Source organism: Chaetura pelagica, unplaced genomic scaffold, assembly GCF_000747805.2.
Source record: "Chaetura pelagica isolate M959 unplaced genomic scaffold, ChaPel_1.0 scaffold189, whole genome shotgun sequence".
Taxonomy (NCBI): Eukaryota; Metazoa; Chordata; class Aves; order Apodiformes; family Apodidae; genus Chaetura; species Chaetura pelagica.
The window spans coordinates 5,376,837-5,448,925 of record NW_009970716.1 but is presented as its reverse complement, the minus strand read 5'-3'; positions in this window follow the sequence as shown (position 1 = coordinate 5,448,925).

The window sequence follows — 72,089 nt, the reverse complement described above, 5'->3', positions numbered from 1 at the left end:
ACTTTATACTGAAAACAAGTACCCATTCAAAACAACCTCTGACATGACAGAGAATGAAGTGAAACTGGAGACTGACACAGCAGGTTTTTAAAATAAAAATGAGGAAGGGCTTTATCAGGTTTCTTTGGTAGGAGCCACAAAGTATCAGCTCCAAAGCAGTGGTTTACTGGGTAGGACACAGGCCTGCTAGGAGGTAATCCCAGCTGACAGAAATTTCTGACATGTGTGGTGTTGAAACATATAATTGAAATGTGGGTTTATGATAGTTCAATAACCTATAACATACTTAGTTTACTAAGTTTAGAATTATATTTCAGTCATTACAAGCATATTCTTTTATAATTAGCAGTATGTTATGCTCTTTTCATTTAAATGACAGTTTTTCACAGCCATATCATGTTTTCCCTTTCATCCCTATTTTTAATCCTTTTCCATGCCACTTCTGGACTGCCTGGTTTCTTATCCATCTTTTGACAACTTGTTTCCTTCTAATTCATTGTCTTTGAACAGTAATAATTGTCCAGTCTGTCAAACCCCTGGCAGAATTGTTTTTCATGAGCCAGGTAGGAACTTCAGCCTCTGTTTCTATGGTTCAATTTATAAAGCAAAAATAATGACATAAAAAAAGATAAATTAGAAATCTATCAGTATATATTCAAAACTAATTAAAAATGGATATATTCTGTACCATGACTGCTAAGAAGCAATACTAGAGTAAGGTAGTGTTTCCACAAGCATTATGAGACCCAAATAATTTCTAGCTGTAGTATGTCATTTAGAGTAAATCGAAAATGAAAAAATTCCTCTGAGAGCTCAGAAAGGGCCAGAATAATAAACTCTTAATCTGTACTCTGTCTAGAGATTCTATGATTAAAAGCTGAAATAAAATACTTGTTCCAGTAATTTCTTACAATTCAGTCAGTTGGAAGGCTACCTTAAAAAGTCTATTGATATTAAAGATAAAACCAAATGAAACAAAATAACCCACCCCCAAACCGAAACAAAAAATAAAATAATTGGGTTTAGACTCCTAAATTGTTGTGCTGTGTTAAAATTGTAAATATGCATTATATAGATGTAGACCTATCTTTATTAAAGCAGCTCTTTTATGACCTTTTTTATTGCTTTATAAAATTAGATTACTTTGGAAAGTATCCTGGATGATCTAAAAAAAAATATAAAAAATAAATAAAACAAGAAAGCATAAACTATATTACACTTCATCCAAAAAGATATTCTGATTATCTATCTTTTTCAATTTAAAGTTCTAGCTTAAAATAAAACAATACTGTGGAATGAATAACAAAATAAAATCTGAAAAAAACCCCTCACAACCTGTTCTAACACATGTTGTCTGACTTTGATCTCACTGCAAGCTGAATCAAGATGCTCTTGAAATTTGTAGGTGGACTGGGATAAACATCCTGTGACAACGAGTGACTGATTTTTTATTTGACCTGTTGGCATTAAGTATGTTTCAGCTTATAAATACCAAACAAATATTTTCCCCTGATTTCTTTTTCTGTTATATGGAAAAGACTGTAACACCTCATGACATGTTCTTTTATAATCAACTTTCTTTTAAATTATTTAAAGAAACAGAACATGAATGAAATATTGCATCCTCTTGTTCCTAATACAAAAATGTTTCTTACTGTGTATTTTCAATTGTTTTTGCATAAAAACACATCAGACTAGTAAAACTTTGTATTACTAAAACTAAGAAATTAAAATAAAAATTATTTTTCAGATTTTTTCAGTGACCTTTAATATCTGTAAAAAATAAAATTGGAAAGCAAGAAGAAAATCTAAAAATATGCACCAATTGTACAACCAGGAGTAGGAAAATTTAAGGGTTTCTGCTTCTTATTTGGCAGCAATAATATACTGAGCCTGGTCTTGTGAATCTATTTCTCTATAGCTGCAACCACTAAAATTATATACTATTGCATATTGGTTCTACACATGGAAAATCAATGGAAAAACAGTTCTACTATGCCATTCCGTTCTCCATTGCAGTTCTTTCTCATTCAAAATGTAGCTGCAAGTGCAGATTGTTACATTAATTTGTGAAAGCTCAAAGATTTTCACATAAAACTCAGCAGAAAAGAAGAAAAATAATAATTTTGAAAAGAGAGCAGAAATAAGATACTTGCTACTGTTTCACTTACGATATCAAGATACAGCAGTATTTAAGGGTGCTATAATTCTTTGCATGATACGTTTCTATCATACTGATGAATTTCACGTAAAATTAACTAAAGTTAAATCACTATCATTTAATTAAAAAAAAAAATTAAAAAAAAATTATATCCTGAGGTTTTTTCACTTCAGAAAAAAACGAACATGACCACTTTCACTTACTTCACTTATTTTCCTTTCATCCAGTATTTTACTGACTTATTTTGCATTTTATCAAGATATTTACCATACCTTTATTTTCTTTCTGCTGCTTGATCCCAGCATGATGACCTTTCATGTCAAACTAAAGGCCACAGATTGAAATTACATTGTTATGGTGATCTGAGACCTTAATCAAATGGATCAATGCCATTTTCTCTGAAAAACTCAGCAAATAAAAATCCTTAATGGAGTTTCTTTATAAAAACCCCTCGTTCCTAAACTCTTCTTATTGTTTCTTAGGCATTTTCCCTCTTTTTCTTATGCTACAGGTACAAAGCTGCTACAGAGCAAACAAGCTGAAGTTTCATCTTTCTTGGTTGCTTCTGGGACAAAATAAATGGGAAAGCCACTTACAAACACTTCAGAAAATTGTTAGCAAACAAAAGAAAGTGTTAAATTATTAATTGGGATATAAATCTAAGGTACAACTATATAGCATGCTGTAACTAAAATACCAAAATTAGTTTACCAGTACCACTGGACCAGGCAGAATCAAGAATATCTGTTCCATGGTAGATCAGCTACAAAGGGCCCAAGAAAGCAAGAGTCAGCTCTGTTAGACAACACATGCAAATTAAAATCAAGTGAAAACTATGGGCTCGTTGTGTTGACAGGTTTTAAACACTAAGCAATCAATTTACATAACAAAAAATAATCAGAAAAAAAAAAAAAAAGGCTAAAAAAAGGATAAGATGTGACATTATTGTCTTCTAAAGGGACTTGATGAATATCTGTTGACAGGAAAAGTATAATTTCTGAGTGGGCCTAGCTAATATTTTCTATAAAATTGGGGTTTTTTTCAGTCACAACTGGTCTTCTCATGTCAAATAGACTGAAAATATCAGCTTGACTGTAGCTATTATGTTCTAGGATTTCAAAGTGCACCTTGGCTTTTTCTTGGCTTTGTTTCAAGATAATTCATTGGTATAATCCGTTCTTCCTGCGTTCTTGTCTCTAAGCGAATAAAACCTCAAAGCAACTAACCTGTTCTTGGATAAGTTTCTTATTTAGATCATCAGAACACCAGAGCTTTTGAAACACTGCATAGAACACTTACTGGCAAAATGTATTTATCTTCGTTGTGGCATTGTATTATTTTTGTCTTATCTTTAGAATTTCACCACTGCTGGAAGGATGCCCTGAATAAATTATTGTCACAGTTCAACTCAGGATCAGCAATTAAATCAATGACAGCAATGCTCTTGATCCTCTCTCCCTCCCACCCAGATAGGGAAAGGAGAGAGAGAATAAGGAGGGAGACCTTGCAAATTGAAAACTAAACTAGACAGCTTTAATTAAATGTTAAAGATAAAAGAACGTATATACAAATATATACAAGTCTGTGAAAATATGTACCATTATTTACAAATGTGTTCAGGAATGTGCAAACCCTTATCATCTCTTCCCACCCCCAGCAACTGGTGCTAATAGAGCTTCTAGATGTCTGCAATTAAGACAGTTTCTTTAGCTATTTTTAGTTCTGTAAAAAAATTAGCTTTTTCTGGAAAACAATAGCTTTATTTCACTGGAAAAAGCAGGTTTATCCTCAAGTTAGCATTATAAGCAAATTAAAATGCAATCTTTCATTGAAATATTTCTGAAATTCTCATTGAAATAATTTCTTCTGCCTCAGAAGTAGTGAAGGATAGAGAGAAACATTACTAGTAATTTCTTCAACAGGAAACAAGTAGACTGTATCGGCGTGTTTTTGTACTTTAAAATGTTGACTGTGAAACAATAGGAATTGATGAAGTTGCTAATAACTTCAAAACAAGAAAAGAGAGGTATTTGTATGTTTCTTTTTTTTTTTTTTTCCTAACAAACTGTGGCAGAAGTTTTAACCTGTGTCATATAAATGGTTTACTCATAGAAAAACAAATCTGTTACAGCAGTTGTGTAATGCATTAATTTCCTTTTTCTCTCTCTTTTTAATAGGTTGGGTTTACTATGGTTTTATAATGCCTTTTGGGAATAAGCTTTTATGTACTATATACAACTAAATTACTACCTAAAAAAATTGAAAATCCATAGCCATTTCTAAATAATAACTTACATAACTGAAGGGAATAACTTAAAATATTAAGCACATGCTACTATTATTCATTATAATTTTGTTATTGCATTGTATTAATTACAAAGTTACTTTTTCAGTACAGTGAAAACAATTATGTACCACTTTTCCACAATTAATCCTGTTTCTTCTTATGCATGTCCTCTTAACCCCTAAATATGTGACTAATAAATTGCTGTTTATATGTGAAAAATTTAAGAATCTAGTTAGCATTCTTAAGTATTTTATAGTTTAAAGTGATGTTCATATTTTATCCCTTCATAATATTAATTGAAAACAGAATAAACACAATTTTAAAACATGAAAGTATAAGTTTCACCTTATTTTGCTGAGCTATGATGATAAATGATACATACACTCATAAATAATGACCGCCAATTATCTATTCTTTCTCAAATTAAAGGGTGATATTTGTTAAAATTTTGAAGATTTGCAGGAAGGGACAGTGCTCCAGTTTCTCTGGGGTATAAAGTAGTCTACATAAACTGTAAAATGCAAATATTTCCCTGAAGACTTGTTCCCTTGGGAAATTAAGTCCTTTTACTTGTGATCTTACTATGGGAGAAATACTGTCTTAATTTTGAGTCACTACAAAGTCTATCATACAGTGCATACTGTGTAGTTTGCAGAAATATTTGTGATCAGGGATTTGATATGAATTATGTAAATTAGGTAATACTAGAAACCAGATCCAAAGTTACATGTCAGAAACAAAACAGAATAAAGCAAGTGCTTACACAAATGTCAGGTATTTCACATTGACCTAGAAAATATTTATCGTTATTGTTCAGACTGCAGAGAAAACATTTGCATAAAACCTGCATTATCATTTAATATGTATGAGTTTACAAATCTCTGGAGTGAATGCTAGTAAAGAAAATATTTTTTTTATTTCTTTTTTAAATTCTTTTTAATAAATTTAAACAAACGTGTATTTGTTCTTTTTACTATTTTCAGTTGCTTCATGTTTTTTCCATTTACTGTTCAAGATTCACTTTTACATTCTGACATTTTTCTTTTTGTGACTGTTTCACTCTGAGAATTAATTGATTTTCAAGTGAGAAGCATTACAAAACCACACAATTTCTTTATCTTGATGCTTCCAAGTGGATCTGCATTTAAAAGTTTTTTGTTCTTTCTCAAACTTGACAAGTAAATGCACAAAGGTGTTTATTTTTTTGGTTGTGGGTAGGTGGAACTTTAAAGAGAATTTCAGAGCAGGAGTTTGTATGTCTGCTATCAACCAAGTACTTTCTTTTCAAGGGCAATTTAACATCCAATTACCAAAAGGAGAGAACAATTCACAATTCTTATTCCAATCTTAGCAGCGAATCTGCCACCCTTATTCTCAAACAGCAAACTTGTGACTGAAAATCTCTGACTGAATAATGAAAAAAATCACGTACATAATTTTCCCTGGAGAAAGAGAAATTTGTAGCTACAGAAAGAAATAGAAAATCAAGGCGCTTTGCCAAAGAGAATCCCAATAATAATCCTTTGGGTAGAGCACCACTATGCAGTTTTCTTTTATCTAAGTACCTAAAAATATGATCCCCAAATGAGATTTTGTCCTTTTTGCTTTTTGTGGTTGTCTCCGGTAATTTCTTTATGAGATGTGAAAAGACAATTAGCAAATATGCAGCTAATGAACTTTTAAGAAAAGCCTAATTCCTAATTGGAGATAATATTTGATATTTCTTAGGAAGAGTTCTGGATAAATGTGTCATTATTTGCACGTGTTATAGTACATGTGCTAAGGACTTGTTCCTAAACTCTTGCTTGACAAAAAGTCAAACACAGAATGACATTTCATCAGCGCCAGCACTGAAAAATTGATTGTGTAATCCTGTTTAATGATGGCATAAATGAGATGGTTGCTTACGTTATCCTTTCTAATAATTTTGAGGAAACCTAGTAGAATTCTGCTTCTTCATGTCTTCTGTACAGAGTTAATGTCACTGAGAAGCAAAGCATTGCTTGGACACAGAGAAAGAAAAGACAGCAAATTGTAGTGGCGGAATCCAGAAAAAGAAAAGTGAGCAAACCCTATTACCATCATATTGAGTAGTTTCTAAACTAAACATGAATTTGATTAAAAGCTAATTAAGTTATGCAACACTGTCCTCGACTACAGGAGAAAAGACAGAGCTGAGCTCTAAAACTACCAAACTTCCCTCGCATATTGACAAAAAGGAAATGCAGTTGCATCTTAGTTAAATATCTTCACTGATTATGCACAATCCATTTCCTTTGATCCCATGAACAACATAGTTTAAACCAATGTTAATTAGTAATTTCAGCTTGTAAAATATTTGGAGCACAGATTTTCTTTACTTCTTTCAGTTGTCTACCAAAATACACATCACTACTGGAAGCCCACAGGTGTCTGAAAGAGGAAAACAAAATAATTATGAATAAATCAAATATAAGAAAATAATAGGGGAACAAATAATTATGAATAAATCAAATATAAGAACATGATGGAGGAACATCTTTTGCACAGACGGCTGGACTGCCCAGTAACAAGGTACTCTTTTAGGCAGTCACTTCTCAGAAGGAAACTGTATTTTTAGCAAACCCAGTACTTGTCTCTAGCTATTAACTTGTGAAACCTAATAGAAAGAAACATTTTCTTAATGAAACAGTAAAGGGGGAGAATTCAGATAGATTAAAGGAACTGCAGCTCTTTAATTATCACAGCTCAATGCAGTATATATATTTCAAGCTATGCTATGTATTAGCTGCCACTTAAGCACCTGCAAGCATGTAATTTCTAAGCAATTAAAAACTGAACTAAAGCCTACAAACTAATTTAGAACCATGTGACTAAGAGTCTGACTCATAAGCTAAATGAAATCAAGGACTTCTCACAAGCAACCTGTATAATATTTTTTATCTTTTTCGGTGACCATTAGTCATTATGTATCTATTATTCAGAGCTACAAACTTATATGAGAGTTCAGCATTAAAATTTCTAGAACTTCATAAGTATATAAATGTCATAATATATGCAGTACTTTTGCTCTGCTTTCTTTTTTTTACTTTTTCAATTTTTTATAAAATATGATGACCTATGATATCTTTTGCATCTTATGGCAATATTTCCTTGTAATTAGAAGATATGAAAGGGAGGACAAGCAGATTACCTAAAGTTCATTAGATGACTGTGAGAAGAGAGTTGAGGGAAAAAAGTTATGATTGCTTCATATAAATACCTATATATCTATGCATCCAAGTATACATGTGTATGCGTGTGTGCAAGGCGCTTGTGTGTGTATGTCAAACATTAATTTAAAATATTATGGAATCATCCCATTGCTGCCATTCACATAATCCCATATTGCAGAAAAGTAGTGATACCTTAAAGGGAAAAAAAAAAAAAATCTAACAAGTTCTCCGGCGGGCTGGACAAAAGATTCCCTTGAGATTGTAATCTTATTCCACACGCTTATGTCATACTGTTGATACTCTCAGCCTGGTTGCCTTTTATTCTTCTCTGCTCTTTTTCTCCTTTAGATTTACTCAAATCTGGAAAAGATAACTTGCTCATGCAAAGGGATCTGAGAATGGAAGTTTAGTCCATGCATCTGATACAGGTGGCCTGGCAATACATTGGATGGCTGAAAAGTTACAACCCATTAAAAGCTTGTAGTGTTCTTTAAATAATGCATATAAGAGAAATGTTACTATGAAGACATACATCACCTATATGACAAGTATAGTCAGCACTGCTGTGCTTATATCACACCAATCAGAATTTCAACATTTTTAAAGACTACTAAATCTAGTTTGATAGAAGCAAGGCTGCTGCAGCACTGTGTCCCCAGGTCTTCCTAGTGGTAAGGCTGAACTTGTATTTCCCAATGGGTCAACACTGTCCTGGTTTGAGACTAGCAGGATAAAAATTGCCTATGGCCATACTGATCTGAGACCTTCTGGGACAATGCTAGCTGCTGCCAGTATGTTCATGTGGCAGTTACAATGGGAGAGCAGCTATAACTGGGGAGGAGAGGATGGGTCTGGTGACTCAAATAGATCAACCTCATTATTCCATACCATGGTGTTCCTAAGAGACCCCTGCTCTAGCCTCTCTGATTGGTGTGCTGGCTGTGTTTGGATTTCTTTGTCATCTCTCCCTGTGTTGCTGCTGCTCCTGCAGCCTTTTTTTCTTTCTGCAGAAGGACAGGTTGCTTTCCCCTGGCCCCTCAATTAGGACCTGCTTGGCTGCTCCAAGGCTTTTGTGGACTGTGGATGGGACCCTGGACTCAGACACCACCATCTGCTGCTGAGTCTACATGAGGACTTTTCTGTTTGGGAGGAATTACCAACTGAGGAGTGTGTCTTCCATATTTACATATTCATATGTATTTGTAAACCACCATCATCATTATTATTACTCTCTATTATTTCATTAAACATATTCTAGGGTGGTGCTTTTTTCTCCAACTTTGACGTCTCTCTCCTTTATTCTCCTTTTATCTTCCTCTGGGAGGGTAGTGGGGGGAGATAACAGACAGCATCTGTCACACCTGTTTTTTGGCTAAAGCTATCATTCACTGACAAGCATGCACACAATAAGAAAATAATCAAACAAGCAGACACATGGCTGGCCAAAAAGACTAACATGGACAGAAGCACACAGAACTCTTGTAAATGTGAACAGCATGTAAAGCTGTTCCTTCCCTCTGGCTGACTAGGACTGAAATTCACTACCAGTACATGGATTTATACGTGCAGTACAAATCCTTCCCATTGCAGACATGAGACAGTCAAGTTGTCTCTCTAACAGCTGACCTCAGATCCTTGGTCTCCACAGTTTCTGGCACCTGGACATACTGTCTCCGAAGGGGCAAACTTCAGCAGTTAAGTTAAATAGTGACTTACACCTATACACAAGCAGTGAAATGTGAAGACAGCTGAAGTTTTCTAGGGAAGCATATCCTGATCTCTCCAGTTGTTGGCATCCAGGCCTAATGGGCCTTGTAATCCACAGTCACCTATCTAGCTGTTGTCACTCAGACGTCTGCACACATAACTACATACAGAATAGAAAGAATTGATACTGAGGTGATTTCTGTATTTTCATACATTTATTATTAAGAAATTATTTACATTTATATTTTTGGCAAAACAAACTGTTAAAAAGGTAGAATGTAAAATAAAAAGTATAAATAAATAGTGTGTAATTTATAGTGTGAATAAAATTATATTACAATTAAGTGGCAGTCAACTGTATTTATCAAATATTCCCATTATAATAGAAGGAAGCAGAACTATCTCTTTCTATTAGCATTTCTCTCAGAATGAATTGTTTCTGACTAGTTAGATGTTCCAGTGCAATGCCTGTCAAAATACCAAAAAAACCCCAAAAAACTCCTTAAAAAAACCCCAGGTCCTTCTCCCCCAGCCTCCCCTCCAGCACTATACCTCTCATAGAAAAATCTATTTCAGCTGTTCCTAAGCATGATAGCCTTTTTTTTACCAGATATAACATAAGAAGGTAACAGAATTTTATACAAATCTTCTACCTACAGATTTCTCTCCAGTCCTTACTTGACAGTTTAAATATGGAATACTTTGTCAACTGCAACTTTAAGTCTTGGCAACACTGCCCATCAGATTGGTAAGAATTCTACTTTGCCTTAAAAAAATAAAAAATCCTAAATTGGTTCATTTTTATCTAAATGTTAGTAATTATATTTACCTTGTAAACGTAAGTAAATGCATCATCAATCTGAATGAGCAAATTATATGCACCACAGTATTTTGAAATGTCTACATAGAAGGAAGAGGAAAATAAAATTGTACTATGAAAGTGTGATCTCTTAGTGCCTAATACCTTTTTTCTGTCTATGACTTTAATATTTATAAAGATGATTGAAATCTACTGGTTTCTGCTATATACGTTATTCAATACCCTTTTTTTGGAGTGTGTAATATTTCAGAAGAAATCAATCAGTAAAAAAATAACAGCAAGACAGAATGGACATTGATCTATTTATGTCATTTAATTTAGAAACACAAACCCAGAAAAGGTAACATCACTTGAAATGTATTAGTAGAAACAAGAATAGAGTTCAAGTCTCTGAAAGCACTTGGCCAGTACAGTGGTCTCAGTTTCATCTGTGTATTTTAAAATAAGAACTTGCTTAATATTTTGAAGCAGAAATGTTGGTAAGCTAGACAAAGGAGTTTCAGATGTCTGGAAGTGTTTGGAGCTCTTCAAACTTCTGCCACTTACTGCCATTCAGACTTACAGCTACAGGAATCCTCCTATGCACCAAGTTTTTAAGTATCTTTTGTTTTAATTTGAGTCTTTTAGTGCATTCTTCGTTGTTTCTCTAGAAGCTCCAACATATGTGAGTAATTTAATTGATTTCCCATTAAATACTTATTTTTATGGATGGACTACTTGGAATCTCAGTGCTGTGACAGAAGTGGTGGTAATCAGTATTTTAGTCTTGGTAAAGGACTGTGTCCCTTTGGATCACAGCAAAAAAGTAATTGTCTAAGTCCAACTGGAAGTGTATTCAGCAAAGACAAGAGTTAGGATTCCCCATAAATAATTGTCTATTATAAAGATAACTGCTGGGGAATGAATACAGAATACCATACTCATCTGCTACCTTCAAGAGCATAGAAGTTAAAAAGCCGTATTTCAGATAAAGCATTAGTAAGTTTTCTCAAATGTTACAGCCTGTATGAATGAAGTACAACATATATGCAGTATGACTATCAAATTAAAAACTAAAAAAAAAATATAAAAGAAGCCAAACAACAATAAAACCCACACTTTATTTTAAGGCCAAACACATACTAATTTAGGAATTCTGTTGTTAGTCACTACAAGTGTTTTGTTGCTGTGTTGGACCTATGTATTCCAATACATACATCCCCTGCTCTATCAGACTCTGCACAACTCCCAGAGAGAAGAGGAGTGTGTGTGGCATGTGCTGAGGCTTGTTAATGTCCAACTATTTGAAATGAGCATCTGAAGAGCATGGTAGAGAAGACTGATTTTTTTTTTTTTACCTTTGATCTTGTTGTTTCTTAAAATTCTAGAAAAAAACCCAAAACACAACAAACAACAGATACCATATCCAGCTACGTACCTGAAGAAGGCAGAGCAATAAAGTATTAGGCCTTCCTCTTCCTTTTGTACTAGCTTGGTTATACTGCACAGCATGGACCAATGTTCTAATGAACCTAATTTCAGTTGATGAAGTGATCCTACGCTTGAACAGTAAACCCTCACCTTCATTATCAAGATGTATAATTCACAGCTGATGCAGGATGTTAGAGAAGAGATAAGATTATTGCATTAACATTCCTCTATTGCATTTGTAAAGTCATCCAAAGACTTGCAAGATGTAAAAATGCTCCAGGACTATTTTATACTCAGCTAGCAACATGCCTATTTTTTCTGCTGGCTGAATAGAAGCAGCATTTTTCCTTTCAGTATATAAAACCAGACTGTCCTGCAGTGTGAAGTCCTTGATTAGCAGATGAATGATCGAATGTAAAAATTTGTTATTGTCTTATCTTTATTTCCCATTTGCAATTTAGATCATACCCTGTACATCTGAATAAATAAAAGCCTAGTATAAAATGTAATTACACTTTTTCTTACATTTCTTCCTCATCTCAAAAACTTGCAAAATATTTTTTCAAGACATAATGAGTAATACTTTCCCTGCCTTTTCCATACTTCCCATGTTTTCCAGTGTGAATGGAGATAAAAATTCTGCATGTATTAGTTTGTTTTTTTTTATTTACAGGAAAAATACCCACAAAATTCTGATTTCAAAATATGCTTTTTGACTGGACATAAACTCACATCATACCTAGGAATTCCTAGAACTTAAAAAGTCAAAAGCACAGTGTGGCATCAGAGTGAAAAACAGAGCACACTGAAGTGTGCTTTGATACGGGTTGGATTGGTTTGGAGATGAGTGTGATTTAAGCCTTTGGGAACTATGCAATTCCAATCCATGTCACTGACAAAGATGCTAAACAGCACTGGTTTCAGTACTGACCCCTTAGGAATGCCACTTGTCGCTGGTCTCAGTTTGGACATTGAAACATTGGCTAAAAGTCCTATGTGACATAAATATAAACCTTTATCAAGTATTACTGCTGTTGTTGTTGTTACTGTTATTGTTATTTTAAAAAAACACCAGTTTGTGGAGGGGGTTTGCTGACCTACAAAAACATGTTTATTGTACATAAAATGTTTTTAAATCAGTTTTTATGATCACTCATTTTATGGTATAATTGAGATTCTAAAACACTTCTGATTATCTGCTTCCAGCACTGCCTAAACTGCTGCAAGAGTATTAATTGCTACTGCATAGCAGTACGGATGAGCCTAAATCAGTTTCTATGTTTACCTCCTGTTGCAGGAAAGACAATATTTTCAGCACATACCACGTTTTCTTTTTGCCAAGGAACACTTACTACTATCCATATCTAGGAACAAGATGCTGGAGTAAATGAAGCAATTAAGTAACTTGGTAAAAGTAGCTCCTATGTTATAATATGTTATAATACACTTCAGTTAATCTCTCTATTTAATGACATGTTAGTGCATTTCCAGGTATTTGAGGATTAAGCTGGAATGTAGTGTATTAAATAACATTGGTTTACTCAAAGTCAAGCTTAAAAATATCTTCAACTAAAATAGTAAAATTTTCATTATCATAAACAGTATTTTTTCTTGTTTTAACACTAGCAAATAGTTATGCTATTTGAATATAACAATTTAAATGCAAAGTATTCTCAACAAGGCTTTTTGCTAAGATGTAGATCTTTCAATTCAACGGCATAGAGAGATGGATTGTATCCATAAATTTTGAAAAACCTCTAAAAACTAAGAGATCCTCTTTGGTGTTTTTGGGTTTTTTTGTGTTGGTTGGTGGTGGTTTTTTGTTGGTGGGGTTTTTTTGTGGTTTCCTGTTTTTTTTCTAATTAGCCTTATGTTATAATTACTATGCTCTAAGACTGTTTTATCTTTCATTGGAATTTGTCTTACTTGTCTAAAATGTACCTGTCTGAAGAATTAATAATCTCACATAACTCTAGCTATATGCCTAAAGGTAATTTCTTGATTATGACTGTTCACTACAGAAAACATATGAAAGATAACATATGTCCTGGTTTGAGCCAGGCTTAACCCTGGCTCAAACCAGGACAACATATCCAAACTCAAAATAGCGACCTACAAGAAACTGGAAGAACTTACCAAGAAGTGTAACTAGTTTTACCTGTTAACTACAAAGGAAGTATAGACAACTCATTTACACCATATATATAACAAAATGTTAGATGACATGTACACTATCTGATGTGTCAGCAACTCTTTTTCTCCATGATATGTGCACAGACACCCATGTCTACTTGGAAATGTATCCAGAAGAGGTGACATGAATGATCCCAACAGACACAACACAGGAAACCAAAATAAACGGGTTTCATTACCTTCTTAATTTTTAGGTTACTACATTTTAGTGTAATGAATCTCTACTCCATAGCTAATAAAAAGTGATGGGTGCCTTCAAAGGATGATTCATTCTGATTAAGCACATCCACGTGCATGTGTGATGAAAAACTGTTTTGTAAAATACGGTTTTAATAAAATTGCAAGGCAGAGCACCAAATGTTGTCTGTGTTCTTTATGCTTAATTCCTAAAAAATAAAAAAGTAACTCAGAGATGGAAGACAATGTTTTTTTTCAGGCTGCTAAGAAGGTTGCCTGCAGTTTTCAAGAGCATTTTGTACATATTAAAAGGCTTTAATGTAATCTCAAAAGGATAACATTTGTATGATTTTTACAAATTAAGGAATTACATGTTGTCTTTGCTTCATGCAGGCAATTACCACAAGAATTGTATTCATAGCTGATAGTAGGAAGTACCTCTAGAGATCAGGCATGTGATTCATTCTTTTTATGCATTTCCTCTTTATTTTTTCATTCATTCAAAATTATTGTCCTTCAAGACACTATAGCATCTTCATACATGTGCAATGCTGTGTATTTAAGCAGGAAGTAAATACTTCTTTTCCTATGCATGTTGAAAAAGAAGTACCAATTTTTCAATGCAGTGAATGCTTCCCATTAATAAAAATAATAATAACAATAATGGTAATAATAATAACAACAACACATCCCAAGAAAAAAATAAGTAAAAAACAACAAGCAATATTTTCAAAAATAGTTTATTAACTATATATACTGATTTTTTTTTTTCTTATTAGAGACTTGCATTTTAACAACAATTTTAACTCCAGTGTTCTCATCTAAACAGAGAACATAACCAGGAATAAATGTGAAAATAATGAACTGTCAATTTGTGCACATCTTTAGACAAATGAAAAGATTTGGTCAGTCTCTTCCTTATCATACTTTTAGAAGGGAAAATTCACCAGGAAAATATCTTCTCTTTTTTTCAGACCCAAAATTGACTGAGTTTTGATATGGATGATCAGCCAGTTTACAGCAATCTCAGAAAAGCATACTGCTACCTCCAAACAAATCCTTCAGTTTTGTTTGTAAAACCTAAGGCTTTTCTGAGATTTGTTTTCTTAGGTCTGTTTGCTACAAACTTGTTTGCTAGTTTTTCTAGCAATGGTTAACGTGATATGTCAGAACCAAATCAAACTGGCTTTTTACAGATCCTCAGAAAACATAATCACAAGAGTGGATAATAATTTCAGTGAAGCAATACAAAGTTTTATACAATTGTTTTAGAACTCTGAGAATTGTTCTCCTTAGATTTTTTTTTTTTATGTAAAGCTTAAGCTCAGAGGTTGTTGGTGTATTTTTTCTTTCTTTCAGAGACATTTGGTATAACGTTCTCTGTAATTTCTCAACTCCAGCAAAGACAGTGTTTGTTACATGTAAAATGCTTATATATATATAGATATAGATAAATATATATAAAGAAGCCAGGCATGAAACAAACAAAAAAAACTGTATACATGTGGAAGTTTATTTTTATTTATTTATTTATTTATTTATTTATTTGCTTTAAAACACCTGTATTTTTATGGATCTTTTCTACGAAATACAAAACAAAGGTTTGCAATGCCCGGAGTTAAAACTGCATCCATAATTCAAATAAATGTTTCTGGGTGAAAACATAATATCAAACAACTGTTCCAGTAAATAGAAGATCTTATGGGATAACTCTGATCTATTTGACACTATTCTAGATCTGAGGAAAAATAAATAAATAAATAAAAATTCTACTAGTATTACCTGAATGTACTGAAGTACAAGTGAATGCATTTGAAGGTATTTGATTAGGATATGAAGACAGGAAAAGCAAAAAGAATATTCAGAAGTGCACAAATAAGAAATAAAGAGTCTAATCTAGAACAAATCTAGTCTAAAAAAGAGCAGAAATTATATTAGTGTTATTGTTCCAGTGTGTTACTGGCTTACGCTTTTCTGTTTACTGCTGCACTGGATGCCTTTAGGGTTATATTTACTGTAAATCCAAGTTGCTGAAGTAGGCATTGACTCCGTCTCTGAAAACCTACCTTCAGGGATCTGTGCACACCCTCAGTGCTTACAAGATTGATTTGTAGCTTCAAGTATGAGACACTTAAGGGGATCTGAAAGCAGGATGGCCACACAGGTGACGTTTTGGTCTGGGCAGGATGAGCTGCGGAGCTGCACGCTCTCTTAGTGCCCCCCATCGGCCGCATCATGCCACTTACTTGGAAACCGTTTCAGACAAACATGGATCGCTAACAAAACGTGTTCAAAGGATCATAATAAGAAATTTGGGGCACATAATTTTTCCATTCGACTGAGGAAGAAATAATACCAATTTTTCAGTGGCAAACTGAAAAAGAAAAAAAAAAAAATCAATCACTTTTATTAAGCTTTTGGTTAAATAAAAAATAAACACTTTTTCTGGTATCAATATTGAAGCTTTTTATAAAATAAAGAAAAAAGGGGGCTAAGTTCATGAGACAGGGAGAAGGGAGGTGATACTTAATCTGTCCCTGAAATAAGAGATGCTTACCCAAGATATGGAAAAATCTGGTTAAATTTTTTACATTTACAAGAATCAGTTGCTTTTCTCAGTGTCTTGCTGTCTTCTATCCAGCAGGGTGTTGCATTGGAAATAGGCGAATTGTTTATCTCTTTTGTTGAAACACCACCACAAATTCTGTGAGAATAAAAGTAATAAACACTTCCTTTTCACAGCTTGAATATGCTGTGCAAAGAGGAAGGAGTTTCAACAGATGCAGTTTACCTCAGAGTACCTTCTAGATTGAAAGAACTCAGTTTTATTTTTTTTTTAATGCATCACATAAAGTCACATAGTACTATTGACATTATTCTCTTTAGTGTTCTATGCACTTCAGACTGAATAACATGTTCTTTAAGGACCAAATTCTGCAAGTATTATTGGACTTTATTGATTTTACTTTCATGTTTAGTCACTTTGTAGTCAAATGCATCAAGAAGTTGAATGCAAGTAATCAGAATATAGACATTTAGAGAATGAGCTATGGAATTTAAATGTGGTAAAGTATGTTGGTCTAATTAGTCTAGGAAATATTTACTTTTTACTTGAAAACACTAATTTGATTTTTTTTTAATTGTCTAGGACTGGTGGAAATGAAATAAGTGGAAAATGGTGCGGAAAAAGCTTTTTGAACTGTATTAACAATTTCTGGGTCTTTAAAAATGGTGTCTGCTGAACATCTTAAGCTTTCTTTGACATAGAAACTGATAGATGAGAAAGGAAACTTGACTTTTTCAATTTTTGCTAGCAGGTGACAATTTCTGTTTTACAGGAGCAGTAAAATTAGCATGATTTAACAAACTTTTCTGATATAGTATTTTTTTTCTTCTTTTGAATTCACCGTTCTGCTTAAGTTATTTAGAAAATTCAGAGGTTTATTATTCTATAATACAACTTCATTAGAGACAACATAAACATGAATTTTCTTGTATTTTACTCACAGCATTTACATAGAATCTTATGTTGAAAACTTCCATTTTCATTATTTATTTTTATTCTGTTAATTATGCAATAATGTTGGCTAAACTTTTATTTAAAGACAATAGAGACATTGGATAAGTTTTAAAGTTTTGATTTTTTTTTTGTTTGTTTTATTTAAAATATTACAAACATAGTAAATTGCTCCAAAAGTTGTAATTTGTAACTGGAGTAGTGTTTCGTGTACATATACACATATATGTATACACATCCATAGACATATATGTGCACACATATATATAAACATACGTAATTTTTAAATTGCTCACTGCTCCTAATGAGAAATATCTATGGCAGAACAGCACTGCAACTTTAATATTAACTACTTGCTTATTTAATCTATACACTATACCTTATTTCTTCTAATAAAAAAATAAATAAATATGACTTTTAGCATTATTCTACTTTCATCCTGTTATCCTCCCTAATAATTACTGCTGAGGCTGCACCTCGAGTACTGTGTGCAGTTCTGGGCTCTTCATTACAAGAAGACACTGAGTTGCTCAAGAAAGTTCAGAGAAGGACAACCAGGCTGGTGAAGGGTTTAACAACTAAGTCCTGTGAGGAAAGGCTGATGCAATTGGGATTGTTTAGTTTGGAGGAGACCGGCGAGAGACCTCATTGCTCTCTATGGCTTCCTGAAGGAAGGTTGAGGAGGTGAGTATTAGAGGAGGTGAGTATCAGCCTCTTCTCCCAGGTAAGTACTGATAAGATTAGAGGAAATGATCTGAAGTTGCACCAGGAGAAGTTTAGACAAGATATTAGGAAGAATTTATTTACCGAAGGAGTAGTGACATGATGGAATGGGCTGCCCAGGGGGGTGGTTGAGTCACCATCCCTGGAGGTATTTATAAACCATGTAGATGAGGTACTTCAGGACATTCTTTAGTGGGCTTTTTTTTAAATTTTTTTTTCCTTTTTTGGGAGGTGGGGGCTAGGCATTGATGGTTGGACTCTGTGATCTTAGAGGTCTTTTCCAGCTGTGACAATTCTAAGATTCTGTAAAATCAGTAAATTTAGTAAATTTGCATAGCTGGAAGAATATGCTCTAGTGTTAGTCTTCTTTCTTCACGCAGTTCTGCCTCAGTGCAGGTTATGATCATATATCTTCATTTTATTTGCACTTCATGTTAGTGGGGAAAACTGTTGTTATTGCTCTGCTTTCAGTAATCACATATATATATATCTGTGTGCCAGAAAAATAGAAATTATACACCTAAATTCTACAAAGTTTTCAGCAGAATTTTCACTAGCCTGTATTGTGTTTTATAGAGTTGGATAAAAACCTTCTCAAGGAAAGGAAGAGTTAATGTAGTAATATCAATTGCACCAGAGGAATTAAAACCTAAGGAATATTTTTTTCTTCTTTAATAAAAATCTTTACAAGTAAGAAGCTAATTGTGTATTTACATATAATATTGTTCTTGGAAACTATTGCAATGCATTTTCCTTATTGATCTGGCCATTTCATGTCTCCTACACAGAAAACAAATTTTGCTTAACTTTATAATTTATGGCCAAAGATCATACTATGTTTTTCTCCTCAATAAGTTTAATGCAGTACCATTCTTCCATGCTACTGAACAGTTTGACCCAAGTCTGAGTACTAAAGTTCAGATTCAAGCATCCAAATTGTAAGCCTGAAATGAATAGGAAATTATGTGATTAAGTGCTTTGTTGGATGGAGGCCAGTGTGTTTAATATCTTGAAGGCCCTTGAGAGGACAATTTCATCTCAGAAATATGCCCATTTTAAGAGTCTGTATAAAGATCCACCTTGCCAAAACCAGAATTTGAATGTATAGATGTACCTTACCTTTGCTACCGTAGAAGTCAATGGAGCATTTTTAAGAGAGGAATATGGTTTTAGAGGCTGTTAACTGTACACAATTTTAAATTGGATTACATCAATATACCAGCAAACAAATCACTTGAGAGAACCTCATTTGAAGTGTAGTCACTGATTTAAAACATCTTCCTCTCACCCTGTTCATATGACAGTCTTAGCAGTCACCTCAGCTGCTTTTTTACCCCAGTTAGGATTTTATAGTCTAGATTGGGGAATTGACTGGATGGGGTACAGAACTGCTTGGAACACTAGGCTCAAAAGGTAGTGATTAAAAGGAAAGGTGATACTCTACCTTGGGGCCAACAGCAAGTAAAGTACTCCAGGGGTGTATCCTGGGACCTCCCCTTTTTAACGTGTTTCTTAATGACCTGGAGGAGGAGCTTACTTATGAAGTCTGCAGATTGGGTAACCAGTCAATATGGAACCAGTCCAGCTTGGGGAACCAGTCAATATCACTGAGGTAACAACTGCTTTCCGGAGAGACTGAGACAGGCTGAAGGAATGGCCTGCCAGGAACCTTATGAAATTCAGTCAGATCAAATTCCGTCCTGCTCCTGGGAAGGAAGATCCCCTTGCAATGACAGGCAGGGGCTTAATTGACTGTGAAGCAGATCCGCTAAGAAGAACTTGAGAAAGCTGGCAGACTATAAGCTGAGCACCAACCTGCAGTGTGAAGCAACCAGGGTTGTACTAAGCATGGACAGGATGTCAAGGGGAATGACTGCTCTCTTTTACCTGGCACTCATTTTAACACATCTACAGGATTGCACCTGTTTTGGGGCCCTTCTGTTCAAGAAAGACATCAATAAACTGGGGCAAACTCAGCAGAGGGCCTCCAAGCTAGCAAGGGGCTGGAGCACTGAGGAACGTGGGTTTGTTCAGCCTTGCCAACTGATGGCTTTGAGGGACCTAATAACAGACCACATCCCACTCCAGCACCTGCAAGCAGGTCATCAGGGAAATACAGCCTGACTCCTTAGAGCGGTGCAAGGCAGGCAGATGAGGGACAATAGACACAGGTTGTAACTGAGAAAAAGAGACAGGACCCATTTTTCTAACACCAATCCTTCAACTATTTTTAAGCACCTATGAGATCACCTCTCAGTCTCTTCTCCAAGCTAAACAGACCCAACTCTTTCAGCCTTTCCTTATAGGGCAGATGCTCCATTCCTCTAACCATCTTTGTGGTAACGTTCTGGGCTCCTTCCTTATCATTTATGAACTAAGGAGCCCAGAACTGGATGTAGTACTCTAAGATGTGGCCTCAGCAGGGCAGAGTAGAGGGGCAGGATAACCTCCTTTGACCTACTGACCACATTCTTCTTAATGCACCCCAGGATGCCATTAGCCTTCTTCACCACAAGGACACATTGTTGGCTAATGGTCAGCCTGTTGTCCACCAGTACCCCAAAATCCTTTTCCCCAGAGCTACTCTCCAGCAGGTCAGTCCCCAGACTGTTCTGATACATGGAGTTGTTCCCCCTTCGATACAACTCCTTCCAATTTGAATTTTCCTGTGGGCCTCTGATATTTATAGCATCATTATTCCTGACATGAACTTTCTGAAACCAACAGTCCAGCTTGGGGAACCAGTCAATATCACTGAGGTAACAACTGCTTTCCGGAGAGACTGAGACAGGCTGAAGGAATGGCCTGCCAGGAACCTTATGAAATTCAGTCAGATCAAATTCCGTCCTGCTCCTGGGAAGGAAGATCCCCTTGCAATGACAGGCAGGGGCTTAATTGACTGTGAAGCAGATCCGCTAAGAAGAACTTGAGAAAGCTGGCAGACTATAAGCTGAGCACCAACCTGCAGTGTGAAGCAACCAGGGTTGTACTAAGCATGGACAGGATGTCAAGGGGAATGACTGCTCTCTTTTACCTGGCACTCATTTTAACACATCTACAGGATTGCACCTGTTTTGGGGCCCTTCTGTTCAAGAAAGACATCAATAAACTGGGGCAAACTCAGCAGAGGGCCTCCAAGCTAGCAAGGGGCTGGAGCACTGAGGAACGTGGGTTTGTTCAGCCTTGCCAACTGATGGCTTTGAGGGACCTAATAACAGACCACATCCCACTCCAGCACCTGCAAGCAGGTCATCAGGGAAATACAGCCTGACTCCTTAGAGCGGTGCAAGGCAGGCAGATGAGGGACAATAGACACAGGTTGTAACTGAGAAAAAGAGACAGGACCCATTTTTCTAACACCAATCCTTCAACTATTTTTAAGCACCTATGAGATCACCTCTCAGTCTCTTCTCCAAGCTAAACAGACCCAACTCTTTCAGCCTTTCCTTATAGGGCAGATGCTCCATTCCTCTAACCATCTTTGTGGTAACGTTCTGGGCTCCTTCCTTATCATTTATGAACTAAGGAGCCCAGAACTGGATGTAGTACTCTAAGATGTGGCCTCAGCAGGGCAGAGTAGAGGGGCAGGATAACCTCCTTTGACCTACTGACCACATTCTTCTTAATGCACCCCAGGATGCCATTAGCCTTCTTCACCACAAGGACACATTGTTGGCTAATGGTCAGCCTGTTGTCCACCAGTACCCCAAAATCCTTTTCCCCAGAGCTACTCTCCAGCAGGTCAGTCCCCAGACTGTTCTGATACATGGAGTTGTTCCCCCTTCGATACAACTCCTTCCAATTTGAATTTTCCTGTGGGCCTCTGATATTTATAGCATCATTATTCCTGACATGAACTTTCTGAAACCAAAACCATTCCAAAAATAACTTATATGCTTTTACAATTGTCAGCCAAATGAAATAATGATAAGCCAAAAATATTTTCAGAAACCTCTTGAGATATACAAATTCCATGACAACATGACTTTTTGGACTTTGAGAATGGTATTCCTTCTTCTTTTTGACTGCTCTGAACATAAGTCCTGAGTTAAGGAGCTTTTATTCCTTCAAAAACCTTCCTGATATTGTTGTCCTTTTTGTAATCACTGTATTCATTCTATAGGGCATTATGCTGAAAATATTAGTCGCTGGGAGCTGTAGTGCTAAACGTATAAAGTTCATGAGAAGTACAGGTAAAAAATATGCAAGTGTTAGTACGTGCATTCTGTAAGAATAATGCTGATTTACAGTATGTTATCTACAAATTAAACAAAAATAATCTCCAAACCCCAAACTCACTAAAAAGAAACACAGTCTGCAAAATATAACTGTAATTATAGTTTAACCAAATTTAAAGTTCACTATTTCCTTCAAAACGTCTTTCTGTTTAAAAATCCAGATAAACTTCTGTAGTGACATGAATCAGATGGAAGTATATGAGCAAAGTTTATAAATAATTGATTGAACCACCTTGTGCTGAGCAAAAAACGGCTTCTGTCAATGAAGTTCTAAGAGATTTCATCTATCCCAATGTATTTAAGGGGACTATGGCAACAATAAAGGCAAAGTGAGTTCCTAATCTTTTCACCAGCATAAATTTTTCATGACAGCAAAGGACTGAGTAGCTAGTAGAAAATGGAACAGAATGTACACAATATCTGAGATGTGTAGAAAGGAACAAAGAGACTATATTGTATAAGTAAGACAGAATGTCTTATATTGTTTCCTTGTTTTAAAATATGCATAAATATAAAGCAATGACAGATTTTTAAAAAAAGCAAACAAACAAAAAAACCCCAAACAAACAAACAAACAAACAAAAACCCCAAACAGATGAAAACCCGACAGTCGATGAACAGATTTGTGAGCCATGCAGCTTAATTCCAGGGCATTTTCTTCTGGATTTTGTAACAGAAATATTAATCTGTCATTGTCATCCATAACATATTGAGATCAACTAATAATTAAACCATCGATGTTTGGTTAATTCCTAAGAATAGTGAACAATTTATATTCTGGCATGAGGAAGTGTTTCTTTTATTTATTTTATAAAATTAGATTTCTAAAACTTGCTATCTTAGAGATCAGTAACACTGCTTGTTCTTATATATGCAAAGATACAGAAGCAACCTGTTGTTAATGGGAAATGGGAACCATTTATGTACATGTAGTTTTAAAGTTCTTGCATTAATCTTCAACCTTCCCTTTCATTGGAATGCCTATTTAAGAAAATTAATGGAAAATGAGGAAAAAAAATCCAGACTTCTGCTCTTCAGCCATACAGTTGAAGACAATTTACTCACTACCCCTCAAAAATTAAATAACTATCCTTTCATTTTATGAATTAATGTTATGTTCAGTTTATTAGCAAAGAGTTTTGTTTAAAATATGAGTCTGTGAGATTAAAAAACAATTTGCTTTAATTTTCTTTGATTAATTTATGTATATATTTATAATAGATAAAAATACTTTTATACTCAGTTAACACCAGCTGATTAAAAACATATGAATAAAAAAATCTAATACTAATCATGTTCTTTGACTTACAGTATTTGATCTGTATAGCATTAGTCCTGAAACATGCCACATTTGCAAATATTTAGGTTGTGCATACTAGATTATTTTAATTTTCTTGGTGAAATTCAAACTGTTAAGGTAAACTAAACCATTGTGTCACAGCTGGCTTTTCATCCGTTCTATCAGAAATAGATGTTAACCCTATAACATTTTCAGTAGTGACCATGAAAATAACTTTTTCTATAAAAATAATTATATACTCAAATTCTAGCTTGTCAACATGATTGATGCCATTTACCTCTGACAAAACCTTCAATCTGGACAAAAAGTAGTATCTGAGCTGATGCTTAAAATTACATGTTATAAGGGAAGGTGTTTCAGATATTAATGTATACTGCATGTTTCAAATAAGTGCTCTCAAGACATTCAGTGATAATTGAGTACATCCAGGACTAAAATTACACATATTCCTTAAAATTTTATATGATCCTAAGAAGGTCTGTAAATTAATATTTAGGGCTTTTGCTTTAGATAAATTTTACAGTTTGTAAAAATTCAGCTTTCATCATGTTATAATCTGAGAATTAAATTAAGTAATACAAAAACTTGATTAAATTGCTGAAAGTTTTAGAAATCTCTATTCCATTTCCCTTTAGGCTCCCTGCTGACTCCCAGTACCATTTCTGTAGTAGATAAGTGCTGGGACTGTATAGTTCTGCAGCTTTTTGTTTAGGTTACATTGGATAGAGTTTACTACAAATCTGTATCAATTCAGGTGACTACCTACTTCAGAGAACATCTCATACTCCACCTGCATATTACTAACACATATTTCTGTATCAGTACTCCCACCCATCTTTAACTTTTGTGAACAACTTGTGTTTTCCAATAAGTTCAATCCATTTATGATGTCCAGTCCATTTTTGATGTGCAGATTTCTGATGCTCAGTAATACCCAGATTCATCCTGCACCAGTAGTTCAAATCCTTACATTTTATTACTTGAGGTCTTGCACTAAATTACAAACATTTAATTTGTTATTTATTTCCTGGTTGGGCTGAATGCCGCATTATTACTCTTTTATTATCTCCCTGGTTACAGATACCAGCTTCTTCATAATTGTTAACACAATTTTTGCTTTCTGTGTGAGGAACTGAACATCTGTTTATATTGTTTCTTTTTCTTTCTCTTCCCCCCCCTCCTTTTTTTTTTTTTTTTTCATTTTACATAGAATAACTACACATGGTGTACACACTGCATCTCTCACTGCCTTTTTTTTTTTTTTCTGAGATATAATTATTAGTCATAGTAGTTGTGATTCTAGAAAAAAATATTATAGAAAAGAATAACTCCTGAAGGAGTCCATCACTACACAATAACAATTTGATTTAATAGTTTACTACTTTTCACATTTTTTCACTATCTTTAATGGATTGCAGACTTGAATTCATTGCTACCTGAGTGTCCAGATCTTTGTAAATCTACTTACAATAGCAAAGATGTGACAACATTAATGAAAACCTGCATATGAGTCAGTAATATGCCCTGGTATCCCAGAAAGCAGGGCAGCATCAAAATAAGCATGGCCAGCAGGTCAAGGGAGACAATTCAGCCCCTCTGCACTGGTGAGATCCCATCTGGAGTACTGTGTCCTGTTCTGGAGCCCACAACACAAGAATGATTTGGAGCTATTGGAGCAAGTCCAGAGGAGGGCCACAAAGATGAGGGCATGGAGCACCTCTCCTATGAAGACAGGCTGAGGGACTTGTGGTTGTCCAGCTGGGAGAAGAGAAGGTATTATAGCAGGCTTTTAGTACCTGAACAGGGCTTAGAGGAAAGCTGAAGAGGAACTCTTTATCAGGGACTGTAGTGGTAGGAGGCGGCGTGATGGTTGTAAACTGGAAGAGCACAAATTTAGATATTAGGAAAAATTGTTTCTTGTGAAGGTGATGAGACACTGGAAGAGGTTGTCCAGAGCAGTTGTGGATGCTGTCTCCCTGGAAGCATTCAAGGCCAGCTTGGATTTGGCTTTGAGCAACCCGGTCTCATGAGAGGTGTCCCTGCCAATGGCAGGAAAGTTGGAGCTAGGTGATCTTTAAGGTCCCTTCCATTCCACATAATTCCGTGAGTTTATGATCTGTGAAATCTAGCACTTACTCTATTTCATCAATAAGGAATAATCAGCAAATTCATATTTTCAGAAAGTGTTTTTTCTAGCTGTGGCTCCCCATCTGTTTTGTGTGGGTTTTAAGACAGAACCCTTTTTATGCTGTCCATCTGTGCTACAAAATCAATGGCTTTCAGCAGTGTATTTCTGCAACACTACTACACAAGAATAAACCTTGTATGTACCCCATAGTTTTCACTCATGTGCTAACTGAAGAACTGGAGGGCCCAGAGCTTTCTGATTACTGGGTGACAGCATTTCTGGCAGAATTGTCCAGCACCTCATGATTTACCAGGATCTCTGTTCATTATTTTTACCTATCTGAAGGCCAGAAGAGAATGCATCATTAGGAAGTTTGCTATGCTATGAAACCAGGAGGTGCTGTTGATGCTCTTGAGAGACAAGAGGATTTGCAGAAGGATCTAGATAGATTGGAGCCCTGGGAAATCATCAGTGGCATGAAACTGACCAAGACCAAATGCTTAATTCTGCATCTGTGAAAGAGTAATGCCATACACAAGTATCAACTGGGAGAGGAGCAGCTGGAGAACACCTCTACAGAAAAAGATCTGGGGGTGCTTGTTGATAGCAGGCTCAATATCGGTCAGCTGTGTGCCCTGGCAGCCAAGAGGGCAAAACACATCCTGGGGTGCATTAAATACAGTATAACAAGCTGGTCAAAAAATTTGATTATCTCACTGTATTTAGCATTGCTGCACCCCCAACTTGACTTTGTGTGCAGCTCTGAGCTCCACAACTTAAGAAAGATGTGAAGGTCCTCTAATCGATCCAGAGGAGAGCAAAAAGCTAGTAAAAGGCTCAGAAGGCATGTCCTATGAATAATGCTGAGGACTCTGGGTTTGTCTAGTTTGGAGAAAAGGAGGCTGATGAGTGATTTCATTGCTCTCTGCAGCTTCCTGAGGAGGAGAAGTGGATAGGGAAGTGCTGATCTCTTCTCCCAAAGATTCAGTGATAAGGTAGGTAGGAATGGTTTAACACTGCACCAAGTGAGGTTCAGACTTGATGTTAGGAAACATTTATTTACAGAGAGGGTGGTTCAACACTGGAACAGGCTTCTTAGAGAGATGGTTGATACAACAGACCTTTTAGTGTTTAAGAGGCATTTGCACAAAGCCCTTAATAGCATGCTTTAACTTTGGTCAGTCTTGAAGTCATTGAGCAATCAGACTAGGTGATCACTGTAGATCCCTTCCAACTGAAATATAATATTTTCTCATCTCTACCATTTCTACCATCTGTACCATGTCTCCATGTAGACCATGTCTCTCTCCAACTTGCAGAAGGGAGCCAGGAAATTCTCAGATTTACAGCTGAAATTGGGCTCTAAAACATTCTACTGCAAACACTAAATCCCTGATTTAGGCTGTGATTATCAATGTCAATACCTTTGCCTTGTCAATATTATGACATGTGGAAAAATATTTACACTAAGTTCTGGGAAACTGGAAAGGCTGGTGATGTCCTCCATGCAAGCCAATTTTCAAGGAAAAAATGTTTTATTTTCTAGACCCCATCAAGGTTTGAAGCCTATTTTCTGATGCACACAGGTATTTCTTTGCATATAGTCCCTTTTGCTACCCAATTTATTTTTTCCTATTAGCTTTACTGGAATTTTGTTCTACAGTATTTTAATATCTATATTCGTCTAATTTATAACTGTATAGCAACCTTCCAAAAGTTATTTATTCCTGTCTCAACTTTTCTGGTTTTTGTTTGAATAGATGGTCTGAATCCTAAGCTATTTATCCTAAGACTTTTTTTATGACCAGCAGTAACATTCCCTCTTAACTTTTTTTTTATTAGACCAAATAAGCCAATGACTTTAAGTTTCCTCTCATGTTGACAAATTTTTTTTCTCTAATAATCTTCACAGTTGTTCTTGGCACTTGTTCCAGTCTGAACAGATCTATCACAAATGTCAGTGACTAGAATTTTGTATTAAATTGCAATTGCATTTTTACTAAATTTATTCCATGTAGTAAAATTTTCTATTTTACTATATCCACCTTAATCTTATATCTCATTTTGGATCCATTTATTCTTTTCATGATTGTTTTTGGGGCCTATAATTACAGTACTGCACTGAAGCTTGACTGTAAGCATTTAGGGTATACAGTACAAACCAAGTAGAAATAGGATAATAATTACCAGGGAACTCCATAGCTAAGCTTCAGAAAAGCTGTGACACTGAGAGCTCTAAATCTAACCACTGAAATTCTGACTTACAGTTCCTGATAATAGTCTATTTCTTGATAATTCAGTCTTTTGTATTAACCTCAACATCCAAGAACCACCATTAAAGTTTATGCAACTATGAAGAAACTTTTAGCCTTAAATCAGCAAGGGTATATTTAGTCATGTTAGGTATGAGGAGAAAGTAAGTATAATCTTTCTATAAGTTTCAGTTAGTGACTACTCAAATGATGAATCTTAAATCTTTGCACTGTTTTATAATATGCAATACATCCTAGATGTTAATATTTTAAATGAAATGTAAGGCTTTTAAGGAGAAGATTGAAAAGACAACTGGTATTAATACAGGTTACTTTTGAACAACAGCAAGTAGGCTGATGCCACAGCAGAATAGGTGACTCCATCCAAAACTTGTCAACTGGAACATTTCCCCAGAATTCCCTTGGGTCCAGATCAGAGTGAGGACACAAAAAAAGGTGGAAGAAGATGTTAAAGTGGCAAACATTGATTTCTTAATTCAAATTTCAAGCTTCCTAACCTTGAAGATTTAAAGGCATTTTTAAATACACATGTTGCTTGTGGAAGCTGGGAAAATGTTGAGGCATGGAGGTAAGTCCTTATGTTACTTTTTCAGACATCAAGGTAATTGCTTTATATTTTCATTTGAAAGTGTGTACTACTACTACTAAATATTTTTGTCCTGTAGCTTGTTCTGTGGTGAGTTATGGAAACCTATAATTATGGTTGTAATGGTTTGACAATTTTTTAACCAGATTTTAACTCTTAATTACATTTAATTACACGAACTAGACCAAGCGAGGAGAGAATAACTTGATCAGTTACACTAATTAAGCAAGTAGCATCTTCTTGCAAGATACTGCAATGGCCAAGGGTCTTAAAAGCTCCAGCCCTTGGACTGAAAATGAGCAGCATGTGCCCCAAAAAAACATTTACTGGGACGGACCGGAGTGAGTTGAATCAAGGGCTCAGCACAGGTGGCTAAATCACAGCCAGCGTGCCTAGTGCTGGCTGCTAGAGTAGGAATGTCTACCTTCTCCAAAATAGGTGTTTGTGTGCATTCTAACAAATATCCAGCTGGATCCTTCTGCAACCCTGAGTCCCAGCAGAGCTATAAGGTAGGGAGAAGGCTTGCACTTGTATTCAGGGGGAATCTTCAAGGGTGGGGTGCCTGTGGGACAAATGTAAAAGTGTGTGAGTGCTTTCTAGCAAGCAGCAAGGTGGACCAGTCACAACATCCCTTAACATTAGTGACATTTTCTGACTACAGAGTGCAAGAAGACATTAGTATCCATCATTAAAAAAATTCTAAGTCCCATAGGAACTTGATATAAAAAAAAAAACTCAAGGAGGTTATTTGCTTAAAATTAAAGATGTACTTAAGTATTTACATAACCTGACATCTGAGAATCTCTCTGGTGTCTATTAGTGTTAACTCCCCCAAAGTCAGTGCAATCAAGTTGATTACATCAGCTGAGGATCAGATGAGAGTCTTCCCCAGAAACACTACAAAAATTGATAATTGAGTCCTCTGATGGTAATTTAGTGGCTAATTAAATGGACTCTCATGGATTTCTTAAGAAACTTTGCACATACAAATATTACAACTTGGTTTTGTACATACTAATATAGTAAATAAAATTTGTTAGTATTACTACATTATAGAAGGACCTGTGTTGATAATGCTAAACATTACTTTGCAATGTGAAAATTATGTTGGGCTCCCATCTTCTCCAATGACATTTTGCAAACTACATCAATACTATTATTTTTTTCCCCCAGTTATTAATTTAAAAATTGTAAGCATTTCAGAGGACTGTTTATACTAACATTTAATCTAAATTATGTCATAGTTCTCTACCCCATTTTAGCAAGTATGGTTCACAAAAAAAGTAAAAAGGTACTAGAGAAGTTATACAGAAATACTTCTTTGTCTAGTATCTTAAGCTGCTGAAGAAAGCATGTGAAAACCTAAGTGTTGGAAGCCAATATTTGGGGGGCTACCATGTTTAGATTTATGTGGGGAAGAAAAGAACAGTTTCCCACACGAGTGAAGCTTTAATAACACAGTCCCAGAATGTCCTCCCATTCTCCCAACAGTTTGTTGTTCTGGAAATTCACATCTTTCTATTTAACATGCCTTCATTTACTTGCTACCCAGGGCTAAACAGAAGCAGTTTGCCCTCTCACCTGTTGACCCCTCCCAAGCCAAGAAGGGGAATCAGGAAGAAGAAAGAAGCCTCATGTATTGAAATATAAGGAGACTTAATGAAACAACATAACTAACACAAAGACTAACATGAATATGGAAGCTGATACTCAGCCTAATGCTCAAGAGTAGCAGACCAAAATGAAGTACTCCCAAAATCAGCCCTCCCTGCTGTTACCACACCTCCTCTTTTTATAATGATGACATGAGTGGTGTGGCATACACCTGTTTTCCAGCCTGGGTCAGCTGCCCCAACTTAGGCTCACAGCTGACTTGCTACTAGTGACTTGCCCTTCATGGCTGGCTTGTGCTTCTGTCCCAGTGAAATCAGGACACAGTTCTTGAAATATGGACACTTAGAATATACTACTTCAGTTCCTTTCAAGAGGAATAACAATGTCTGATGGATAAAAAGAGCCAATAAACATAATATGGCTATTATTTTTCTTTCATTAATATGCATATTGTAATTTTAATGTTATTCATCAATTAAGATAGGTTTCTCCCTTCTTTACAGTGTTGTATTTTACTGTATAAAAATATCTTCTTAAATTTGATAGGATGTACCTATAACATTGTTCAGGGTTGTTTAAGTACTGCAATCTTACAGTATCTCATTCTTACCTAATATAATGTAAAATAATGCCATGTACTTTGGCATGACCATGAGCTTCATATATCAGTGTTCCAGAAGAAAATTTAAACTAGCCTGTGAGGATATCAATGCAGGAAAGTTACTAATTTGTTATACAAATAATTTCTCTCAACCAAAACATTTAAGATGTGAAAATAGTAATCTTTACATACTTGTACAAAAAAGACACAATTACATCTTCGTCATATTTCTTTGGAAAGTTTATTCTGTCCCAGAAAGTACCCATCTGAATAGTTAAGAGATTGGTCAGAATCAAGACTGCCCTTTCATTTTGCATTTATCTGATCAGTATTAGGTATTATATGCCTCTGCATAATAAAAAATAAACTATTCAAATTGAGTAACTTGAAAATGTTCATCTTCCTTTAGCAGTTTAACATAACAACATTTTTTAAACATTTTAAACTACTTTCCACTAATACACTAGATGATAATGGTTATATGTCAAGCCCCATAATTCCCTGAAAATGTCTTAGATTTATGCTGAGTGGAAAATGTTTAGTGAAAACAATAGACATTCATTTAGTCAGACATAATGCTGTATTGATGTAATTATGATGGCTTGGATCCAGCACTGACTGAGATCTTCAAAGTTTAGTATTGCGTTGGACAAGGCAAATATACCCAGCTTTATTGTTGTGATTAACATTTCTTTCAGAATGTTTGACATATGGACATCTTCTAGTATGCTTTGCAGAGTTCTACTCATCCAAAAAACATAATGACAATTTTTAGATGTCTATTCCCATGGAAGTGTGATATTTTCTGTTTTACTTGCTTAATTTGGGAACAAGGTGTTCCCTTTCTATATTCTATTGCCTTTAGGGATGAACCAAAGACTGTATCTTGACTTTATTCACTATATCTTCTTTCCTGATGTCAAATATTACAGTTTCACATACTTTGGCAAGTTCCTGATTTAGCATCTACTTTGGCAGAGAACAATTTCCTAACAATGTACAACTGGGAATGTCTAGCTTTTGCTGTGCTCTTTTTCCACACCCTCCCTATTACTTTTGTTTTTTCTCCATTTCCTTTATAATATAGCAAGGCAAAAAACATTTTTTAACTCATGAAGAATGAATTTCTCCTAATAATCCTGCAAACTGTGGATTTACAATGTATCTTTTTAATAAGAAAACTAATACATCATTTGTCTATAAGGAGTTTGTAAAGTCTAAGATTTTTTTCTGCTCATCAGCTTTTGATGTGGCCCTCTTTTCAGCACTCTTAGCATCCATCCTTGGAACACTTTGGCTGGTGCACTACTCAGAACTGAACATTTTACAAGCAATATTTATTTATTTCAGTTATGCTAATACTCAGTTTTGTTTGACATTTACTGCTGTTTAAAGAAATAATAGATAAACAAACCCTGAATGAATGGTACCGACATTCTCACTGTTTACATTCTTTTTCAAAATCTTCACAAAATGATCAGATCATTACAGTTTTTGTATTTTTCATTTGGCAAACAGGAGGCTTCACACAGACTTGAACCAATTGATGTTCTGTGGTCACTCCCCTTAATTTGGAAGAAGACTGTGTGAAGTGAAAATATTTCAGTGTTAGACTGTAGGACCCTAATTCAGTCCTTATTTCAGACACATTTTTCAATTCTCTAAAGGTATTTTTTTTCATGTTAAAAAAAAAATAGAATCTGTCTTCTTTTCCTTAGTGATTAGTGAAGAGTTAATTCTCAATAAATCAATTTCAAGTTGGTTGCTGATATAATGTAAGCATTTTCCCAGTCATGATCCAATATTTTAAGTAATCTTTAAGTAATTTAATCTTAAAAAAAACCAACAACACAACTTTTTCACTTAAAAAAAGGAAATTGAGCCCCAGTGCTTTTAGTTATTTGCTATGGCAATAGAAATTATTTTTTTTTTCATTTACATAAAACAGGGACAATAGATTTTTTTGTAAAAAAATAATTAAACCTGTGAAACACTTCAGCAAAACTTATATTAGATTGAAATAGAAACACCAATACCATGAAAGATGTGTGAAATTTAACATCTATAAAGTCAGTCTGAAAGAGGCAATGCACATAAAAGAGCTAGAAAACTCCCCATACCAGGTCTTGCTTTATTTTCATATACTTAAAGTGCTTGGAAATCTGGGGAAAACAGACAAATATAAAAGCAACACCCAAGAAAAAAACAAGACCTAAACCAATACCCAAAATAATAAACAAAACCTCTATTTAGACCTTTATTGTTCTTAAATGGAAAAGCACAGTCAGTTGTTTGAAGAACAGGACAAAAAATAGACACAAGGCAAACCAGCTGTGACCTGTATAAATATACAACATATTACTGATATAACATTTGAGTTTTTATTTTGATGAAAAACTGAAAGCTACTTTTATTTCAAGAGACTGTAGATAAATGTTTCTATAAATTTTTTATAACATTTGATCCTTACATGAGTATCCTAGGATGAACTCGCTTCCTATTCCCTGTTCAATCACTAAGATGTTTGTGATATGTTGGAAATTGCAAGGGAAGTATCAGTGTACTTCCTTGTATTTTTACTTTATTTTCTTCTATTAACTTTTACTACACTACAACTTTTACCTGTACAAGTGCCTACTTCTCCATAAGACAAATTTTCATTTACTATATGAAATGAGTGATTGTGGTAGGTTGACCCTGACCAGCAGGCAAGCATCCACATGGCTGCTTGCTCACCTTCCTCTGCCATGGGGTGGGGTGAAAATAGAAGGAAGGGAAGATGACACAGGATTCAAGATAAAGGGAGTTCAACAAGTGAAGCAAAAACTGTATGCACAAGCAAAGCAATATAAAGAAGTTATTCAATAGTTCCTTTTGCAGTTAGAAGTCCCATGAGGCCCTGGGAAGCAGGGCCTCACCACACATAATGGTCACTTAGGAAGACAAATGCCATAACCATTAATATTCATCTTCCAAGTTTGGATCAGCTGTCCCAGGTTTTTCCCTCCCCTGCTTCTTGTACACTACCAGCCTTTTTCCTGTGGGGACAGAGATGGCAAAAGAGAAAGTCTCAATACAGTGTGAAAACTGTTCAACCATAGCAAAAAAAGCCTTGTGTTATCAGCCCTGTTTTATTCACAAATTCAAAGCAGAGCACCATACAGGCTGCTAAGAGGAAAGGTAATTCCATCTCTCACAGACATTGTACACTGATACAAATTGAATATAAGCTTTTAATATAGATCTGTGAATTTAAATCTAAACCATAATTTTCTCACGTGTGTGATCTTCAATCAAGTGTGAAATTTTCTCATTGAATTGAAAGAAATAATTTTGGCTGCTTAAAATTAGGAACACATTCATATTTGGCAGCAGTTTATATTAATAATTTACATTATTTAGCACTATGCAGGAAATACCTTGTAGAGAGAGAGAGTCAGTTTTCAGGGATGGAAATTAGTTTCTAACATGATTTCACGCTTTCTCTTTGTGCTGTTCTCTCTTTTCTAGAGTATATAACCTCTCACTTCCAAGCCAAAGGGAAATACTCTACCACACAAACTGAATTTTTCACAAGAACACTGCCTATTTTCTACAAGTAGGTTTGTAGTTAGATGTGCCAGGTAATTCTAATAGATGACACTATTCAGGTTTCTGTAACTTTGCAGAATAACTCCCTATTTCAAGTGAAACTTCTAATAATTTCTCTTAGAAGACAGTAGGCTTTATTTATCTGTAAAATCATACAAAACTAAAAGATATAAAGTATACGTATTTAAAGAATAACTGAAATTCAATAGTTTAATAGTTTTTCTTACCTTTTCACTCAGAATCCAATTGTTTCTTTTGGAGAACTAAAATATTTATTCAAATACAATTAAAATAATTCTTGACATTACAGTGAACAATCTTCCCAGAATGCACTTATCAGCTTGTCCTCAGTCACTACTAATAGGCTGGGACTTCCCTCAGTGTCCTATCAGATGTTTTTTTGATGAAAGCAGGTATTCCCTTTACTGGAAGCCTTTATTACCACTATTTGGCTATTCATTCACTCTGTGCTACTTTGAGGGGATATGTTCATATATCCAATCTTTTTTTTCCAGGCTTACTTCTTCTGTCTTCAGTGATTCCACCTGAGATAATGGTATTCAGTTCATAACTGCAATCAGACATGTATTTGTAACTTCAGCTTCTTTAGGTTCCTCCACTGAAATGTCCTCATGTTCTGTAAAACTAGTAGACACACCATGGTATCTTCATATGGTGGATAGTCCCATATTACAGTGCAATCCAATCCAAGTCTTGCACTGTCCTGCTGTTCAGAGTGGTGGTGATTTTTTTGTCAGCTATTATAAACTCTTTCAGCTTGTGTGAGGATGATGCTTATCAACAGTATTCTACAGCCTCATATTAAGTAGCTTTACAGTTCATTACTTTCAGAGTATTGTTTCTCCAGTCTGTGCTGGTGTTGATCAGTGATTCTGGAAGTCCATCACACCTCTCTCTCTCATGGATTTGAAATAAAACTGGTGAGTGATTTCGTGATATAATTATTTATGTGAAAGATTAAAATAAGATAATTATTTTTTTTCCAGTTTTTAGAACAGCAATCACATTTGGATTCAAAGGAAAGCTAAAAATATGTTCTGGTAGGTTAAAAGGCTACCTCTCCCCTCCCTCACTTGTGCACAATGCTTTTTGTAAGGGTTAATAAAATTCCACATCAGCTGGCAGAGTTGAATATATATCAGTTCTTCACCTGGCACAGTCCACATCTTTATATATTAATTACAAAGTGTCCAAAAGCAGAAAAGGGCAGATAAATCTACACACTGTGATCTGAAGTGGTTTTGTTTTTCACAGCCTTTCCTTCACTGCCCAGATTTTTTGTATTATTTTTCCAAATTTCTGCTTTTCCTGTTGGTGTCTGCCACTCTTGCCCTCTTGGATCAACTATTCTTTTAACTCCTGAGCTCCTTCTGCTTAAATCATTACTTGTTCCATCATCACAGTTCACTGATGTGACTCTTCCATTGAACACTTCCATTTGCTATTCAGGTTTTGGTTCATCTTGCTTTTCTTGTGCTGGTTCCCCTTTAAACAGGAATCACATTCCCTAGCCACCATTTCATTTCCTATTGGAGAATTTTTTTATACCACTGCACTATACATTAAGTATATACCTTTCCTTCTCTTTCTTAATTCTGGCTGAAAGTTATATCTGTGTATTGACTCTTCAAAGTGTCATTGAGTAAATTTAACAGATGCTATAGTATTATTGGTGTTATTACTGGTAACACTGTATCAGTATTTTTTTTTATTTTATTTCAGTGAAACTGTGTAAAATAATCCTTTCTTTCCTTTCCACTTTCATTGTTCATTTACTGTTATCAAATGTTTTTTTTCTGCTACCTCCCTAGGTCTACTAGGATTTTTTCTGGAAGTCCCATATTATTGAAGTCATACTTCTGTATGTTGAATTCCTTGCTTCTGTACTCTGATTGTAACTTCCATTATTTTTCTTAGGAATCACATAATCTTGCTTGTTTGGGGCTTTATATGCTGCCCTCATAGTTCTTGTTCAATGTGTTTATATGCCCTGAGGAAAGCCCTTGCATATAAATTATGCAATCCTTTATGAAAATACCTCTTTACAGATGGGCTGGAGCTCTAGTTATTGTTCAAGCCATATGCATCCAAGCCAGCATTCTGCAGCTCCCTCTGAACTGTTCTACATCTGGTTGACTGCATCTGCCAGTTTCTCTATGGCAAGTATAGACATGTCATGTCCAAGCCAGTACTCAATATACATTCATGGAGTTTGAAACCAGTCTAATAATCCTACAAATATGTATCTCAACATGAAGCTGTCATTAGTCTGCAGAGAGATCTGCAATGTTGTAAATAATGCATTTACAGTAGAGGGAAATGAACATTACATTTAACAGCATTGTACAAAGGTATAATGAATGGGAGAAAGGAAAAAGAAAGAAAAGTATTCTAACTTTATGTATACTTTATACATGTTTTCATTTAATTTAACTGGATTATTTTTTTAATTAAAAAAAAAAGAAGAAAAATATAGCAGTTTAAAAAATGTTAAAATGTGACTGATCTGTCCAAAGAGTCCTCAAATAAGACAAAAATTCTTTCGGTCTGTTCTCTGACCAGCAAGTCCAAGTTTTATTCTCCCCTACCTGCTTTTAATTGCTAGGTTCCTTCATCAAATATACTCATCCTGGATTTCCAGATCCTATCCTCTCTCCTTACTTGGAGACTGACATCATGAAAATCTACCTGTTTAGTGCCTGCAGTCACTTGAGGTCCAAAATATTTTATGTTTATTTTGATTCATGTATTTTCCCCCCACATCCATGATGTGCTCTCAATGCAGAAGCTCTCATTGAGTGATTTACTCAACCTGCAACTCCACCTAGTGATTTACTTACCTGCAACTGCCAGGAGCTGAAATGTAAAGAAATATTCCATGCCTTGTCCTAAAAAATTCTTTCTGAAGATGAATTCTCCAGGAACTCAGCTGCAGTTTCAAAAAGAGCTTTTTATAAAGTCAACCATGGAATACTTACATCTTAAAAATTACTGTGAAATTATTGTCTGCAGAGAAAGGAAAATCTATCTCCAATAATTATTTTTCTCTTTTAACGTTGATCTTAAGACACGCCTTTCCCTTTCTTTTACTTACGTGATTCTAATTCTGGTTTGTTTTTCACAGAGAGGAAAGAAATAAAACAAAGTCAAAACTCAAGCAAATAGTTTTTCAAGAAAGTTTTATGATAACATCATACCTAATAAATAGAAAAGAAAATCCTTTTGTATACCAAGACATAAGCCATAGGGCAGAGAAGATTTACATCAACACAAAATTCATTTAGGCAAGATATACTCTGTTCCGTGAGAAATTATAATTAGAGTTATTCAATGGATTCTACCTAGTAGCTGTGTAAGAACATTCTAAATATTACTGTTCACTAGCAGATAGATAAATACATCCTTAAAATACTCTCATTAAGGTGAAATACGTTTATTATTTTTATTGTAGCTAAAGGGACAAATATTTCTAATAACTTTAAAAAATAATTATTTTTTTAAAAAAGTCTCCTCCCTAAAATAAATCACAGAATCACAGAATTGTCACGGTTGGAAAAGATCTCTGAGATCACTGAGTCCGACTGTCCATCCAGGAGGAAAAACAAACAAATAAACAAAAAACCCTACATCAAACTAGCAACAACTTAACAACATCCACCATGTCCACTAAAGCATGTCCTGAAGTGCCACATCTATGTGTTTTTTTAGTAACTCCAGAGATGGCGACTCCATCACCTGCCTGAAGCCTAACTATTCTTTTGGTAAATAAACTTTTCCTAAAATACGGTTTAAACCTCCCCTGGTGCAACTTCAGGCCATTTCCTCTAGTTCTAAATAAGTGTTTCAAATATAATTCCAGGAAAAACATTCCTTTGATAAAATTGAAAAAAATTCCTTTGATACTCATCAACACAGAATCATAGAATCATCACGAATCATATCACAGAGTGGTTTGGGTTGGATGGGACCTTAAAGATCGACTAGTTCCAACTTCCCTGCCATAGGCAGGGATGCCTGCCACTAGACTAGGTCAATCCCATCCAGAGGATCTGTTACTCTTACTAGCCTCAAAGTGCTGGCAGTGAGATGGATTGAGGATCCCTGCCTCCAACAGTTCCAGTTTAAAGCCTTCTTTATTAAATTGGTGAGCCTATGGCCAGTGATGCTCTCCCCTTTCTCTGAGAGATGAATTCCATCAGCCCCTAGGAGACCAGGTTTCTGGAAGCAAGTCCCATGGTCTAAGTAGACAAAGCCCTGGCTGTGGCACCACTCCTGTAGCCATTTATAGATTTTCCCAATTCAACTGGCACTTTCAATCTGCTTTCTCTTGGCTGAGGATTGATCAGTTGAACATTCTTGCTGCAAAAGGAATAATTACTTGCAATGATGGTGTAATGTTATTCATTGGACAATTAAATTAATAAAAACTTGTTTTGTTTTTTTTATTACCCTAGTAATTTAAAGCCCAAACTAATAGTATCATAAGCCCATCATAGTACCATGCCCATCAGCATTTGTATTATGGGCTGAATTGAACAAGAAAAAAATACGAGCAACTCAGTAAGTAAGCTTAGTAACTTAATAAGCAGTATATGCTCCAGGTTACGTGTTTGTTATGCATTTGTTTAATCATTCACTAAAGAATAAACCTACATTTCATCCAGCTTCTTAACCAGAAAAAAAAAATTCAGCAATTTTCTTTGATGTGTGTCAAATGACTACCCCAAGATACAAAGTCTGTGGTACAGTAGCTGGAAAGGAGATACCTTGCTTCAAAGGAAATAATACCCAAGCTGCAACACCTTAAGCAAACAGAATAACCATAGTAACTCACAGTTCCATTTACTGCTCTTTGTCCTGTATAGAGGAAATAACCTCTGCTCTCAAGGTCTTTGATTACCTTTGTATTGCCCAGAAGAGCTTTACATTTGTTCCCTTTGTGATTAGGGAGATAGGCAGTCAGAAATATGAACCAGAGGAATACTCTGATGTATGAAAAAATTATAATTCTATCAGTTGTTATATTATGATTCATATGTAATTATGACTTTAAAGGCAGTTTGGTATTACTAGAGGGCTAATGAGTAATTTTTGACAGCAAAATTTCTGTAGAGGAGAACATTCTCTCCTGATGCTTCTTTGTCATGCTGTTAGAACAGAATAATAATACAGGTTTACTCTAAAATCTGCTGAGAAATGGACCTGGGTTTGTTTGCTTGTTTGTGTAATGTATGACTTAAAAATTGGTTAGAATTCTTTCTTCTCTTTTTTGTCCGTTCTGAAGAAATCTTCATAGAATAGAAATAAAAGAAACGTAGAAACTCAGCAAGGCTTGAAAAGCTCAGATGCAGATCACCACTGTGGAGAAACTAAATCACTAAAATCAATTTATGGAGACTATAAAGCATGAGGACTTTTTAAAATTTACTTTTAATTAAACTGATCTGAATTTCTCACTAAAGTATTGCAATAATTCATAAAAATTACTAATGTAGTTAAGTTTGTTCCTGTTAAAAATTTACTTAAATTTTTTAATACATTCAAGGTCTTTGAAAGCTGCTGTGTACCTTAGCTTTTACTGTCAGAGAATATATCAAAGAAAACATAAAATAGCTAGCAAGTAACTAACTATTTGGTGTTGATAACAAGAGCCTTTTATAAACACATTAATGATGGAGATAGTGTTTTTTTACTCAGTATGCACTGAGGCATAATGAATTTAGGGCCACAAATGGAATATATTTTTCTCCTGAAAAAAACCCAGTCTTCTAAACAACCATTGATTTGTTACCTGGTATGTTGACACTTTTTTACGTGTTTCTTCAGAGCAAACTTATCTTACTTTTCAGATAATAAATAATGCATAAAGGAAAGAAAATAATAAACACACACACAAAAAGCCCCCAAACTTCCATACTTTTTAATAGAATAGTACCCTCATTGAATGCTGAGGTTGCTTTGTTGATGCACAAGCACCCTTAGAATCAGAAATGGACATTTATAAATCTTATTTTAATTTACTAATGCAACCCTCTTATTAAGAATAAATAATATTAAATATTTAGAAATAGTTCAAAAGGTAATTTTAATGCATATTTTATATTATATCTTATGATTATTCCTCTCAGTTGCAGGAATAAAGAAGTGGATTTTAAAATACATATCATTAATATATATTAATTTGCTGAAGTTCAAAATATGTATTTATTGGTATTAATGTAATCTTTTACAAGTCTTCCTAGAATGATACATAATTTTAATGTGTAACTAGTATTTATCAATATCACAAAATAGTCAGTCATCTCATTCTACTCTTAAAAGTAATTTGGTCATTCTAAATGAGTCATTAAGGAATGCTAGACTGAATGAAGAATAAGAATCCTCCCAAGAACATGAGTCCCTCGATGGAAAAAATCTAGAGAAAAAAAGTCATGATCATAAATGAGATGCACCACATCTGCCTCTGGAGGAAACTTCCCTTCTTCATTGAATATACAGAATTACAGAATAGTTTGGTTGGAAGAGACCTTCAAAAGTCATCTAGTTCCAGCCTATCCTGCAATGATAATGGATATATTCAATGATCTCAAGTTTTTCAGAGTCCCATCCAACCTGGTCTTGAATGTTTCAGGGATGAGACATCTATCACGTCTCTGAGCAACCTGTACCAGTGTCTCATCACACTCACACTAAGAATTTCTTCCTAATATCCGACTTAAATTTACCCTATTCATCTTGAAATCATTTCACCTCACCCTATCACTACATGCCCTTATAAAAAGTCCCTCTCCAGCTTTCCTGCACCCTTCATGCTGCTATAAGGTCTCCCCAGGACCTTCTCTTTCCCAGGCTGAACAACTCCCAATTCTCTCAACCTGTCTTCATAGGAGAGTTTTTCCAGCCCCACTCTGGACATGCTCCAATGAGCCCATGTATTTCCTGTGCTGAGAACTCCAGAGCTGGACACAGTACTCTAGGTGGGTACTCACAAGGATGGCGAATCACCTCCCTTGACCTGCTGGTGTCATGCTTCTTTTGATGCAGCTCAGGATCTGATTGGCTTTCTGGGCTGCAAGCACACATTGTCACCTCATGTTGTTCTTTTCACCCCCCATGTCCTTCTCTGTAGAGCTGCTCTCAAACCATTCGTTTCACAATCTGTACTGATATTGGGGGTTGCCCCAGTGCAGGTGCAAGATGTTAGACTTGGGAGAATCTAAAAAATAAACATATCAACAATATAAGCAATAAATATGTAGAGTAATCTAAGCAATAAATTCCATTTACAACCCTAACACTTAGATTTTATATGGGTGTAATTTTTTCCCGAAACAGATGCAGGCTGATTTTCTTTTTATTTGTTTTCCTTACTTCTTCTTAGTACAAATCATGTCAAAAGACATGTAAGTATGACTAGTGAAGAGGATACACTGACAAAAGACCAAGCAGTATTATACAAGTTTGCTATAAAGCCTCGAGCCTCAGAGCACAAGGGAAACAGCCTGATATTTCTCAAAATTTCTGCAAGTTCCCTTTGTATTAAATGTGGTTGCAGCCTGACCTCAGCATATATACAATGAGCTCACTCTTCTATCTAGAATTTAAATCTAATAGATCATGAGTTAATACACACAGATTCATTAATTAGTATGTGTGCACACATGTTAATTTACTTGTTTCATTGGCTTTAGGAACTGACTATTCACTGTCACTTCTATGTTTTCTATATAGAATTAATACAGCCTGCTATTCCCTGTATTTTATACAGTATTTAAAAACAAACAATCAAACAAAGAACAATGTGGATGAAATTAAGTAATCTGTAAGTCTATGGAACAGCTTGTCTAGAGTCCCAGCCAAGTAAGCAGTCAAGATAAATTTACTGAAGGAATGTTCTACAAATAGGAATTTGGATTTAAGAAACTTTTTCTGTCATTCAAATAGCATGTTAAACATGATAAGGAAGTACTCTAAGAATCTGTGAAAGCTTTTCTAATTCAGGACTTTCCCTCTTATCTAGCCTTTTGCATTTTTACCTTCTCTCAAACCATCTTTCTCTCTCCCCAGATATCTTGTTCTTTTCTTTCCTCTTCTTTCTAGATACTCCTCTGAGTGTTCTCTTCTTGGCTGTATTTTGCCCTGCTGCTTCTCTTGAAGTCAGTGGCAAATCTCATTGATTTCAGTATGTGAAAGATCAGCTTTTGCTCCTTTGCATCTTTCCATTTTACCAAATGCAAAATCCCACTGACTGTGGCTCTGATCTCTGAAGTACTGGCACACAATGCTTTTGAGTTTTGATCCCAGTCAGATAATTTTTTTGACAGCCAGAAATATATCAAAATAGAAGCACTACTGTGCTGGAAAAAAACAAAACAAAACAAAACAAAACAAAACAAAACAAAACAAAACAAAACACCACACCCAAAACAACCAAAAACAACAACAAAACCAAATAAACCCATCGTGTTTCATTCTTTGCAAGTAGAGCTGAGTATTAAGATTTCTTGTGTCTTGTGATCTCCCTTCTTCCACTACTCACCTTCTTTCAGTCATCATGCACATGCTGCTCATTAATTCCACCCACTTAGTAAGACAAGCTGAAAAGAAAGAAGATCAAGGGTGGAGAATCTGGGGATAGGTATATTTATATTATTTAAATCAATAGAATATATAAAAGCCAACACTGTTTCTTGTAATTATTTATTTTCATGCCTCACAACAATAAAGGAAAACATAGCAGGATACATTGTCCTTATGTTCTGTGTGTCACATTCTTAATAATTTGCTTTATAATCTAGTTACCACAAGGAGAAACTAGAATGCTTAAACATTTCAGCTTATCTTAAATACAGAGTGAAAAGTTCGGTCTGAGGCATAGTACCTGAATGTCTTATGCTTACTCTGAAATCTGATCTTGTTGGCTTGCATGTGTATGTCTATATGTGTGTGTATATAGGTATACATAAATCCACACAAAAGTAAGAGAGAGAGAGAGAGACACCATGAACAAGTGGTACTGTGTGTCTCAAGCAAGAGCTCCTTTAGTTAAAAGGAAACATAATGTGACACTGCGGTGATCCTGGGACTACCAACATCCAAACATATTCATGAAGGCATAGTCTAATGGCTTCAAATAGCAAACAAGATTTCTTTCATGGTATTGTTTGAGAATGTCTGCAATTAAAAAAAAAAAAAAGATATCTAGTTTGAGGAATTACGAAAGGGATAATCTTACATGCCTCCTAAAAACTTACTATGTCAAGAGGAAACACTTATGTGAACACCTGAAATCTCAAAAGTCTATCTTTATGCTCATGTTGGATGAAGCTTCCCATACTAATTCATTCTGGACGTGATCTCACAATGCAGTTTGGTTTTCCAAGCCTACGAGGATAATCTTAACAAATAATGGTGTTGTTCTGCTCTAAGAATCAAGTGGATAGCTGAAAACTCAGGTGCTTTTATAACTAAAGCTTGACATGGACAACATTGCTTTTGTTATTTACTCTCACATTTATTGCTCCACTACTCGTGTCATGAATATATAGTTGATTTGGTTATAAGCAAGTCATATACATTGTAGTCTGTGTATTTAAATAACTTCCTGTTTCAAGCAGGATTTTTTTTTTTTTTTAATTTTAGGTAATTTACTTCTTTTCTCTGAAGGCGCTCTGAACTTTACTGTCAACACAATTCTTAGCGTTCAGTTGGGATCAGTGAAGCAAAAAACTGTATGCTCAAACAAATAGGAAAATAATCTTAATTAAAAAGAAAATAAGGGAAAATTGCTCTGCAGTTCTGCCTATGGAATATCATAGAATCGTATCATAGAATTGTTTAAGTTAGAAAGGACTTTAAAGATCATTCAGTTCCAAATCCCAGGCATGGGCAGGGACACCTCCCACTAGACCAGGTGGCTCAAAAGCTTCATCCAACCTGGCCTTGAACACTTCCAGAACTTCCCTGGTCAACTTGTTCCAGTGTCTCACCACACTCACACTAAAGAATTTCCTTCTAATTTCTAACCTAAATCTCCTCTCTTGCAGTTTTGATTCATTACCTCTTGTCCTCTCACTACCAGCATGTATAAAAAAAAATCCCTGTCCAGCTTTCCTGTAGCCCTTGCAGGTACTGGAAGGTCTCTATAAGGTCTCCCCAGAGGTTTTTTTTCTCTAGGCTGAACAACTCCAACTTTCTCAGCCTGTCTTCATAGAAGAAGTGCTTCAGCCCTCTGATCAACTTCATGGCCCTTCTCTGGACACTCTTCAAGAGCTCCATGTCCTTTTTATGTTGGGGGCTCCAGAATTGGACACAGTACTTCAGGTGGGGTCTCATGAGAGCTGAGTAAAGGGGGAGAATCAAGTCCCTTGAATTTATAAGCCATATTTTTTCAATTTATCAGACTTTTTGTAATTTTGGGGACAGGGATCTGAATTACTCTCAAATGCACTGTATATAAAAAATATCAGTGTACAATAGTTTCTGTGCTACAAAACCAGCTTTTAACAGCCTTTTATGTCTTCTTTTGTTTTCTCTGTGAGGAAGTGCAGGGCCTGCGCCATGATGGACACAGCTGGTTCCAGTCAGTTCCAGCCAGCTCCAATGGACCTACTGCAAGGTACAGCTGAGGCCAGGAGTCAAGTTGGTGGCACCTCACCGAAAACTTATTAAAGAAAGGGTAAAAACATTGTGCAGCAGTTGAGAGAGAGAGGAGAAAAAAATGTGCATTACTCTGCGGACACCCAGGTGAAGTGCCTTAAAGAAGGAGGGGAAGGAATCTGCAGCCCATAGAGAGGAGCTCACATGGGTAGGTTTTCTGGCAGGACCTGTGGCCCATGGGAGCCATCCATTCTGGAGCAGTATGTGTCTGAAGGACTGTACCCCATGGAAAGGACTTATGCTGAAGCAGTTCTTGAAGTGCAGCCTGCGGGGAGGATCTACATTGGAGTGGTTTGTGAAGGACTGTATCCCATAGGAGGAGCCCCATTTGGGACTGCATGGGATTCCTAGACATTCAAAGAATAGATGTTACTTTTTCAGTAGTGTAAAGAAGAAAAAAAACAGCAAACAAACAAAAAAAACCAAACCAAACCAACCAACAAACAAAAACAACAAAAAAAAACCCAACACAAAACAACAACAACAACAAATCAAACAGAAAACAAAGGCAAACAAAAAAAACCCCAACAGCAAAACCCCACAACAACAAAGAAAAAACCCAAACCAACAGAAGTCTAGAATAGTTGGGACTGTTCTGTACCCAAGCTTCTAAAAATAATGAACACCTAAAGTTTTTTGCTATGTGTCTTGGCACAGTGTAGGACAGAGTACAGACTTGTACCTTTAGTAAAACCCAGTAGAATTGGTTTTATGCCCTTATTTTTCCTGGACTACTGCTACAATAAGGGTAACAGAATGGAATAAACAAAATTTGCAGACGTCAGCTGTTTGTGTGATTAAGTTATACATAATGTACCAGATGCTTTGCTTATTGTCAGAATTCTTTGGCATCTTATGATTAGGTTGTCAGAACTGAAAATTGACATAAGGCAATGAAAAGTCAATTGATCAGTTATTTATAATTAAGTATAGCTATTATATATAATATTAATAAATTTTCCTGCCTGGGTTTTAGGGAATAATGCTGTCTGGATCTAAGTTATAGGATGTATATTAGACTAATATACACAGCTGTAAAGAGTGGCCTTTTACCTATACCCCTGCAGCTTGATTACAACAAGTAATATCACTTTCTCTCGCTGAAGATATGCATAACATCAAAATAATGGCTGGAAGCTAATTCTAATATACTGAATGAGATTTTTCTTAAAAGAGCATGCAGAGAATAACTCTATTGAAATCAATCAAGGACATGAGCACATATTTGTGGGGAAGAAAAACACTCATTTTTTGCAAGTCTAAATGAAGTAAAATTTATTTAGAGCTTAGTTCTAGTTTTTCTTCTTATATCAGGAAAAGCTCAGCCATTCTGCAGGCTGCTGAACTTCTGAGTGGATAACTCACACCTTAGTCTGGTAAGAAATAGTGTAAGGAAATTAATTATTTAATTCTAGAGCTATAACTTAAGCCAGTTTGCAGTTGATTTAAAATTGAAATGGGAAAGATATTTGATACATCATTATATACAGTTTTGCATCTTATGTGTAGATGAAGTAAAATTCCCATGTTTTCTATTCTTCTCTCAATTGTCTCTGAACTAGTGGACTGTTTCATCATCTATCCAAGTAGGAAAACAGGAAATTGTTAGTGCTTATATAGGGAAAAAAAAAAAAAAATCATGTTGTGATGACCTTGGCCTAGAAGCCAAAGTCATCACAAAGTAGACTTAAAGACATCTGATCTGAAGAGAATAAGATACTTCTGTTAAAGGCACATTTGACTATAACCCCAGAGATAGAAGGCAGTTTCTAATCTTCTCAGTTCATTGTCTGAGTTCATTTTTTAAACCATTAGAAGAGAAGTAAACAGCATAAAACGAATATCAAGGATGAAGGTCAGTTGGAATACTGTGGTACCAATGTTTAAAAAGAAAAGAGCTTCAATGTATTTTAAAAAATCAAAGTAGCAGATTTAAAGTGACTTTTGCTTGTGGTTATTAAACCCAGCAGGCATACTTGTTTTACAAACAGTATCTAACTCCTTTTGTGTATAATTCGTGGAGACACATAATGCATTTGCTATCACAGAGAAAGACATACAAGAGCTTTAGTATCTTTCACATAAAGGATCACATTAAAGAGTTGCTTACAATACAAGGTTTTTGTATGACTGACCAAACCTATTAGTGAGGTCTCAGATTGTTGTTAGCTGCTGTTCTTCTCCAGCTTTGAGACATTCCAATGGCAATACTGAATTAGATTAGTATACATAGGAAAATATTTTTATTTTTTCCTTTTTTTTTCTTTTTTTTTTTTTTTTTTAAAGAGAGTGGGGTTTGAAGAAATGGTTCTTAACTCACCCTTTCTTTCACTGTTACCCTACTGAACAAAAATACGTAAGCAATGTTCACATTCATCTATTCATATGAGAGATACAAGAAGACAGGTACTTTTGTGCTGTTGAGTTCCTGCCAGTGTAATAAAACTCTGTTATTTAAGAGCAGTGGACATAATGCAGAGTTATAAAGGACACTCTCAACAAATTAAGTGAACAAATGGTTTTCCAAAAATAGTTCTCAAAGTATTCATCATCTTATGTACTATTCTGTCTTTGTAGTTTGCTGTCATGAGCTTTCACTGTATACGAGGCTTTCTCTGCTTGACTGCAACCATATGTTTTGTGTGCAATGTACACATTATGGAGCACTATGTATGTCTGTCAGATTATGCTTCTTTATGGATTTTTACTTCTAACCAGGATTGTAGGTGATAAAGCAGAAGCTTATATCTTAAGATTTGCATTTCATAATGACTCTTGTATATTATATATATGTATATATATACAATGACTGACTGTATATGAATGTAATTTAGTTTTAAAAAATATTTGCCAAATAATCTATCTTAGATTTTAATAGTAGGTACTCCGTGGCCTGCTTCTTGAGATGTCCGTGTGTACTAATATATGTTTCAGTGTTCAGAGCAGGCATTCACATCCACTGAAGTGCATTAGTCTTTCAGCTGCCACAGTTGTGCTTATCTGTTTCAGTGGCATTTGTGTTCACTCACTAGTTTTTTGGTGAAAGTAAATTAGATTGTTAATTCTGTTTCTGCGTTCTACTCTTTTACTGCTGTGCATTAATTATATTAATATACCTGTTGAGAAACTTTGTGCCAAGATTAGTGCCAAGCATAAATTAAAGATAGTTCTGCGGTTCATTAAATAGGTGACCAAAAAAAAAGGCAGACTGTGTGGTTAGCAGTAACAGTGAGACCTGAAGTAAACAGACAAGATTTGTCTTGGCAGAATACCAGATGATAATGCAATCTTTATACAGTCTTTCCAATTTATCATGATAAAATTTGTCATACAGATCTCAGAAAATTCAAGGCTACATTTAAAAAACAAGATGCATTGAACTGCCAAGGCTATCCTATGTCAGTGATAAATAGTCCAGTATGTGAAGTATTTTGTGATCTTCATAGCTGTACAAGTTAAGATATACAATCATCACATTAGCAGAGAAATGGCTTATGTGCACCCTCTGTACAGAAGGAAACAAACTGTGATGAATAACAGGCTTATATTGTTTCAACAGTGAAGTGAGTTAGACAAAAAAAAAAGCAGAAAAGATAAAATGATTTTATCCAAATTTTTTTTATTTATTTTTTTTTTTCTTAAAGAAATACCACTTCTACACCATTGCATCGAAAGTGTTTGGAAAAGGAGGGAATGAAGGGGAAGGATTCCCTGCTCCAGACAAGGCTGAAGTTAAGAAACCTTTTATTTCTACATCTGTGGAGATTCCATGCCATAGACACACTTTACACTACTGGGAAAAACGTATTGCCCTTCTACGTATCATTCAAATTATAAATCTATAATCCAGAAATTTTTCCATTCATAAATGTTGGTGAATGTAGTTACTACTGAAATAACACAGGAAAATGAAGTAAAAATTAAACAAGCTATTTTTAAAACTGAATGGTGAAACAAGGAAACAACATCAACAGCAACAGCCCTAATAAGACAAAGAAAGAATCTGAAGTCAAATGATAAAATTATTTTTTTTTTTGGAACACCCACGTTGAAATGGAATGACTTCTTACCAAAGGAAACATCTGGTCCTGTGCAAAAGCAGATTAATGTGCACCCCTTGATATCTTCCAAGCAAGTGTAATGAGATTGAAGAGAAACATCAAGGCCAGATTCTTTCTGGTAGGTATTCATTTGTGCCTGAAAGTCAAATTAAGTCTTCTTGATGGGTAATGAACTCCTGATAATGTCTGGAAACATAAAATAAAAGATGAGGTTTGGTGTGATTATCTCACTTTTAAGTTTCTCAATAGCACTGCAAGAATGCTTCCTTGCACATCACCTGCTATTTCCATTTTGACTTGCTATTCATTAATGTTTGCTTCACAAGTGCAGAGGAGCTAGCATTTACTTCTGGGGAAATAACGGAGGGAAGGAAGAGCTAGAGAAATACACAGTAACATATCACAGAGCTAGTTAAATGATAATAAATAACCAGATTTTTTAAATACTTTTTTTCAAGAAAAAAAAAGTATCAAAATACTCATAATTGCAACGCTTGCAAAGACCTGTCTTAAGCTTGTGCTCATCATTCACGGCGATCTTCTACTACAGGTTCACTTACTATGATCCAGCTGGCAGACAACTAGCCCATGAAGAAGATTACTATTTGGCAAATACATACAAATACACTTACTGTATACACTTGGTAAAATCATTTGTAGGACAGGGAGACAGCTAATCTTTTGCTTTTGTTATTTTCAAAAGAAAAAGAAAAAAATGTCAGCTTTCACAGGCTTACAATCACCTGTATAAAGGTTGAAAAGTGCATTGCAGTGTTGCTTTTATCTTTTTAGGAGTGAACACTCATGACAATAACATAACATAACATAATATGAAGTACTGCAAGAAACTATAAAGAAAAGCCAATATTATAATTGAAAGGGAAGAGACTTAGCTGCAAGCCAATATCAAAGGTGTAAGGTTTTAAATTATTAGTGCTTGAAGCATAGAAGTGATGTTGATCTGCAGACAGGCCTCTAGTTGAACAGTACATTCCTCAGAATATAATGGAAACAAGAACTGAGTGTCTGAGAGAACATGCTGAACTAGAGCTTTTTTTGTATGTCACCTAACCCTTCAATCACTAACAGTTATTGCTTTATTTTAGCCTTATCCTCTATAAAATAAGTACCAACACATGTACTTTTTATGGATAGCTGTCAGTTATTGTACTTCTAGTCATCATTGCTTTCTAAAGCTGATCCCAACTGACACGCCAAATCGCATATTATACCATTTTTGAATCTGTGAAATTACTCTGTGTAAGTTGCATATTATAATAGATTGAAATTGTCACTTGAAAAAATACTTATAAGCACAAATAATTTTTAATAATAATTTTGTGTGTGTGAATGTGCATTGTTTAACTACTGTGTCTTTAAGTCAGTTCTTTTTGGCAGAAAAAGAATAGACATCAATTTAGTAAGGAGACTGAATTAGACTCATTTCTCATAGACAGATATTATAACAAACAGAAAATAGAGCCACATGAATAGAGCCACAATTGTTTAATTTTATTCCATTTTCTCATAATTCTACAGCAGAGAGTAATTGAAACATTAAATTAGAAAATTTAAAATGCTTAAAAAAATATATAAAGTTGGAAGTTTTCAAGTGAACTTTGGAGTTTTTTCTTGTAACCATTAAACCTAAGAATTTATTTTTCAGGTGGTCAGAATTCAGCTCTGTGTGCAGAAAAGTACAGATAGACTACCCACTTCACCAGTTCAATACCTCATTTATCTCTTAAAGGTGGTACTTCTTTTTCAAAGCCACAAGCACTTTAACAAATCATATAATTCTGAAGCTCAATGCTACTAGTGAATAATTTTCTATTCCACTTTTAATCTTCCTTAATAGATGACAGAAGCATAAGGAACAAATGCAGGGCTGGCATAGGAAGATGACTGTGAGATCACTTCCCATTATGCAATTCACATTGAGAATCACTGAGGTTTCCTTGATATTAGCTGTTACAGAATTACACTTGGAACGGACAGTGATGCAATTGCAAGTTGCTGTTTTTTAAAATGCATGTAAATAATGTTCTGCAATAAATCTAAATATGTTTGAAATAATAATCATAATAATATGTTCAATAACTTTTATCTTATTACAATGTACCATATATGTAATTGTTTGACCAGTGGCCAGGCTTTATTACTTAAAATTTGTGTTGAAGTAGTTTGCCACTCCACGGGAAGAAATACATCTGCTCCAAAATGTCACAACCAGTTAACATTTACTATCAGAATATATTCAGAATTTGAAACATTATGTCATGAACTATTGAACAAATGATAATGAGCTCATTTAAGGAAGCATATCTAGATTTTAGTTACATGGCTTTGCAATAAGCTGTATGGTATATAGCTACATTATCCTTCTATAAAATCTCAAATTTCTAAAGGACTGAAGTTTGCATGTAAGATTATATAGGTCATAGTGATGTGGCAAAGGATTTCAGGTGTATTTTTGTGTTCACATGAAAACAAGTTATTTTTAATATAAAATTATTTAAATTATTATAGAAATTATATAATTTTATTATATAAAACTATTGTTATTATAGAAACAATTTTATATAAAATAAAATATATTATTTTATCTGATTCTTACAAAGTATTAGCTTTCCTTCCTTAGTTTCTACTAATCCTGATATAAATAGAATACTAAAGAGGGAATTAATATATGTGGCAATATCTTTTTCATACAACAGAAAAGTGATGTTTTTTTTTCAAATTATGTTTCTTAAAAAAATATATGTTTTTTTGCAGCTGAGGACTGAGTTTTCAAATATGACATATAAACAGCTGTCATTGAGGAAGCGTACATAATGTTATTTTTTATGAAATCGGTTTTGAACTGACAGTGTTATTTAAAACCAGAAACAGGTGAACCTTAGCAGTGGAGAAGACCTTTATATAAATGGCATTACTGAAATAACATAGACTGTCAAGAACTGATACTGCAATTTTGAGTATACGTGTATATATAGCAAACACAGCAGTCAGTGCATTCCTTTTTAAAAATATCTAATTATAGAAAAATCCAACATACAAATAAAGAATGAAGAATATAAAGAAAAATCTCATTTGAAGAATGCCATTCAACATATTTATAAAGTAACAGGTCTGGTCCAGTGAAAAACTGTTGCAAGAGATCAAGCAGTAATTATTAAGCCTAATAACATTATAGATGCAGATGCACTAGTTAAGTATTACCAGTGGACAAGGCCTAGGAAAGTAAATTTTTCACACCTTAAAAAAATATTTCTATGGTACAGAAGAGAAGACTAAGGCTGTGATTCAAAGAAGCAGCTGTATTCAGGCCACTAAATAGTAGTTCCCAGGTAGTGCAAAAAGACAGATCAATCAATCAAATGTTTGATCTGTTCTATGCAGTTGCAATAATTACCAGAACAAACAGTTAGTATTTGTCAGAAATTAAAAAGTCTTATTTTTTAGGGTGGATATTCACTTTAACATCCCAAAGAGGACACATTCCTAAAAAGAATGGACATTGAAATTTTACCTTGAAATATATCTTCTGATTTTCAGTTAAGGCAGGGATATATATACTACCAATGACCATGTTTTGAAGGAGATCTACCTAAAACAAGATACTTGCAAAAATGTGTTCTAAAACATCTGATGAAAAGTATGTTTACAAAGTCTGGGAGGAAAGAAGCGTGATAGCGCCTGATACCTTAAGGTAAAGCACTTTTACTATGGTTTGGATCAAACACAGTTTCTGTTAAACATCTACAAACAACATCCAGAAGTATAATTTCTTGCCAGTCAGTCTTGTTGCTGCCTGCACTACATTTCAAAAATCTTTTTTCTTACATAAAGAAGTAGTATTTCCTTTTATAAAATCTTGACAGTAACCCTGATGAAAAATACTCCTGATCTCCACTGACAGAGCAGAGTAGAAAAGACGCCACTACAAATATGTCTGATTTTAATTTCACTAACTCTTTTTTAGCTCTTTAGGAATCTGTAGCTTAAATAGAGGGCCTCACATGACATAGATTATGTAGTTTAACTTGTTCAAGTAATTAAAAAAAATCACCTTTAGTCTATGTGTGTGGCATCTCTCCTGCCCAGGTTTTAAAAGGATTTTCTTCAGGTGTAATTTTATCCTCAATACTGGTCCTGGAACACATTTTTTACCAAGTTTTTAAAACAGTAGATTGTTTCCCTGACATTTCTTTAGTTGGAAATATCATTCACAAGATATTGCAAATCCAACAAAAATATATGTCTTCAGAACAAGGCTTTGTTAAATGCATTCTAGCACGGAGTGATATAATGAGGTCACCTCTATATCTTGAATTACCTGTGTTTGACTGTAATCATGGCTTGAGAAGTGCTAATTATGCAATTAGCTTAGAGCTTCTGAAGAGGAGCTGCACAATAGATCTTCGATAAAACCAGTAGTCATAGCATTAAATGAAGGGAACCTAATAAATATCTACCTAGTAATCACTAGACTAATTATAAGAAAGAGACTGTGGTGATCTTATGGTACAACATACTTTTTATGAACATGCATGCAGTTCATATAAAGTATTTTTTACTTGAGACTGATATGCATTTCTGCTATTGCAAGGTTTCGAGTAATAATTACAGATTAAAAGAAAAAATATATTTTATATTTCATAACTTAAAAATATACAGAATATAATTTTTTGCACAACTTCAAAGTTGTTCAAAAAACTGAGAGAAAAACCAGTCTATGAGAAGGGACACTGCAGAGCAGTAAATTAAAAAACACCCTTATTAAAGTAGCTATACAACAAGCATATCACTTGTATTGCATAGGAACTCATGTCCACACATTAAATGAAGCAAACAATTCAATGAAAATTAAATTAGCTGTCTTACATTTTAAATTAGTGTTCTTAAAGCTCTCCTCAAAACCATGCAAAATTTCTTGGTTTTGCATCATGACATCTATATATTTGCACAAGAATACAGCTATATATTTAGGTGTTACTCTACGGTGAAACCTTATGGAACTGGTTTTGTGTGTTGAACCTGACAATATTTGGCAGAAGAGATAAGAACAAGCTTTAAAATGCTTAATGCTGCTAGGATTTCTGATTTTATTTTGAAAGCAGAAACTATTAAACTGGTATTTTAGTATTTTCTGCTCCTCCGATATTTGATGCAAAACTCTTTTGTGTTTATTGTAAGATATATTTTTAAAGACACATTGACATAGATCTTACGTTGCTGAGACAGGAGAACTTAACCTAGAAAAAGTGAAGAGAGCAAAGTTTCAAATATACAAATAGTAGTTATAGTAGAATATATAGATATAGATATAGTAGAATTCTTCTTCCACAAAATTTCAGAAATATTAGAAGCTCAAGTTGTCTTCAGTAATAACTAAGCAGAAACTGGGTAAAAACAAGAAAAACACAGACTATCAAAGAATTTTTATTTTTTTTTCTCTATTATATTAAAAGAAAACCCCAAGCCAGCTCCTCAAACAGTTTATATTAAATTATTCCTGTTGAATTGTTTCTTTCTTGAAATATCCTTTCTTTTAAACTCCAGTTCTACAACTTCTAGACATTGACTGTCTCTTCTTATCCGTTAGAGTTCTTTACAGGAGATTAAAGGCCCTAAATAGTTGTTCTGGGGTATTAATCTTCTGTTGATAAAAATTAAGGACAGTCTCTTTGTAACTACAAGGGATATAATTTTATCATAAGAAATGTTTTTAAACTGTCCCTAGCATGTAATACAGCACATATGTTTCTTCCAGAATCATATTGCACCTCATTTCAGTGCAGAGTTTTTAAGTGCATTAATTAACAGTGCACACTACGTCTGAATACATGTAAGTATACTTGAATATACAAATACTATACACTTACATGTCTATGTTTGGATTTACATACACTCATATTGAATTGCTATTAGTTTGAAGTCCAGATTTAAAAGCTCTAATTACTTTATACAGAGCATTTGAGGTTTGCAGAATGAAACTCTTCCTACTACCATACTGAAGTAGTGCATAGTGGTGGTGGGTTGCCCCTGGCCAGTGATTAAGCACCCACCCAGCTCCTTCTCCTATGTAGCAGGATGGGAGACACAATCAAAAACACAACTGTGCTCATGAGTCAAGAAAAAGACTTCTCTATTACTGAGAAGTTTACAACAAACAAACAAGCAAACAAAAAAACCTCAACCAGAATCGCATTGCATTAAATTATCCATGTGTCACTTGCCTTAAGATGTTGTACATATATGTATATTGCAATCCAACTTGAAATTAGTTTTGTTAAAGCAAAGACGCTACATAAATACGAATCTTTTTTAGTGTCAATGGTAAAGTCATTATTATATAACATCTAAAAAAAAACAAAACAAAACACAAAACCTACAAATCCTAACCACTCAAGAAAAACAGTATTATTTGATTTTAAATATGGTATAAAAAATAAATAACCACTGTTTGTAATTAGATGCTCATCTGGGTGAACAACAATGTTTTGTGTGAAATGAAACAGTTGTAAGTACATTTAGTTTTGCCTTTCAGCAATACCTATTCAGGAATGAATACTCAAAACTATTCTTTCATTTATTTTTGCATCATTGTGTCAAGGTTTCCCTTTGTGCTAGTCGTACAAGAGAGTCTGTAAAATTATAGGATGCATTCTTGTTTTCAGTGCTTAGAGCTATAAATACTATACATAGCTATTGTACCTTTGAACCTCTCAAACTGGGACAATAATTTCACTTTACTGTGCATGTGCCATTATAGTGAACCATTTCTTCCTGTTTTCCTTTCCCTATCTGGGTTTCAAAGGCCAATAGTCATTATATAATTTAAAAGTCAATAGCTCAAATGTGAAACACCATTCAGATTCTTTTTGTATGCGTTTTAACAGTCCCCCATTATAAAAATACAGAAGGAAAAAAATCAGGGTGCTGTGGTTCATTTTTGCTAAGCAGGTTGAATTCTACACTGAAAAAGTCTATTGAGTTCACCAACATCATCATGACCCAGTTCAAACTCTAGTATTCGGGAGAAACATGTAAGAACGGGTACATTCCTTAAAACACAGACAAATGAGAAATTTAAATTAGCAATTTTAAGAAATGAAAGATAATCCCTTAAACAAAAAGTGGCTGGCAATTAGTATTGTATTATACATGGCAGAAAATTAGTTTATTTGAAACTTTCTTATTTGATTAAAAAGCCAGCATTCTGTTAGGGTGTCAGGATGTCTGCTTTGTCTCTGATGAATGGTCTCTCACTGGTGGCTGGAGAAGCAGCCCAGCTCTCCACTGGTCGCAGAATAAAGTTAACACTATAAATTATCATATCAGAAATACATTTCTCTTTCTGCTCAAAGCTGCTATGATCAGAAGCAGGACTACTTGAAAAAAAACACTGAGCAGCCTCAATCACAGGGTTTGGTTTACCTTACATATTCCCTTCTCTCTGCCCTAAATAAACAGCTATAACCCCTCTGTCCACTGGTTTTGTTTTAGTAATATAATATCCAATATTAGTCACAAATTTCTAGTAAGCTAGCATTCCACCATGCACTATATTTTCACATCCTTCTTCCAAGGATTCTACTTCATCTATTGTCAAGTCTGATTGTCCTATTTCTATTTTACTAGTTGTCATGATCCAGTATTCGGATACGTGGCAATTTTTTATAAAGGTGATCCCAACTGGTGAAATTAAGACGCAAACGAGGTCAGATATCACATGCACAACAAACTTTTATTAGAATAACAAAGCAAAGGTCCCTAGAGCGGATAGGACAGGCAGGAAAACAGAGACAGAAAAGAGGGGAGAAAGCAGAGAGACAGAGGACAGCAAGTGAGAGAGCATAGTTACCACCCACGGTGCAGCGATGTTGTCGGTGGGGAAGTGGTTCCTGGTGGAAAAGTACTTCAAATGCACCCATAGAGTCCCAGACTTTTATATAGTTCTTGCCCACTGCCCCCCCACTCTTCTTTCCAGAGTAAGGAAAAACTCCTGTCTTCTCTGTGCTCCTCCGAGATAACAGGGGGGGTAGGTATGGCACCAGGTTAAGTCCTGCAGATAGTCTTTGTTTGGATAATTGCTGGGGTCTCTGCATAACGAAGGGGAGGATGAGACGACTGGCACCACAGGTTTAATTTATTGCAGGGGAGTATCCTTCTCTCAAAGCCAGCTGTAGATCTCTTTAGTCCATCAACAAATGTTGTTTCTCAGATGCCACAAGACACACAACAGATATCTTGAGTGCCAGAGTCCATCACTTATCTCTTGGATTGTTAGAGACAAACACTGTAAATTCTGAATGCCACACTAGTTTAGTCCCAGGTCAGGTTTGGCAAAGAGAAAGAAGGTTATCAGAAGCAGTCATCGTGAATTCACCAAGGAGAAATCATGTTTGACTAATCTGAGAGCCTTCTATGATGATGTGGCAGAATGGATAGACACAGGAACACAGTTTTCCTTTTATCCTCCAATGAGAATCCAATTTATTCTATAAAAGCTTGGCCCCATCTTTGATCAGGAAGACTCCCACACACTTTCCCAGGAGGTTGCTGGACCTTCTCCTCTCCAGTGGGGATATTTTAATGATTAACCTTTATTGTTTGGTCTAACCACTAGCAGCACATTTTATTAAGATACCTTTTGCATTCTAACTTCAACTACTGTTCCAGTCTCCCAATTTCCCCACAATTTGACTGTACTTGTGCCTTATACTTTAAAACAGTTAAGACCTTGGTGCTATTTGCAATAAATTTTGCTCTGTGCATATACATCTCGCCTGCTATCTCGTCCCATTCCGAGCAAACAGTTATCCTTAGTCCAACTTAATTTAAAGGCCGTTAAGGAATGTATTTTCCAGTGTTAAACATTTGTATACAACACATTTCTGGTCTGCAAAGTTATATTTCTTTCTTAAAAAAAGGCATTTTGCTGTTGTTGTTGTTTTAATAACTTGATGTGAATGCAGAAGTTACTCACCTACCACAATACAGCTGTTTGAAGATTAATGAGTTGTTTCTTTGGGTTCAAGCTTTCCACTTGTTTCCGATACACATTACAGGTGCAATTAATTTTACAGCTCTAGGGTTTTGTCATCCAGCACTTCCTACGGAATTCTGCTATGATAACTATTCTTTAATTAAACCTTTAAAATGTCATCAATGTTGCATACTAAAGCTGAAACACAAAAATACCTCCAGGGCCCACAATATTTAGTATTCAGTGGGGGAAGTATTAGGACACAGAGATAGCCTCCTAGGCTGAACATTTCTAGGTCTGTTTGGCTTGAAAATACTGCAAAGGTTTAATGGAGTGGTTTTTACAATGTGACTGTGAAAGATGAGGGACATAGGGATCATCAAGGTAAAACAAAGTGATGGTCCAGTCAGCCCAGAGTGTCATTGCTATATTCTTAGTGTTGGGAGAGTATCAGATATTCAGATTTCAAGTGAAAATCTAAGCACAAAATTATTCTTGTGGTATTCTTTGGAGGAGGAAGCAAAAATTAAATCACCATTTTACTATGTTGTGAAATGTAGACTGCTTATGCTATTATACATACAAATAGGGGGTTTTTTTTTGGGGGGTGGGTTTTTTTGTTGTGGTTTTTTTCATTTAAAAACATATATACCAAGATTTATGAACTTAACCTGGATGATATAATAATTTTGTTATTCTTCTAGACAAGGAAAAAAAGATAATGTTTTTAACTCTCCTTTGTGCAGCTGGTCAAGAGACGTGATTCTCCCCCTCACCATTGCTCTTGTGAGACCCCATCTGTTATACTGCATCCAGCTCTGGACCCCTAGCACAAGAAGAAAGACGAGACCCACAAAATGATCAGAGAACTGGCACATTTCTTCTATGAGAAAAGCTCAGAATTGAGAGCCTAGAGAAGAGAAGCCTTTGAGCAGACATTTTGGAAACCTCTCTATATACAAAAGGAACTTTTAAGAATGATGAAATACAAGGCTTCTAGTGACAGGACAAGGAACAATAATTTTAAATTAAAAAAGGGTAGGTATGATTCAGTATAAGAAAGAAATTTTTTACTAAGAGTATGGTGAGGAATATCAAGAGGTTGCCCAGAGCAGTTGTGGATTCCCCATCCCTGGAAGCGTTCAAGATGAGGCTAGATAGGGCCTTGTGCAATCTGGTCTAGTGGGAGGTGTTCCTGCCTGTATTGGGGGATTATATCTAGATTTAAGGTCCCTTCCAACCCAAACCAGTCTATGAGCAATTGGCACAAGCTGGAGCACAGGAGGTTCAAGTTAAACATAAGGGAAAATTAGTTTACTGTGAGGGGACCACAGCACTAGGACAGGCATCCCAAAGAGGTTGTGGAGTCTTCTTCTCTGGAGACATTCAAAACGGTCTGGATGTGTTCCTGTGGGATCTACTGTTGGTGATCCTGCTCTAGCAGGCAGTTTGACCGGATGAGGTCCCTTCCAACCCTGAACACTCTATGACTCTGTGATTCTACAAGACATCTATCCAGACAGCTATATTCTAGTCTTTCCTGATCCTGACTGTAGGCTCCATATATCTATTCTGTTCTCAGTTACAAAATATTAAAGCTTCAAATGAAAAAATTATTTGATGTAAGCCTTTGAGATAACTAGAATTACTAACTTTGAAATGGTTATTTGGTCACTGAAGAGAGCAAAGTGGTCACATTTTTTTTCTTATGCTTTTTTTTTTTTCCTCTGTAGTCAATATTTCAAAGCTTGAAATACTATTCTTTTTGTAACTTACTGAGTAAAGCATTCATGACTCATTTGAATGATATCATTAGTCATATAAGAAAAAAGTTACTAAGACAAAAAAGAGAGAGAGTTTCATGGGGAATAAAAATTCATTATATCACATTCACAAACTTTTCTGATCCAAAAGGGTACCTACAGTACCCTGCAGAAATATTTGTGAAGTGCTCAGCCCAATCAAATCTCCTCATGCTTGTCCTTTGAATTCTTTATTTCTAGCTTCTGTAGCATGCATATTTAATCAGATTCCTCAGTTTTGTATATGCAAAGGAAATTTTAAATAAAATCTGCTCTCTGGAAAAGGACCCATTTGTCATTTCCAAAGTAGATCATTAAAGATTCAGAAAACACCTTATTGAAAATTGAGTTAATCGTAATAGCATCTTGTCAAAAAGATTCACTAACACTACCTTGTGTCACAGAAGTGACTCAAAACATATTATACCCAGTATCCAGATATTTAACTAGTAAGAGTAGTTTTGTCAAATAATTACTAATTTTAATGCATACTAACTATCCTCTGAAGTTTACTAATTGTCATTTGCAACTGGTTTAAAAGGGAAGTGAAAGACAATACAGAAGATCACAGAATTACACAATCACAGTCACTGACCTTCAAGATCATCAAGTCCAACCATCAGCCGTACACCCCATGACCACTAAGCCATCTCCTGAAACACCACATCTACCTGTTTTTTTAATACCTCCAGGGATGGTGCCTCTACCACCTCCCTGGGCAGCCTCACCACTCTTTCTGTGAAGAAATTTTTCCTAATATCCAATGTGAACCTCCTCTGGCACAACTTGACTCTATTTCCTCTTGTCCTATCACTAGTCACTGGGGAGAAGATGCTAACATCTGCCTGGCTACAACCTCCTTTCAGAACCAATACCCAAGAGATTCTGGTAATCAGGCTACTCAACAAGTTAAAGATATAAACCTGACTTTTAGCATCAAGATTATTTTAAAGGAACTATTTACCTTCATTACCAGATTGGTTTGCAGACCACAAAATCTTCACATATACATCCTTGGAAAGTCTTTCTCCATGGTGTTTGAGTCAAGTGAAAATTGATACCAAATAAACACTTATCTTTTACAGAAACTTGAATAAATGGCAGGGAATCATCTGGAATATCTGGTTTTCTTAGGTATTTTGTCTTTTATCTACACACTCATCAGAGATCAGAAGAGAAACCTCCTCTTCATCTGGCAACTGTCTGGATTTTCCTCTGCCTTCAGCAGTCTAGAAAATAAACTTTGAGGGGATAAAACTATATGTAAACCTTCTATAATCATGCTGTCACACATGTAAGGTCAAATATTAATGAGGATTCATGCTGTATGTCACTGTATACCATCCACCTTTAAAAATGACAGAAATACAGAATCACAGGGTTTGGAAGGGACCTATGAAGATCATCAAGTCCAACTCCCTGCCAGAGCAGGAAAAAAAACAACAAAAAATCCCCAAACCTACAACAACAACAACAACAAAAAACTGACCAAAAATAACAAACATCAAACAACTAGGACAGATCACTCAGAAAGGCATCCAGACAGGTCTTGAAAATCTCCAGAGAAGGAGACTCGAGAGAGGGTAGAAACGTCTCTGTTTTATAGATGGATTGAGCTACCCTTCATTATTCACACTTCTAGAACTGAAAACAACATGAAAGTTTCTTCAGCTGACAAATTATTTGGCTACAGAAAAAGGAATGGAACAAAGGTTTTACTTTCGATATAAAAGCATTTTTAGTAAAGTTTTACTGACATTGGATCAATTTGCTGCAATACTGATACATTTTATGAATGAAACATTCCTTCACTGGCATTCTAAACCACACTGATTGTCTGTTTTTCCAGTTCCTGGCATGCTTAATTTAATCAGTAATTAAATTGCAAAGTTTAAACTTAGTTAAATTTGCAAAGAATGATACACAAAATGTAGTTCAACATTGGAAAGAATAATGTACTTTATTTGAACATCTTAGTCATTGCCTCGGTTTGCAATGTAGTGGATTGAATCTTTTAGTATATTTCTACATCTTTTAAAGGTGTGGCATTTTCTGTTTCGCTGTTCGTTTTTTTTGCAATGGGAAGGACTAGCATATTAGGTATCCTCAAATCACTCCTGAAGGTACACTGTTGAAAGCGACTTGAAGACTGCTTTCACTATGGCAATATTTTTTCTATGGGTTAATTCTGTCCATTAGTATTTCATACTTCAGAAGAATATCCTTTATTTTAGGCGAGAAACGTAACTGAGAGTCACTGTGACTGGTGTCTGTTCTTGACCTGCCTGACCTATAATTATGTTTCAGCTCTCTATTGAAGAGCTCCTTTTCTGCTTAACTCAGGCTGTCTTGACCCATGTATTTATTTCTTAAGATGATAAGTGTTTAGTAACCGGAATGGATCTTGTATAACAGAAAGAAGTCTCATAAATTGCACACTGAATCTTGAAATATATTTAATATGTTATTTATATAGTTAATTATTCTCATTTTCTTAACTAAACTTTATTGTTCTTTGAGGAATGAGTGGGAGACTTGAGAACTGTGTTCCTTTATATCAAAGAGTCCATATAGTACATGGACCTTTTATATATTACAGGGAAGATACAACTAACCATTCTATCAAGTTAGCAGAGCAGAAGTCTAGGGTTGTTTCAAAAGCAGCAATGGCTATCAAAAGCAACATAGGCTACCACTTGCTTCTATAATAATTTTTAGTAAAGTATTTCAATGTCTCTCAGTCTTTCCTTTTGTAATTGTGGATAAACCATGCTCAAATTTTTGCAAACGTCTCAGATATCTGCACTCTGTCACAGCTTAAGGCTGGTCTGCCTATTAAATGGAAAACAGATGCTCTCTATTAACCCTTTCCCATCCTGAAAGGGGAAGAGAGACAATAAAAAGGGGAAGAGAATTATAGGATGTAATAGATTCAAACAAATTCAAACCAAAACCAACAACAATAACAACAACAACAATAATGGTAACTGGATTCAGGGATGCATCAAAGGTAGAAAAATGGACAGAGTCCTCCCAGGATACTGGCCATGGAAGAAGAGACCTTGATCTTAATGATCTCTCAGCTTTATGTTGAGTATGACCATATGGGAGGGAATACTTGGTTTAGTCAAGTTTGGATCACCTGTCTGGTCTGCTTCTCTCAGGAAGAGGGTTGCAGGTGTGACCCCTTTTCCTCCCTTTCATTTCCAGCACATAAGAAGTTTAGCAGAACCAAGCAGTGACCTTGGTTTCTATAGGAGTAAGTATAAGCAAGAGCCTTTCTGCATACCATTCCTACCATTGTCCAGCAGTAACTGTAAACATCAATTGTTATCCCTCCTGGAACCAGACTGAAAAATATGCTGTTAATTTCAGAAAGTGCAGTCACATAGAAGAGACTTAACTGAAATATAAAATTACTAAAAAGAGAATTGGCTCTGTCCTGGCTCAAACCAAGACACAAAAAGATAAAGATGAACTAAATACTGTGTAAGAATGTAGCTACTTGCAAAATGCTTTTGCCATAGTTCATAGCAAATCAAATATACCTTCTGAAATCAGACCTGCAATTATTCACTATTGGCTCATTTTCTTATATGAGTAAACTTTTTCTTCCATATGAACACAACCCTTATAAGCCATTGCATAGAAAGTAGAAAATACATAAAGGTATTTCAGCATTTTCTTTTTTCCTCCTGTTAGCATATGATATTATACTCCCCATGAATACTCATTCCACTAGTTTAATCCTAGCTGTGTAGCACTGGAATCAACATAAGTATTTTCTATGCAGCATCACACAACCAGTTTGGACTATTTTTTTTTTTTTATTACTATTTGTCACCGTTTGACTCAGGTCCGACAACAATGCTCTCGATCCCCTCCCCCCCCCACCCAGGTAAGGAAGGAGAGAGAGAAAAAGAGAGAGACTTGGCTGGATTGAAAACTAAACTACACAGCTTTAATTAAAACACTAATGAATCATACAAGAAAATATATACAATTATATACAGATATATTCAGGTATGGGCAAAATCCTCTCGCCTACCCCCACCCCAGCAACTCCCACAGCACTTCCCTGAATTGGGAAGAGTCCCGAGGAATCCCGGAGCTGCTGCTGGAGAAGAGCAGAGAGTTATGGGGGTCAGGAGATCTCGAGCCTAAGGGTCGACGGTGATGGATGAGCAGAGTCCTCCCTGGACGCCGGCCATGGACGGAAGAGAAGGGGAGAAGAAGAAGGAAGGAAGTTGTCTTCTGTGATCTCTGACCTTCCTTTGAGCTTACGTAGATATATGGAATGGAATATCTTTGGCCAATTTTGCTGTCCATCTAACTCAGCCTCCTACGGGGGGGTCACAGATCTCCCCATAGTGTCTGAGCCGGCAGAATGTGCAGGTGCAGCCTTGAAGCCTTGGTAGGTAGAAAAACATTCCACTGTCTTATCAGCCTAGCAGAACACACTGTTGCTAGTTACAAGAAAGCTTGCTGAAGGAAAAAAAAAAAAAATCAGTAAAAATAAAAATTGGCTTCATCCTGGCTCAAACCAGGACACTATTATTATTTTTAATAGTGTTTAACAAACTATTATCACAAGACCAGGACTATAATTTTCATAAGAAATTATTCTTGGTGTCAGGTACATTGTATCTCCTCTTCTTTTTCAGTTAAGCAGTCTATCCTTTTTGAGAAATCTAGATTAATGTAAAATAAAATATACTTTTTTTTCCTTATAGACTTTATGTTTATTATTTATCATAGACTGCTTAACTCAGCACCAAAGAAAATCACTTGCAGTCACTGCTGATTAAGTGAGAGATAGAATTCATACTTGTGTTCAGTTGATGTCTACAGGCTCAGTGGAAAAAGGAAGTAAAAAAGTAATTTCAATAATTTTAGTAAATATGTGACTAAGGCCAAAAGATCTTGTTTATGATCTGATCCTGATCCTATTTGCATCTGTCTTAGTTATGTATTTAAGCATCAAAACCACCTCACCTATAAACCTAATGCTTATACTTATGTGAATTTAACTGGGGTTTTTTTTTCTGACACTCTTGAAAGCTTGTTATTAATTGTATGATATTTTCTTTGCAAGCTGTAACTATAAATTTACTTTTATTTTCATAATAGTTGTCAGAACTTTACTATATATAATTTCTTTTAAAATATTTTATTAATACCTTATGTTTTATTATGCTTACTTTGCCTTTCAACACTATCCTTGTATCTCTAATTTTTACTCTTCTCAAACACTACAAATTTACAAGACTACTAGTCAGTTACTGGTCACAAGATTATGGATACAGTATTAGTGTAACTGTTACCTACAATTTCTATTTGTATAAAATTTAAGAATTCATTTTTCTCTTAAAAATACCACTAAACTTGCATAAATATCTAGCTTCTATATCTCCCTGAATTTTTTCAATGCCATTTTTTCTACCAGATGCTGCCATATCATTCGGCCATTGCCTGCAGAACATATGATGTTGCAAACATTAGAATATCTCAACAAAGTAGGCAAGCAATTGTTGCCATAGCAAAAGCATAGCTGATGCCACATGTGGAAGACAGAACCTCTTGACACAGTCCACCATTATAATATTTTGAGTATGATGGCATCTTTATCCTGGACTTACAGAGGTACTGAAATAAAACTGAAAAACCACTTTATTACTGAAAATTGTAATAAATTGTTAGTAAAGATCTCACATTACCAGTTTCTGATAGTTTTGTTAATTTTTCTTTTGTTTGGTAGGTGATCTTGTCATGTTTTTCACATGCATGTAAAAGAGAATGCAGTGTGAAAAAAAACCAAAACAGACACACATGTTGTACTAAATTTCTAGTCTTTATTTAGTTGCAGAAATATTGTGTGGTATACAACTAGAAGCTTTCATTTTATAGACTGTAAGTCCTGTATCTATGACCTTTCTCCCTTCCAGCCCTTGTACCATCCCCCACCAAGCCCCTCTGTTTTGTAAAAAAATTCACACTAATCCAATTTATTTTTGTTAAAAATCAAGTATTCTTGCTATATATTTTTGTTAAAAATATGCCATGTTGCTTTGGAGTTGATGGGGTTTTGTGCTATTGGAGTTTCATTCATCCATGTGTACCAATTGCTGTCATTTACCTTGACCTCTTCGTAGAGGACAGAGAGTTATTTCTATTTTATTATTTTGATAATAGAAGACAGTCTAAATGGGGCACTTGGCTACTAGAAGATAATAAGAGTGTAGTGAAGCCACACAGCACAGTGGTATCATATCCTAAATTCTTTCTTTTTTACCCTCATATATGACCACAAATAAAATTTAACAATATTGCTGTAGTGAAAATACTGAAATAAGTTTCCTGCTGGCCAATATCAGTTCTTTTTGTCAGAATCTATAACCATGATAGGAAGAAGGAATGTTTTGATAAATTATCTCCAAGAAATTTGAGATAATGTTAATTTTCTTATAATAGATTGAAAATAACCTAAATCAAGAAAAAAATAATTCATATATATTGGAGCATTTTCGTCTTCTGAAAGGTACATTGAAATTTTGAAAGATACACTGCAATCTTTTTAAAGCTGTGATCTGTTATTTAATTTAATCTTACTGCTTCTTCACATTTTATTTTTTCTGTGTTCCCTTTTCTCTGCAGTGACGTTAAAACAATTATATAGTTCAGATTTCTCATAACATTGTTAAATATATATTTTCTTTATCTTTCCTGATACTTCCTTTCCTATTTTTGCATAATTTCTCTGATTCTTTTCTTACTTATATATAATCTTTTATGTCTTTTGTCATCTGCTATTGCTGGCAAGACCTCTAACTTTCTATAGAAGTTTGGGAAATTTATCTCACATCTGAAGCTTAAGTTTTTTTCATTTTGAAGCTAGAGAACAAAAAACAGGTTCTTGCTACAGAGCTTATATTCTTTCAATACTCAAACCCAGTGTCCAAATAATTATATGAAGCCTTCAATGAACCCTAATCTTTTGCAATAATAAACTTCCTGGTCCATTAAATGCATTTAAAGCCATTTTTCCTACAAAGCACTTCAACATTATGATGGTCATAAAGCAAAACTCTGCTGATTTTGTACACACAGACTCCATCTACTGCAACAACACCAATTATGATGCTTTTTACAAATTTTAACTAGCAAGATACTTTCTCTTGTACTTGCTTTATGTTATTTTTTGAGTTTACTTTATAAGCTTGTCCACCATGAGATGAGAGCTTGCTTATCTGGAATGTTAATAATTATTCAGGTTGCTCTGCTTACATCCAAAATAGCAGGGGAAGGAACATTTTTCTTAATTTTGAGGAAACTGCATGTAATCCTCTTCCATATTATGCTGTCTGTGTTGAAAGATTTTGCATTTCCCAATGATTATTTGGCTTTATCGTTTCAATTTCTTATCACATACACTGTAGTTTCTGTTTACAGTGTTTCTTGGCATGGATCTGAACATAAACTTTTCCTCACATCAGTTGTCGAGTTTTTGTGGCATCCTGTTCTTAAAGGAATCATAAAATTATGACCATACCATCTATTGTATTTGATATTTAGCTATTTTCTACTCCATGAGTTTGTTTACACTGTTCATTACTCAGTAGAGATAGATGGGAAGGTATCATTTTTCTCAAAAAAGATGAAAACTAGTGGGCTAGTATTCCAGTTGGGATATTCAGAAGAGTCATTCTTTCTTTCTTTGTCTTTCTAGCCAGATACATGTATGAACAATTGCTTTCTCTGGGGATTGTGGCATTTGGTCAGATGTCTCAAGAACAGACCTGCCTAAGAACAAGATGAAACATCCTCAAAGTCCATGAATTTTTTCACATTAGTTCTCTTTGACACAGGAATTCCCTGTAAGACAATTCACACTAAAAATATTATTTCTTGGTGCTCTCTGTGTGTGTACGTGTGTGGGTTTTTTTTTCCACCTTTTGCCATGTGGCAAACAGTTATCTAGTAATCAGACTATTTTTGTTACAGTGCTTTACTGTCATGTAAGGTATTTATGGGGCTAGGGGTTTAATTACTATATCATCATCATCATAACAGTTTCTACTGTGGAACCTGTTAGGATTTCCATTTTCCTTAATTTTCTTCATTTAAATACAGGTAAGAGAAGTTAGTTTATAAGAAACAGCAAAGAGTAATATTCATAGCTATTTTTATACTGATGTAGAGCTTTAAAGTAGGAATAAGGAACTGAATAGATATCTTGTTAAATTTGTTTTGCATACTCTATGCTTTCTACATCAGTTAATATCTTGAAAAATCATGTGCATTTGGTATAAAAAAGAAATACATCTATAATAAATGAAAGATATTGGTTCGTGCAATCTCATTATCTCTTCCTTTTCAGCCTCAAAAAAGAACTCAGGTTGCCAGTAACTGCAGGACTATAAATTGTGCTGTTATAACTTGTTTTAACGCACAACTAATTACACAGCCGTAAGTTTCTTTCCTTAGAATTTCTCTAGATTAATCAGTTTAATAGATACTTACTATATCTCCAGTTTTTTTCATGTTTTTTTCTGCGATCCTGTATATTGTCTTGTTATACATGTACTAAAAAAAATACATCATTCTAATCTCAAATGGAAATTGTAAGCACAGGTTACATTGGAGCAAACACTGCATTCTCTGTGCAGATTATACAGTTTCAGTAAAAGGCTATAAATCAATAATGTAATTAAATATTCTGAGCTCTGGTTCAGACAATTTTCTATTATAAAATATAGCTTGATTATATCATTGCCATGAGATATAAAATATAAGCAGTTTAAAATATCACAGGAATGTCTAAATACCCATAGAAACTCTGCATCTGCATGTAACAAAATCTTTACTCAAATAGTGGTTTCTCACTTTAGGGACGTGGAATTAGGAAAAAGGGCTGTTAACTCCTGCTGCAAATTGCTACCACATAATCCTTTTTTAAACCTTTCTTGCTTCTTTGTGAAAATCAGCAACATTTCTAGACATGTATTCAGAGGTTGGTAACCTGTAAAAATTATTTCCAATGTTCAGTTGCATGGTACCTAGGAAATTTTCACAATTATATCTTAAATATATGCATTTCTAGTTTATGTTCACTTTTTTTTTTTTTTTTTTTCCCCATTAGCATTCTGCCTCAGTTTAAATACCTTTCTCCCTCTCAAGAGGAAGGGATCCTATAGTAAGCACATCCTTATTACAGTATGTGTGCTTCATTTTACGTTCAGGCCTCTAGGTCTTGTAAGTAATCCTTGTGTCAAAGTTTGTTTAGAAGTTCTATCAAAGGTAATACAGACTGTCTGTTTTTTTTCAGATTATGTTCTTCTTCCTTCATATGTACTGTTGGTGTCATGTGGAATTATCCTCAGTCGTGCAGAATAAAAAAAATACATATATTTCTTCTTTGATTTACAGTTCTATGTTAGAATAGAAAAACATTGCTGAAAGTTGTAAACTGATGTCTGCTTCCTGCCACAGTATATTAGTTACCATTTCTGTTTCTTTGTTCCAATAAACTAACAAGACTCTTCTTACTGAAAAGTGAAGCAATAATTTTTGTTTACTTTAGGATCTACATCTTGGTTATGTTTAATTTATGTCCTGTCCTTTTTTCTTATATTCCTTGCCACCCACAATCTTCATATCTAAACAGTACTATGTAGTTTTTGTTGCTGAATTTCCTCTTTCTTTGGTCATTTTCTTTTGAGTCCCAAGAGCCTTCTTACTTTAGACAATTTATCTATTTTTATCTGTGTTGGTTTTTATTCTCCTAGATTCGGTCCTCCTCATTTCTCAGCTTGCTGTGCAAATTCCAGAAGGTCTTTGTGCTTTTGTCTTACAGAAGGGGCTAGGGTTTTCAGCTAAAATCTTATTTAATTGCTTAACCCATCCTTTTCATTTTGCATGCTTGCCATTTGGAAAGTAAAGCCCTATTTGCAGCAGAAATATAACAGTGTTGGTTACAGATTTACATCACTGCCACACCATTTTCTTGCATGGCAAAACATACATGTATGTCACAATGGACTGTTGTTTGTTAGCCAAATATCTGTTAAAATTCCAAAATAATAATTTCCATGTCTCTCTGACTATATTTTAGTGAACTTGTACTTAAGCTTTAATTCAACTCTGTGAGCCTAGAGAGGAGTCACAAGCAGTGGTGGGTGAGACTGGTGGACACAAGAGGAGCTGAAAAGCTGTATCACAATGTCATTCACAGCCTGTATCGACAGTCCCAGTTACACACTCCTAGGGCAAAATACACATGCAGAGGTAGTCCAAGCAGTGTGGATACTCACAGCAGAATGTTGTACTTCTCAGCAAGAATGACTTTCACTCCTTTCTAGAACACAAAGAACTGAGGGAACACATATATTGCTGCATGTTCCAAATCCTCCTGGCACCACAGACCACTTTTAGAGAACCCAGATCTACACAGAAGACTTTGTCCATGGATTTAATAATTCAATATTCAATAATTATGTAATATAAAATCTATTAAACACTCTGTGAGTAAGGACACAATGAGACACACTATCAGTGTACAGATTTTCAGCTCTTGTTCTCCATCAGGTCCCATTATTTTTGCTGAAACTATTAATTTACACACAGATTGTAGTATGAGGAATAAGAAGGACGTACACCCTGCTCATGCTGTAATCTCAATAAAATATTTTCCAAGGAGATAGTAGATCTGGATTTTCTTAAGATGTCCAAGGAAATCTGGACATCTCTCAGTGTCCAGAATATCCCACTGCTTGCATAAATGTAGAAAAAATACTGTGTAAACCAGTAAAATTTGTGGCACATCCTCTCCTGGTAGATAATCCTTTTGTAAAACAAGGACATTGAACCACTATCACGCCTTCTCCGAGGATGCTTTTTTTTTCTTTGTTTTCAGAGTCTCAATTGTATAGGAAGAAGTAAGTTTGAATCACTCTACTAGGTTCAGGCACATTGCCTTCTTTAGCTCTACAGTTTAATGTCCTAAAACATGCATTCTATATCTAGATAGTCTAGATAGATAATTTTAGTCTATTAACATGTTTTCTCTCTGAAATTGATATACACAAGTCTAAAGCATGACTAGTGTTAACCTTTATCTATTTGATATATCTTACAGGCTCCCCATTTTTTCCCTACTGCTGGGTCTATTAGGTTGAATCTTGTTTTCCTGTAACTTTATTATGTGTAGTCATTTTTACTTGAAACAGTTAATTGGTTTCTGCTTCAGATTTACTGTTCCTTCTGCCTAGTTTATTAATTTTGTTCAGACAATATTTTCTTCCCTTTTCCTAATCTGAAATCTAAATCTTGAAGTGTCTTCAAGGATTTGGTGAGCTGGCTCTAAAAGCTCAAGTTGTTGGGTTGATACAGTCTAGAAAGCAGAGATCAGCTCTGGCAATTCTGTTTAAACTGTCTTCCCAGATGGACTCATAAAATATGGCTGACTAGATGAGATTAAAGGAAATGTCTGAGGAGAAAAAAATGATGAGTGAGCCATTAATTTTCTTTGTGTTTCCTACATTCTAGATTAAGTCAGGGGTAATTGTTTGTAGGATACTGCAATACGTCAAGATGTAGAATGATTCTCTTGACACATTTTATCAAGTGCCTTTTAAAAATCACTAAAAGCTTTATGTAGTTCCCTTGTCTTTACACTCAAGGAATTTCTCAGTTAGTTGTCACAGAATAAACATCTGTTTGATTGTTCCTCCTTGGCACAAAACTCTGCTTGTTATTCTGCCAGTTGACTCCTGATGTGTGGTTTGAGTCCACATCATATCACTCTTCGGAATCATCTTGCTGGCATAGCTTAACAGATGCACAGTATTTAGTGCAGCTTTCTTATTAATAGGTATTTCACAAAGAAAGAGAATAATAGAGTTACCCAAATTTCAGCAGCTGTGTCACAAATTACTTACTGTTGGTATATTTTATTCTTACAGTGCATTGTCTTCTGGGATCCTTGTATTGTACCTCATATTCTAAAAATATGTTTATAGCTGTCTTCTGGGAT